Raw genomic sequence first — 59,665 nt, forward strand, 5'->3', positions numbered from 1 at the left:
ATATTTGGATGTAAAAACAAGTGACAAATAATTGAAAGTATTTATGAAAGTGCCAGATAGTTGAAAGTATTTATGAAAGTACTAGATAGTTGGAAGAATACCAAAGCGTAAAAAAAAATAAAAATAAAAAAAAAAAAAATAAAAAAAATATAAGATGAAAAAGGCTTTGTATGGACTCAAATAAGCTCTGAAAGCTTGGTATGTAAGAATAGGTGCTTATTTAGAAGAATAAAATCTTAGCAAAAATAAAGATGATTATAACTTCTATTATTATATTCATAATAAAAAAATATACATTATTATTTTGTATGTATATAATTTGTTAATACATGATAATCATAACAATATAGAAAAGATTCAAAAGAATTTAGAAAAAAAATATGAAATGACTAATTTAAGAAATGTGTAGATTTATCTAAAAATTGGTTTTGAAATTACTAACTAAAAAATCTAGATACATTAAAAAGATATTGCAAGAATTTAAAATAGAATACTCAAATCTTATATTTGTACCATTAAATATATGAACTAAGCTAAAGAAAGATATAAAATCTTTGTTATGTGGTACTACTTATTATAGATTGTTGATTGAGAGCTTAATTCATTTAAAAATAAGACAAAAAGATATTATCTTTATAGTATATTATTATTCATAATACATAGATTAAAAGCAAATAGTATATTTTATCATAGCAAAATATATTCTAAAATATATTCAAGGTACAAAATCATTATGGTATGTTTTTTTGAGCAAATCACAAAGAAAAATTATACACTTTTATTAATGTAGATTTTACTCAAAATCTAGATTCTCAAAAATTATTTATAAGTATTATACACAAATTAAAATCTTTTTCAATTCATTAGAGTAGTAATTTATATGAAACAATAGCATCATCTAAAACAAAAGAAAAATATAGAACTCTAGTTGAAGTTATAGGAGAAGTGATTTATTTCAAAATATTGCTTGAAAAATCATATTTTCAAGAAATGGAGCTAATGAAAATCTTCAATGATAACATGAGTCATATCAAACTAGGAAATAATCCAGTCAAGCATACAACATCACTATGTAAGGAAGAAAATATAAGATAGAAGTATAGAAGTAAATTTTATTCTTAATAAATATTAACAAGCCAACATCTTCATAAAATCTTTCAATAGTGTCCTATTACGTGTTTTTTCTGTAGAAATGTATCAAGCACTTGGCTATGGAAGGTGAAGTCATATGTTGCAATTATCTAAAAACCCTAATAGGTTTCAATTATGAAGAAAGAAGTAATTTAAATTTCAATACAAAAAGATTTAAAGCCAACGTAAAATGCTTAAAAATGTTGTTCTTAGTAGCCTCAAGCATACACAAATTCCAATCCCTTTATTAATTTCATAATTAGATAATTTTGATTTTTCTTTATAAATCCTAATCCTAATATTATGGACATATATATTTACTCTGATAACTATCTAGATAATAAGAATAAGTAGAGGTAAGTCAAAATAGATAAATATGATAATATCTTCTAAAAAGCTTCTTAGAAGCTTCATAGATGCTGCTTTGCCTTTATACATGTCAATAGGTGATTGGTAGGTTGAAAACTTGGCCAACAAAGAAACCATGTATTAACATGTTGACCACTTATAGTACAAGTTGGACATATGGCACATACCTAGGAAACTTGCCTTACAAATTAGACATATGTCTTACAAATTAGACGCATATTAGATGTCCTATAACATGTCACCATATAGTTCTTAGTTAAGTAGTATATATAGAGGCAAGAATGAGGCTTTCTTTATTCTTGTCAACTCCTTTCTTGCTTTTAGTCTAGTTTCAAGAATCTTATGTTTTTTAGTCTTTGGCAATAGCCATTCCATTTCTTTCTTGAATATACATACTTTCTTCTATTTTTTCACTTCCTTTTTGACATAGATTCTACAAGTTTATGTATCTTCTTCTAGTTTGTGTCCTTGACACTTTATCATTGAGCTTTAGAAAGCTGTAGCTTCTAATTTGACCATCTACTTGATGCAAAATTTCACACACAAATGCTACTATAAGTCTTTTATATGTTCAAAAAAATTCAGCCCAATCCAACTTACAAATTATGAAAAAATATCCAAAAAATTGCACTAATGTCACTCAACTGTCAACTCAAAAGTTAATATAGATGTTCTAGTAGCAATTTCTCTTTCTCCAATTATTAACTTTAATTCAAAATTGGTATGTAGCTTGATCTTCAAGTCTTCTAACATTATATCAAATTTTATTTTGTTCCAATTAGTAGATCTTTAGATATCATAGAAATCCTACCCAATTCCAAATTGCCAACTTCTGATACCTTCTTGTACCAAAAATCAAGTATCTCTTAACTATACCATTATATTAATAAAAAAAAAATATACATATCTAGCATATTCAATCAACTAAGCACTATCAAATTTTGAATGTAGATGTGGTAGTAATTAAACAAACTAGCTAAGAATATTAGCTTTAATTGTATTATATAAATCCAAAATCACCAATACAAACTTTGACTTTGAACAATAATTACAAAGTCATTCTAAATCCTATAAAAACAAATCTTATGTCTTTGGAATGAACTTAAAGCTAGCTCTCAAATCTTCATCACTAATCTCCAAATGTCTCCATATTTTGCCCTAGGTAGCCATTTTTATGGCTAGAAATTTGATTTTGATCCTATTCCACAAACACTTGATCTTTGAGTATCAATTCAACCTACCTTAGGGATTTTAGCCTGATCCTATTTTTAACTTAATCTTAGTGTCAATCATACTAATTATTTACCTCTTCTATCCTATTTTTATTAATTTATGGTCTTTTTAAGGCAATAGAAGAATTTCTACAACCTAGAAGGTAAGATTATTAATCAATTTTTAATCTATTAGCTATTAAGACAAGAAAATAAACAAAGAGGCTTTTATAAAAGCCATGTTTAAATATCTTGAATTATTATTGAACCAAGATGATTAGATATTAATTAGAATTTTATTTTTTATTATATTTTTATTATATAATTGTGTTATAATACAACAATGGATTTAGTTATCAACATAATTATGAAATGGCACGATAGCTACAAATTCAATATAAATAAAATAAAATAAAATAAAATTTATTCTTATAAAAAATAGTAAAGATACTAAAGCTAAAAAAAATCAAATATAAAGGAGTTTTAAGATAGCAATGTGCTTAAAGAAAAATTTTGTAACTTCTAAATTTAATATAAAAGAAATTTTTTACCTTAGCTTCATGTGTTGACCAAGACATGTATATTCTTAGGTATTGGTTTTATTGAATTGCATAAAATTTTGATGGTTTTGAAGTACTACACGGAATTATAGAAGGATTAGTAGCAAATTTATTCTAATACTTATTAAAGATTAATAGCAAAATTTGATAAAGAAAATTTGCAACATAATGAGAGAGTTTTAATATCAAAGTGATGCATAACCAAGCTAGAAGAAAACATAATTGTATCTATAAGATAATACAAGAAAGAATGAATCAAAAGCATTAAAGAATAAATAAAAAGAAAAAAAAAACATAAAAGCACAAAAAGAAAATAAAAGAATCACCAAAGACAATGATTGAAGGAGAATTGTAATCTCAGTAATGTTAGAAGTAGAAAGAAGCGACATGTTAGAAGTAGAAAACTACTGTTGATGAAGAGTGTTGGATATTATGAAGGCAACCTTAGTTTAGGTTACATCATCCTTCTTATACTAGCTATGAATCACGACATCAGTCTAGAATAGAAACAAATATGGCTTCCATTAGTACTGGACAGGACAAGAAGTATGTTATTGCAAGACGAGAATATATAGAAATTACTGCACGTGTAAAAGAGAGAGGTGTGTATGTATATTTTTACTCAAATGAAAGAGATAGTGATCTCTTATAAAATTTCAACATTCACTATAAAATTTAGTGGGTCCAACTTAACTACTTAATTGTTGCCACTCTTGTTGGATGTGAGTAAGTTAGCTTGAAATACTATTCACTAGAATCACCAGCCTTTACTCTCGTCGAATGTTTCGACTTTCAGCATCTCGAGTTGAAAAGTTTTGACTGAGCCAGCCAGAGTGAATGAAGTAAACACTCTTACATTTCTCGACATGGCTTGAGGTTGACATTCTCAACCTTAAACAGCAAAATGGTAACTTTCACTTTAATAGTATTCCTCAATACATAAGATCGTTGGTATTAATATCCCTCATTGTTGAAGAGGTGTCATAGTCGATGGGCAAGAGCTATGTTTCCCATTTACGTCACGTTTAGGGCATCTCTAGGCACTCCATAAATGAGTGCTTAACTATACGCTGATGCCGTCGTTGTAGATTTAGAACTGGAGGAAAGCTTATCTGTTTTAAGAGCTCATTTACATTACCTTCATTAGATGCACAAACTGGATGTAGGTTTCGCTTCACCATTGCTTCACGAATGGTAAGCTCACCAAGATACTTTGCATTTTAAGTAATTCCCTATTGAAAATCATCACCTCTGAGTACAACATCTTCCACGTTTATACGTAATCAATGGAAGAAAATTCAGACTAATGTGTTGAGATAAAAGATAAAGATGAATAGATAATATCTAAAGTAGAATAAGTTACCTCGTAAAGGATATTATCTTAGGTAAGTTACTAATGGTCAAAGACTTGACTCTTGGCATATAAAAAAAGTATCCTATGGACATAGGATGCGGTCAAGGATAAAGAATCAAAGTCAAGAGGATAAAGTGTGTCTTAGGGAATATCCAAAGAACTAGGTAAGAGTAATTAGTATATGGCATAGGATACCTTTGTGGTATGTAAGATGCCATAGGATCCTAGGATCCTTGGATACCCTCGTGGTATGAGCCAAAGGATCTAAGGAGCATATGTGTAAAAGTCAAATGGTGGAAGAAGTCCTTTTAGGGCACCAACCACCACCTATAAGTAACGAGAGTTGGAAGAGAGAACTATCTCATTCCACACTTCTCTTGTGTGCAACCTTGCTGATTTCTACTTACTTATGTTATGCTTATAGTGTTCTTTTCTCAATAGGTTATAGGCCCACACACTCTTTGTTGTGATATTGAAGTAAGTTGAAGTCATTTTCTCTTTGTTGCTTTTGTGTAGATTAGATCTTATGGTATTTGTTGATGTTAGGTTTTTTGGTATAAGGAGGCTATTGGTATTAAGCTTCTACATCTCTAACATTGCTTTGTGGGTTCTTATCTCCTTGCTTTGTGGGTTCTTATCTCCTTGCTTTGTGAGGTTAAGACTTTATAGAAAGACCTTGATAGTGTCTTTTGAGTTGGTGAAGTTTCTTCATTATTCTTGAGTGTTTTGATGAGAAAGTCATTAAGACGAGTGATTGTGAGTTCCATGAGGGTGCAATTACTTTTAGAAAGCTTCACAAGTTGAGTTGAAAGTGTTTTCAGTGAGATACCACTCTTTTGTTCATAACTGGGTATTCTGAGATTCTGCTAGTGCAAACTTCGTTTGGTGATTTTAAGCTTTTAGATACTCCTTTTCACAATATTTTTTGATACACTCCTCTTTAGACATGGCTTCTAGTGAAGGTGAAGGTTTGAGAGTGATTGAGAAGTTTAGAGGCAACAATTTCTACCATTGGAAGGTCAAAATGGAGCTTTTGTTGGTGTCTTTGGACCTTTGGGATATTGTAGATGAGAGTGAAGACCCTCCAAGTATAGTTGCAAGCCCTAAGGACCACAAGGACTTCAAAAGACGTGAAAAGAAGGCTTTTGGCATGATTGCCACCAATTTGGATGAAGCCAACTTTTCTCACATTATCCATTGCAAAGGACCAGCGGAAGCATGGAAGACACTTTGCAACATATATGAGAGCAAGAACTTGTCCAACATCCTCTTCACAAGAAGGAAATTCTTCACTTGTAAGATGGAAGAAGGTGAAGACCTCATGGCACATGTTAATAAGGTAAAGGCCCTTGCAAATCAACTAGCAATTATTGACAAGCCTTTAGAGGATGGTGACATTGTCATGACTCTACTCATGAGTCTTCCCGAGTCCTATAACTACCTCATTGTGGCATTGGAGTCTTTGAGGTTGAAGGAGCTTACAATGGACTATGTGACATCAAGACTTGCACATGAAGTAACTAAAAGGAAAGAGAAGGAGCATCAAAGTGAAGATTCAGCTCTCTTCTCAAGACATGGTAAAAGTACCTATTCCAACCAATGTGACAATGTGAGAAGCAATGCAAGAACTTGCTTCATTTGTGGAAAACCGGGTCATTTTGCACGAAATTGCTACAAGGCCAAGAAAAGAGATAGAGAAAATGCTAACAATGCATGTGATGAAGTTGGTGGAGATGATTATGCATTCATGGCAAGTGAAGGCACGTCTATGGCTGCCATGTCCAAATGGATCATTGATTCGGGTGCTACCAAGCACATGACTCCATACAAGTGTTCATTTGACACTTATGAGACTATTCCAACAACAAAAGTATGGTTAGGAGATAATGGCATGGTGCAAGCCATTGGAATTGGTTCCATTGTGGTGGAGATTGTTGTGAAGAATCAAATGAAGAAGATCATATTGAAAGAAGTGTTACATGTGCCAAAGATGAAGAAGAACCTTCTTTCGGTGAGTAAACTTGTTTCTAATGGTTGTAAGGTGCAATTTGATATGAATGGATGCTTTGTGAAGACAATGGATGGAGATAATCTTTTGAAAGGCTTTAGAGATGGCAATCTCTACTTCATCAATTGTAAGAAGGTGAATGGAGTTGAAGTGGCGGCATTTGCTGAATTTCCACAAGATCAAGACAAGTTTGGCATTTGGCATCGACACCTTGGTCATTTGAATGCCAAAAGTATGAAGGAGCTCCAATCCATGGTTAGTGGCTTAGATCTTGATCAATCATGCACAAATCTTACTTGTGAAGGTTGTATTCAAGGCAAACAACAAAGAGCTTCATTTCCAAGTAGAGTTGCAACACGTGCAACCAAATTGTTGAAGATTGTGCATTCTGATGTTTGTGGACCTATGAAGACACCAACAATGGCAGAATCAAGGTACTTTGTTACATTTATTGATGACTTTTCAAGGAAGGTGTGGATTTTCATCCTTAAATCCAAGAGTGAATGCTTTTCAAAGTTTAAAGAATTTAAGGCACTTGTGGAGAAGCAATGTGAGTGCAAGATCAAGATGTTAGATACAGACAATGGAGGTGAGTATTTGTCAAAGTATTTTGATGAATATTTGAAGATTCATGGTATTGCAAGACAAACTTCCACTTTCTATACTCCACAACAAAATGGAGTTGCTGAAAGAGCAAATCAAACTATTGTGGAGATGGCAAGGAGTATGATTCATGCTCAAAACCTTGGGCATGAATTTTGGGCGGAAGCTGTGATAAATGTAGTGTATACAAGGAATAGGTGTCCTACAAATGCACTTACATCAATGACTCCACAAGAAGCTTGGAGTAGGAGGAAACCTTGTGTTTCACATATGGAGACTTTTGGATGCATTGCTTATGCAAAGGTACCAGATTGTATGTGGTCCAAATTTGATGCAAAAGGTACAAAATGTATGTTTCTTGGATATTGTGAAGATACCAAAGCATATAGGCTAATGTATTTGGATACCAAGAAGATCATCAAAAGTCGTGATGTTGAATTTATGGAACATAAAAGTGCTTGTGAGCACTTGGAGATGTGTCCAAGTGGGAGTAATGGTGTGTTTGTGGACACATCTTCAATTTCAGCAACGAAAGAAGAAGAAGAAGAAGATGAAGACAATGAAGATAGTGGAGATTTGAATCAACATGAAGAACCAAAGAAGATGAAGAAGAAGAAGAAGAAGAAAGTGTATACAAGTGGGATGACAAAGAATGAAGAAGTTGAAGATGATGATGATGATGAGGAATACCAACCTTTGAGTGAGAAGAGACAAGATTCAAAAAAAAAAAAGGTTGGAAAGCATCAAGGTGAATCTTCTTCAAATGATAGGAGATATCCTACAAGAGAAAGAAAACAACGTGGTGAATGGTGGAAGGACCACATCTTTTCTCAAGTAAGTGAAGAACATGCCAATGTTACACTCCTTGCTGATCCATTGAATATATGTGATGCTATGAAGTCTACGAATGCGTTGAAGTGGGAGGAGGCTATGAAAGAAGAGTACAAATCTCTCATGAGCAATGGAATATGGGAATTGACTCAACTTCCACCAAATCGATCTTCAATTGGTTGTAAGTGGGTGTTTAGAACCAAGAGGGATGCAATGGGTGATATTGTGAGATACAAGGCAAGGCTAGTTGCCAAAGGATAGTCACAAGTTGCTGGTCTTGATTTCAATGAGACATTTGCTCCCGTGGCTAAGTTCACCACCATTAGAACCATTGTAGCAATTGGGGCAGTAATGGACTTGGAGATGCATCAAATGGATGTGAAGACGGCTTTCTTGAATGGAAAGTTGGAAGAAGACATCTACATGGATCAACCTCAAGGATTTGTAGAAGAAGGCAAGCAACATCTTGTTTGTAAGTTGAAGGAATCCTTGTATGGACTCAAGCAATTTCCAAGGGCATGGTATCAAAGAATTGACACATTCTTTGTTAATGAGGGATTCCAAAGAAGTGAGGCTGACCATTCTATGTATGTGATACAATCAAAAGAGTTTTTGATGATTGTTATCCTTTATGTAGATGATTTAATCATCTTAACCAATACTTTAAAGATGATGGATTGGTTGAAGGCAAAATTAGAAAAGGAATATGAGATGAGTGATTTGGGAGAGCTTCACTATTGCTTAGGATTAGAATTTGCAAGAGATCGTGCTAACAAGACCATCACAATGAGCCAAAAGAAGTACATTGAAGGAGTATTGAAACGATTCAACATGGAGGATTGCAAGCCTATTGGAACACCTTTGGAGTCCAATTTGAAGTTGATGAAGCTCACGGATGAAGAGTTTGCACAAGTTGAAGGCCAAATGCAAGGTGATCTATACAAGGCAGTAATTAGGTCACTCATGTATGCAATGGTTGGCAGAAGGGTGGATCTTGCTTATGCGGTGAGTGTCGTAAGTCAACACATTTCAAAAGCAGGACCAATTCATTGGGCAACCATCAAGAAGATCATGAGGTACTTGAAAGGCACTTTGAACTTCAAATTGTACCTTGGAGGTGAAAGTATTGCTTTGCATGGTTATTGTGATGCAGATTGGGCTGGAGATGCAAATGATAGGTGGTCAACAACTGGCTATGTATTCTTTGTTGGAGTGGGAGCAATTTCATGGAATTGCAAGAGGCAACCCACAATTGCAAGGTCCACAATGGAGGCGGAGTACATGGCAGCAAGCCAGGGTACAATGGAAGCAACATGATTAAGGCAAGTTTTGAAGGACATTGGACTTGTGCAATTGGAAGCAACTCCATTGAATTGTGACAATCAAAGATGCCTTGCTTTTATAAAGAATCCAAAGCATCATTCAAGAACCAAGCACATTGACATTCAACATCACTTTATAAGAGAGAAGATTGAAATGGGAGTGATTGAGTTGAAGTATTGTGCAACAGAAGATATGCTTGTTGATTTGTTAACAAAGGCATTAGTTAAAGATAGACATCATATGTTGACAAAAGCATTAGGTTTGAAGGGCTTTGACAATTAGCAAAGTGGGAGTGTTGAGGTAAAAGATAAAGATGAATAGATAATATTTAAAGTAGAATAAGTTACCTCGTAAAGGATATTACCTTAGGTAAGTTGCTAATGGTCAAAGGCTTGACTCTTGGCATATAGAAAAAGCATCCTATGGACATAGGATGCGATCAAGGACAAAGAATCAAAGTCAAGAGGATAAAGTGTGTCCTAGGGAATATCCAAAGAACTAGGTAAGAGTAATTAGTATATGGCATAAGATACCCTCGTGGTATGTAAGATGCCATAGGATCCTAGGATCCTTGAATACCCTCGTGGTATGAGCCAAAGGATCTAAGGAGCATATGTGTAAAAGTCAAATGGTGGAAGAAGTCCTTTTAGGGCAGCAACCACCACCTATAAGTAACGAGAGTTGGAAGAGAGTACTATCTCATTCCACACTTCTCTTATGTGCAACCTTGCTGATTTCTACTTACTTGTATTATGCTTATAGTGTTCTTTTTTCAATATAATGACCACAGAAATAATTAGTTCGAATAAAAGCAAACATTAGCAACCAGTTGGGAAGGATGTGTAGCATTTGGAAATAGCAGCTCATTACAACCTCATTGAGTGTGCGTGATAGCCATAGGGTGCAGATTCTGCGTTACTTTCACTAGTTCCATAGCAACAACAAGCACCGAGGGGAAGAATCGCTTAACTGCAGTTTCTGTATTAAGAAAACATTTAAAAAGGTCTCTGACTAGTCGAGCAGGGTGAACACTTGATTGAAAATAAAAGGACTCGAGACCCAGTCACCCAAGTAACTAACACTGTGCTCAACTTGACACAGCTCTCTGTGCAGTTGGAGAAAGGGGAATGACCCAATGTGGCATACGGAAGATTCTTCACTTCAGATACCTTGGTAGACACCTCCTTATGTGCTTCACAGCGGCACTGGAACGACATGCAATCTCTCGTCATCAACGTGCACAGCTTGGTGGTTGTATGTGCAACTGGTTTTGTTACACAAGGTGTCCAGTCTTCATTCAACCTCTGCAACCCACACAACAAAAGGAACATCATCATCTTCATGTCACATGGCATTCATTGCCCTTCATCAGTAGTGGCACTGAAATAACGGGAGAGTTCTCGGAGTAGCTGCTACTGCTGGCTTCCCCGGTACATATCCGACGATTTCTCTTCCACAATTACAACTGGCGGAGGTTACCGGAGTTTGAGGACGTAGTGCGGGCGTTGTCGCCATTCCTCTAATTTATCTGCGACGTTTTCTGCGGTGCAAATGGCGTGAACCCTCGGTCCAAAAGCTTTAACTAGTCCTGATATCGCAAGGAACCGTTTTTTTTCAAGTGCTTTTCCTCGTGACATTTTGTGTTTCTTTTCCCACGAATCTCTAGCTGTAGCTGACGAGTTTGTGTAGATTAGTTTGCTCGTGGATGGGCCCTCGTGACCCTTGTGCTGACGCGACCTTGCCCACTGATGATATGAGTGACGAGTAAGGTTGAATGAACGTCCATACACCATTGCGGTGATAGCCAAAGATTACATTCGACTTTTTGCGTAATTCCTTTTACTTTCTTATCATCAACATCAACGTCGTAGGAACATCAACTACCAGTCGTTGGCCAAGATGGAAAGAGTTATTATAAAACCAGATGGCGACATTGCACTCTTGATGCATTAGAGACCAGAACAAAAAAGATACAGGAATAACATGTTGAATTGGAGTGCAATTGTGACAGATAGAAATAAAACAAAAAATAATTGACGAATGTTGTTGGTTACAAGTTTCTCTAAATATGAGAATCTTGTAAGTACACTACTTAAATTCAATGAAGCAACAAATAAAGCAAATAGTGTCAATGTTTTTAAAAAATTATTTTAATCGGAAGACTTAAAGTACTATTATTGAAAGTAATGTACATAGTGATAAAACACACAAACACATAAAATCCGAAAACAATTAAACGCTTTCAAACAGAAGCAAACCGACAACTCTCACCAAGAGTCTTTTTCTTTTTCTTTTTCTTATTTTATTGTTTTGACACAAAAAGGGGTTTATCCATGCTTTGATCAAGTATGACACCCAGAGTCTTTAAACAATTACTTTACAGCAAAATACTAGACAGAAGTTTATTTCAACATTCACCATTGAAGGGAAGTTTTGCAGAATGGACAAACAAGACTAGTTCAAAACGCAGACCGAAATTCGACTTCCGGCGAGTAAAGCAAGAGAACGGAACAGGACTATACAGAAGCGAACAAAACTAAAAACAAGGGAAAGAAAAAGAGAGCGTACGAAAGATTACAATAAACATTTCAACGATATCAAGAAGAAAGCCGTTTCATGTGAGAAATTAAAGCATTGGTCGCATGGTGGAGCTAACTGAAACGCACGAAGGTGACGGGGATGCGTGGTAGATCTGGCAGACAGCGACTCTCTCTCCATCTCGCTCTCGCAAGCTCGCTCCCTCCCTCGCTCACTTGCTCTCTTTCCTCTCCGTCTGTTTTTCCCTTACTCTGCCTAACTGTAGCATCTGCAGCGGATTTCTTGAGTGGGTTGTGTTCCATCCACAGATAGTGGAACCTAATGCGACAACAAGGGGAGGGAGGGAGAGGGGCAAGGAGGCTCCATGCATCATCCACATCAGCGAGAGCGTAGAGTATAGTATAGTATGGTAGAATACCCATCTGGAAGGGTATTATACGAGGCGGATGCAGTTTCCACTTGGGGGCCGTTTCGTGCACGTGACCGGCATGCTGCCTGCCTTTCCTGACAAGTCCTCGAACTCGAAGCCCCACTTGCGTTTTCACTTTGCTCACCACCACCCTTCCCACCTCCCCCCACCCATCACTCGAATCCGCGTTCACACATGCTCCTATTTGTACATGTTCCCACGTCGCTCCTATCCTTTTCTGCCTCGTTCCCATAGTCTCTGCGCTAACGTTCCTTCCACCGATCGAAACCTCCCTACCGCGTTCCCAGAGGAGTTCATGTGAAAAAGGGCGGGGTAAGTGGGGTTGACTTTGTCATGAGGTTTTCATACTTGTACTTTCAAGAAATTCCCCAATACAAAGATGGGATAAAACAAAAACGGCAAGCATGGTGTGATTCCTTCCGACACCCTCTTCAGATATTTTACCATCGGAAAATAAATTTTAGTGTGGTATTTATTTTTGATGTCATTCCACAACCATGTAACAGACTAATAAAATATATCAGACTCAGAACAAGATTCATGTGGCATTTAAACGGTAGGTGGACATTCAGAGCGTGTATAAAGCATAATGATCGATGGAATTATTTATATTTATATCTATGTATAAACTTCGTGCAGTCTGTTTATTTCTGATTTTATGAAAACACTCTTAGTTTCACATCCGATGAAGCCAAACATTAGAAAGACTATGAACAAGATGCACTTTATGAGTCATCGTGTGTTTTAAGCTCGTCAAGGTTACATAGATAGTCTTCCCGTAACCACCACCCACCACCACCATTGATGTGCATGCACGCACGCACTGGGAGCGCACTTCGCCAGAGACGCCCATGCAGATGCTGCCCCCCGAAAACGTGTCATCAGGAACTCCCACATAAGACGTGACCTGGCGTTGGAACAGAAGAGAAGCGCGCGGTTTGGAGGCATCGGTGAGGGACTGGAGAGTAAGGAGTCTGACAAATGGCGCGCTAGAGTTGGTCTCCTCGCAGCACGGAGCCGTAATAAGGGGAGACGTTGCACACGCAGCAGCGATGAAGAAGGGAATCTTCGCCCACGTGGAACTCGTCCTTTCCCGCGTTGACAAGCTCACTTCGGCTTACCTGGCATACCCCCCTATAAAATCCATCTTGGGACTTTCAGCAAGTCTCACCAGAGTACTACTAGTACACCTGTGGTTAGTTAGATTGACTGTATATTTTTAGGACGTGATTATTTCCTGGGAACTTATTATAAAACACATTAGAAGGGCGGGGGGGGGGTATAATTCAATGGGATAAACCAGAGAGATACATTGGCTTTTTTCTTTTTCTTTTTCTTTTTTTCTCTTTCTTTTCAACACAAATAAATATTTCCTTTTATTGCAGAGAGTTACTGTACAAAATCCTAGCCAGCCAAGTTAATGACTGTTACTAGACGTAAAAACTGTTACTAGGTCCTACAAGCTTCCATTCAAGTTTGCTTTGCTGCCAAGATGCCACAATATTGTTCTTGCACCACTATTGACAAAAGTTATGTGAATACTCCCCAGCTTGAATCAGTTTGTGTTTCATTTGTTGTTGCAATTTGAACCATGAATTTTTGCTGTAATTCACAATGTGTAGCCATATTATTAAATTGGCCTTTTGATTGGTTGGATTTCTCAATCATCATTGTTTTTATCAAAATTTAACTTAACTTGTCAATTCACAAGGCCTTAATAGAACCAAGAGACATCTCAAGAATCTTGCAAAAGATAGACCTAGATGGATGCTAAATTTGAAGGTAGTTGCTTCTAAATGTTTTAGATGCAAGACACAAAGAGAAGTAGGCACAATATGCAATAGTGCCATTAAAGTTATGTGCAATGGATTTTAAAGTTGTTTATCAATGATGCTTTAGATATTGTGTTAATGCATCGCATTATGTGTCTATTTTTATTTTTTTTAGCTCAAATTATGGTTCATGGTTATGGTGCTAAAGATAATCACTTTTATAAAGTGGAAGCACACCAAATCTTTTTCTATGTTATAAGAGAATATAAAAGAAGGCCTTCTAGTGAAAGTTTGAGTTTGTAGAGAGGTTGTCGATAAATTGTACATCCATATAGCCATACCTACTAGTGTTCATCTATAGTAGAGCCATGAGTGGATTAAGTATGTGTTTCAAGCCATTGTACATTGTACACTCTTGTAGCCATATATACTAGTATTCATCCATAGTAGAGTCATGAGTGGATTAAATATGTGATTTAAGCCATTGTACAAACAACCAAACTAGATTTCATATTTTCTACACTATAGTTACATCATGTACATCATTAATCAACCAAAACAAGGTTACTTTGCTTAGTAACCCAATGAGTTGTTCTTGCAATGGTGATTGCAAAATGTACATATTTACAAATGATTTGAGAATAGATCTTTGGAACCTCAAAGTGAGCAATTAAAGTTTTAATATTGGAAGATCTCACAAGTATTGCTTCATGTTGAAGATCAAGGACTTTTTTCCTTACAATTCTTTGAGGTAGAACAATCATACATTTTTTTTTATTTTTTCTCAATAATAAGAGAATGAGGCCATTAGGCACATCTAACTCAAGGTTTGGATGTTGTGTACGTTGAGTTTATGACATCAGTAGAGTTTAATTCCACATATTGCAAATTACTTACATATTACAGTAGTAAGAGATCTATTTGACTTATTGATATGTGCCAATTGGGTCTCTCTGATAGATATACCAAGTTGTACATCTTTTTGCCTAAGACAAAGTCAACATACACATTTTTTGGATAATTGGGTATCTACTTTTATAATGTTCAAAAAACTTATCTTTATAGAATTATAAGCCATTGTTTGTGTATTATCTAACAATTTTTCTTTTGTTTGTGGTTTTTTATTGTTCTTTCAGATTTGTAGACATCAAATCCATTAAAAATAGGTATTTTTTCATGGAGATTATAGCTTCCATCTCTGATATTAAGTTTTTGAGAAATATTTTTTGTGACAACAACACAAGTTTAGTTAGTTATTATGATTATTATTATTTATGGTCTTGTACAAGTATTTATTTATTTATTTATTCATTTCATATAAAGAAGTTTATTCAAATATAACTTTGAATTGTAATTATTTGATCCATGCTATGATTCATGATGGATCATAATTATTTGAGCATATTACTACTATTATAAAACCCAACAAAATATATGTACATAAAATATAAAATTACTAAATAGCCAGTATATAAAGTGATGTTTGAGAATTAGCAGCTACAATGGTGTGAAGATGCTATGAATTGTTTCATTTCTATTTTATTTTAATTTTTAAAGATTGGAGAAATAAATGTTAGCACGCAATCCAGATAAGATTACATGTAGGAAGAGAAGAAATTTACGTTCTTTTTTGAAAATTTTGAAAAAGGAAGAAGGGTAGTTGAAATGAGGTGGGCCTCCTCTCAATTTGTATATAATGGATTCGGTACTCTTCCCGTGTTATCCATAGTTGCAATCTTGTAGGACATCAAAATACCCTGAATTCACAGTAATTGAGCTAATCCACACCAATTGTATCATGATATATTCTCCATGCATCCCCATCCCCACTTTGCTACCCCAAATGAGCTCAATCTACAACAAAAATATCACATGGCACGCCCATTAGCATATTCGAAGATTACGGATGGCTGAGAACCATTCCATCAGTTCTATTGGCATAATCGAGAACATAAATTTGGATGCAAAAAAGCCAAAAAGCAAGAGCAAGATTTAAAGCACAATCCTTGGTCCAATGCAAACAAGAGCACGAAACATGCATGCAAAATTCATGTTACGCTACGAGATCGTCCCGCGCTCGGAGTAGTAATGAATCGCGGAGGACCATTTTGCCGGGAGCCTCGATTCTAAACCTCTATCCTGTTTTGTGGGTGCTTTCGAATGACGTCGCAGCAAATCAGAGCTCGAAGAAATGCTTGTGCAAGTATGCCAAAAAATATGGAAAGGATGGACAAAGGGGCTTTGCTTTGAGGGGAATCGCCACTGTGGAGAACTGGTTGTTAAGCCATCGCAGGCGTTGTTCTCTGTAACGCCTATTTTGCTGCCCCACGGTGTCCACAGTGCTCCTGATGAATTCCATGGATCGTGAGCGAGAATTGCATCCAAGGGAAGAGGGAGAGGTATGGAGGCGTCCGCATTAAAAAATTGCAAAAAACCTGCAGGCTTGCGAGTGGAGATGATGAGCATGGACACCCACCATTTTCACGTGAGTGGTTGGATCAAAGCATACTGGGTGTTTTTCTCCTTCCTGTAATGAGAGCCGCATGCCTGCGTTGGCAATCACCAGAGCACCCAGTTTACGCAGAATCCACTCACGTGCGTCAGCAGCCCCGAAAAAGAGGATTTGCACAGCGTGTGGGGTTGAACTCCTTTGCCTAAAATAGCACGTTATTCGTCACGATTCCTCGATTCGACGCAGCGGCAGGAGAAGACCACGCACAACGGGAAGAATTGCCATGGTTCCATACCTGGAAAGCACAGTGCAGTATTTTTCGGTCCTTGTCTGTCAAACAAATGAACATTTCCTTTTCTTTTTTTTTGTGCCAGCCACTACACGTAGTTTGAGTGTCGTTATATAAGGAAAATAATTAAGAAAGGGATTTGCCTATTTGGTATTTTGATTAGCGCGAGGGAGCTCTCTTCACGAATTTGATAAAAAATGATGGCCACCTACAACTTTAATAGATATGGACTCGGGTAGAGTTGGTGATGGTACCGAGATGATTGGACCGGTCTGGAGGTACTCAAGATGAACTTCAATCGGAGTGAATCCTCCACGGGAGTAAAACTGGGGTCCAAATGTTGAAGTTTCAATGAGTGGACGCATTTTGTATAAATTTGGTGTTTTAATTTTATTTCGGTTATTCTTTATGGTAGACACCCTCTTCCTTTGATCCAGAGAAATTAAAAGGTTAAGTTCTATCTTTAAGAGAGTCCTGCCAGTGGTGTGACAACCAACCTACGCACATTATGGTACTGAACTTCGAGGAATCCATGAGGAACAAATACGACGACATATGTCAGCCCGGCATGATTTCCTCATAAAGGTCTTAATTCCATCAAATATAAGACTAAATTAGCGATGGGCCCAAGAAAGCTGATTCAACGCTGCTTTAGGCACCCATGTATTGCATGTTCTGGTTGCGCTGCTGGTTCCAGTCCTTAGCGAGGTGGCTGAGCGGTGGCGCTGAAGCTTGTCTAAATACGGATTATGGGCGCATGACCACTATTCAGTCTCTCGCTTGCACCTGAAGGCGGAACTCACTAAACGGACCGTGTTGTCACGCGCATCCAAACTGCGAGATTCTTCGTTGTTTGAATGAAGAGAGCGCCTTTCGGGTCACCTTTCGGTTCCCAATCTGTTTTCTCTCCATCCCTGCGCAGGCACAAGGAGACCTTCAACCCTCCTCTAGGTGCTCACTCGTGTTTCTCACCATTCCCGCTCAGACCCAAGACGACCAGAGCTGGTGACTTGCAACTGTAAACATATAGGATAAGAGAGGACCCTTCTTTATTCGCGGCGGTATTCTGTAGAGTCGTGTTCAGAGAGTGATATTGGGAGGGCGAGAACGATCGGGCATGTATTCGTTGTAGTAGAATGCCAACCTATGTTCTGTGTGAGGGTGCGTGATGGTGGGATTTAGTCATTCGAAGGGAAAAAATTGAAGAGCTTGGGCACGGAGATCGTGCACTACCAGGTAGTTAGGTGGTAAGCTTGGCTGGAATCTAGCCCGTAGCTGTAGTGGCTGTACAAAATGTCTAAAGATACGGCGGAGAGAGTGGATGTGGAGCAGCCCCTACTCAAGGAGAACGAGAAGGAAAAATCTCTTTCATTGATTCACCCGAATTGTCCTGGCTGTAAACATAGTTACTTGCAAGAACCTGATGCTAAGCTCCCGTTGAGGATCTTGGCCAATTTAGCGGCGCTAACGCTCGTCAATGGTACGTTGGTTTCTATCCTTCGCAGTGCATTTTACAACCGAGGCTTGTCTGGGACGATCCTACAGGCAGATGATTATTCGCAAGGCTAGTTTATAATAATGTTGTCTGTTTACCCATTCCACAGCGTCGAGTATTGTTTTTACCAGATTTTCCAGCGATTGGTTGTTTAGACTGTGTTGGGCTTATAAAAGTTGCTACGAGTTTTCCACGAGGTGACGAGCACCTCGGTTTTGAACATGCTTTTTATCTCTCCATTGTGTTTCCGAGGTACGAAAACATGATTTCAGTATTTCACAGTCACTAACCATGCTCTACGATTATTTTGCAGCTTTACCAATTTCGTCACTCTACCCATTTCTGTATTTTATGGTGAGTTGCACCTTCTCGTTATTAAATTATTCTGTCGCCTTGAGCTGCTTCAGTTTACACTTGCTACCTTCATTTCGAGATTTTTTTGAAGAAGCCGTTATCATGAGCTTGCACGACTTTCATGCAGCTACCGATTAATCTAATTTTAGCGATGTGTTGTACTGTTTTTGTTCTTTAGGTTAAAGATTTCCATGCGGCGAAATCCGAAAAAGATATAGGATTCTATGCTGGATTCTTAGGTGAGTTTCGAAAACAAACGAAAGGTTGATGGAGGCTGGATTCCTTGTGCTCCTATCAAGCAGAAACTCTGCCTCTCACCCGTGAGAAAGAACTCTTCCTCATTAGGTTTGGCTAAGATTTCATGATGATAGGTAGATAGAGGAAGACTGCCTCCCTACTTTCCCACTCTGAAAACTGACTCACTCAAGGTGGATGCGGACGGTGGATTGGAGATCCTTGCCACACATCTGGAAGAATATTCCTTGATTTACGTCTTTCAAATATTGATAGTAGGCCTCTTTTCTGTTTTGCTTGTGTGTAGAAGTCACTTCGTCTCTTTGCATTGGGAACCTAGCTTCAGACTGTCCACTGTTATTCAATCTTAGAATTCCTCATAAACACGATCCTACATTGTTGTCGATTTGTTCAGGATCGGCATTCATGGTGGGGAGGTTTCTAACCTCTGTTCAATGGGGAATGGCGTCCGACAGATATGGGCGGAAACCTGTCATGATTACTGGCGTCATCTCCGTGTTCGTCACATACCCTAATTTGTGTTACGTTTTGATACGTTTTTCTCCCTTCATAAATACTGGTAGTGCTCTCGCAGTAGTCGTCTTCTCCACTAATTTCACACACGGATACCAACACCTTTACTCTTAATGTGGCAAGGAAATGTTGAAGCGCTCTGTTACCCATTGTGTGAATCTGTATTTTGGCAGCATCGTATTTCATACGTTGTTTGGAGCAAGTACGACCTTCTGGATGGGATTGATTTCGAGGTTTCTACTCGGTTCCTTCAATGGCATGCTTGGCACTGTTAAGGTAGGCACGTTTAATGGTTATGACAGACGCAACAAAAATGTCTCTCGGAGAATTGTATTTCCTGACACTATCTACCCAGGTACTTGCCAGCCCAATGTTTCTTGAGCAAGTCACCTATTCGAGATTCCTTGCTGGAACTTATCTTTCTCTGTTGTTTGGCAGGCATATGCATCAGAGGTTTGCAGTGAAAGGCACCAGGCTATAAGTGTATCCATTGTACGGTCTCTTCTCACGGTCGTACCAATATGAATGAATTTGTATTTAATGCTAACTGGAGCTATATTCCTCCAGGAAAAATGTTTTCAAAATATTGCATCACTCAGTCTACTCGTAAAAAGATCGTTAAATGATGTCTCAAATGTTGGCTGTTATTTCTACTAGGTGGGTACCGTTTGGGGACTTGGATTGATTATTGGTCCAGCTATGGGCGGCTACTTATCTCAGGTAAGCTGCAATATATCACACGAGAAATATATTGAATTTATTTCATCTTTCGCTTCCACGAAACAACCAGGATATGCGTTGGAAATACACGATTTGCCTGGTGTTTTGGTCTTCACTCAATTGCAAGATGGATCGTATACTTAATTCTTTCCTTGCGTCTGTTTGCAGCCTGCAATGAAGTATCCAGAGTGGTTTGGACCTGGTTCATTATTTGATCGGTGCGCTGCATTATTTTTCTTCCACTTTGATTCTCTTATGTGATCCTGGACTTCGGGCTAATGTCTGCGTTAGTTTCTATTTTCCGTTTGATGATTATTTTATGAGGCTATTTGGCAATCCAGCAAAACTCCCTCACATGTGCCTGCGTTCTTTTGTGCCCGAAATAGATATCCGTACCTGTTGCCGTCACTTGCCGTCACAGCTATTTCAATTCCAACTCTCTGGATCACTTTCTACCTTCCTGTAAGCCGACACCCTAGCAAACTAATCATTATGGGTTTGAACCAGCTGATCAATTTGATTAGTTCGTGGATGTAAGAATCATGTTTCTTCTATTTTTTTTTGAACGAAAAATTATGAAAGCTTTTGTCCCAGTTTTGATGACCTGTTAATCTGGTAAATCGTGTGTCCACTGTTGGTGAACTATTCTTTGAAAGGAACGGACTCGTCTATTTCTTGATGATTATAAATTTCCGGTTTCAGGAAACGTTGCACAAAAACCATCATGAAGAAGTCGAGGAGGATGAAGAGGCGAAGTACGATAAGCCAGCGCCACTCGCGATTCCAATCAATTTGTCGCGGGCAGGGAGCAGAAAATATACAGTTTGTGAGGGAATCGGGAGCCCGGCCATGATTTCTCCATTCGGGAGCTTTGCTGAATCGAAGTTTGAGGACGCATGGCATCAGAATGCAGAGAAAAGGAGGTCGCAGAATTATGATCGGTTCCGTAATAGGAGTAGCTCATTGCGAAGCCGAGTCGATGGGGAAGATACTCATGACAGTGATGGGTACAAAGCTTTACCAGGGACGGATACATCGAATGACGCACCAGGTGAGGCAAATGATTTGTCACATTAGGGTTCTCACGATTTGAAGCAACATTCTTGAGCATCATTAATCTCATGCCACAATTTCAGCATCTGATGCAAACTTGTTGTTGCCCAGTCAATCAAGTGGACTCGAAAAATGTTGAAGAGAAGGAGAAACTTAAGTCCACTCCAGAGGAAAAGAAAAGCGATCCAAAGAAGAACAAGTCGTTGTGGAGTAGCAAGCCCCTCATGGGTTCCATTGCTGTTTACTGTATCTGGTCCTTACACGACATGGCGTATTCTGAGGTTTGCACTTCTATGCTTGTAAACTAGTTCAATTAGCGAGACGGCGAATCTTTGTTTTTTCTTTCTAGCCGAGTCCAAGGATTCTACATACTTCTTTCAACTGGTTGCTGTTCATTGTGGGGCTCTTATTGTAACCGTTTGATGCTGGAGAGTAATGTTGCACTATCGGATCTGCACAGATATTTTCTTTGTGGTGTGTGAGCCCAAGGTCACAAGGAGGTTTGGGGTTAACCACAACTGATGTCGGTCAAGTGCTTGCAATATCAGGTGTGGTTGTGTGTTCGATGAAAATTCTTGTTTAACGTGTTTAGAGCTCTTTCGGGGTGGGATATACTCCTATTTAACTCACAAGAAGTCTATTTTCAGCTTGTATGAATCTGGAATGGACGATATGCTTCTTGACTGTGGTTGAATTGGGTGGACTTTCAGGGTTTACGATGTTGGTCTTTCAAATTTTGGTCTTTTCTCCTTTGGTTCATTGGATGGGAGCTGTACTTGTATCTCGACATGGCGCGGTATGGTGTTGAGCTCTTTGAAACTCGTTACAAAATTGTGCTGTGGAGATAACAATACTTGTTGCCAAGTTTACAGTAGATATCAGGGAGCTGTTGCCTGTAACTTGTGCATTCAGTTGTGTTGTATACTATGTTTAGGATTGTATGAATCTTGGAGTTAAGTATTTACGGCTTAATTAATTTTTGGCATTCTTGCATGCAGGGACTTACAACTATCCTCATGGTTTGTTACCCATTGATGTCTTTGTTTGATGGAATGACGCTGATGGTGCTTCTTAGTCTCTTATCCATTGTCAAGAACACTCTAGGGGTGAGATTCTTAGTCTCTTGGATAATCCTTTCAGCTGAGAAACTTGGATTTTCATGTATTATGTGAATTTGTGTGGAGTCAGGATTTTGAAATACTGAACCAATCTCATGAGGGTCCTGTGCAGTGCTTGAGTATGGTCTCAGCTTGCCGTAGAACTGAAGCTGAATTTCAATTTTCCTGTCTTTTTCATTCATCCAACTACTCCGAAACTCAAACATCCCCTATTGTATGCAGATGTTGACATTCACAGGCTCTTTCATATTGGTGAATAATTCTGTGGTAAGTTTTAAAATAGATTGATGCTGTTAACGGGTATATATGTTCCCAACACTAATAGGAAATCTGTGTTTTCAATCAAGCGGAATGTTAATTCTAACTAGAATGAACTCCTTCACATGTTGGGAAAGCTCTTAACTTTACCATTACTCACAACTGGACTGTCTTTTCAGTCACAAAACCAGAGAGGAGCTGCAAATGGGCTTGCTATGAGCTTGGTGTCCTTATTTAAAGCTATAGGGCCAGCTGGAGGTGGTAGCATGTAAGTATCACCTTAAATTCCTTTGGTGGCAGTTTTGTTAAGAATTCCCAATTGATCATCTCAGAAAGACACGTTACCTCATAAAGTCATTGATCTCGTCTCAGAAGGAAGGATATATATATATATATATTTGATGAACTTCTGCTATTTTCTTTGACTTTCATGTGATGTGTAATTGTTATGAAATATAGCAAAGTGGGATTTTTTGATTAGCATTTTGCATCTCATTATTGCTGCTTCCAGAAGCTATATTGTGTTCTCTCTATGAATAATTTTGTTTAAATTTTGCATCTTGGCAGTTTTGCATGGTGCCAGAGCCGGCAAAACGCCCGTATTCTTCCAGGTACACTTCCATACTACTTTCTAGAAGATTGTCATTGTAGATATCCATTGTACGAACAGGGGAAGTGTCTTTCGGTAGTAGCGAAGTAGAGTGGTTCACAGTTCCAGCTTGAAGTATTCTTGTTAGTCCAAATAAGGACGGTCTAATGATGTTCCTCTATTCTGTGCTACCATGCAGGGAATCAGTTTGTCTTCTTTGCCCTGGCTGTGGTCTCTTTGATGAGCTGGATATCCACTTTTGAGCCTTTCTTGCCTAGAACTCTTGACAGACCTTTGCTGGAAGAATCAGATAGTGAAACAGAGTAAATAGGGCAGACAATATTCGTCCTCGAATTTCTTCACGTACAGTAGATGATTTTATTCTATGATAATTCAGTAAATCAATGATTTATAGAATGTTTTGTGCAGGCAGGTATAGTTGCCCAGTTGATGTAGTTGCCTAATTCGTTTTCCCCATACATGCCAAATATGCTTTTTTCAAAGCGTGTGCATTGTACAGTGGATCTGACAATTGGAATATACCTTACCATCCCATATTTCCTCATTTTGTTGTCAAGGCCCTCGCGACAATTCTAGTTAACACCCCTGCAAGCCCACACAAAAGCTTCTACTTCGGTTGGGAAAACAATAATATCATATGCACTCGTTTCGGTAGGACCATACACTGGCATGCCTAGTAAATCTGAGCTGTAACACGAATTTTGAATCGGTCCATGTCGAATCTGGCTAGGATTCAGAAGTCCTGTCTTGGCCAACATTGTGTATTGATTCTCTTGCAATGAAATTCTTTCCATTTGTGCCAGAAGAAGAAAAAGAAAAACAAACATTCTACATTTAATATGTTCTGATATCAATATGGATAAAAAAATTTAAGAAGTCCAATACTAATATAAAGAAATTCTAACTTTTGGTTTTAAAACTTTAAAGAGTAGATAGTGTGTCTATTGTTGTTGGTACTAGTATTATACATATACACATACGTGTCAGTTTTCGGAGGCTTTCTAATCATCATTATTTTAAGTAAGAACTTCCTTAACGAATAGATGAATGCTACATGGTTTTATTCAATTATGTTGTTTACATGCATTGGAAAGCACAATTCTTTTCTTTGTGAATTGGGTTGGAAAAATGTATAAGCAAATTTTCAAACCAACACAATTCGTTCTGCGTTGTAAATTATATGTTCTGTCATGTTCAGAATAATCTGACATGACATGGCATGTAACATCTCCATTCCTTGTGGGAAACAACATTTAATAATTTCAAGAGTATGTGAACCGTGTCCACGAATGTTATCTTCGTATTCACTACGAAACATTCTGAAACAGTCTTCATTTGGAGTTCATTCTGCCAATTTGGATGTATGGAGGCTGACGGGGCACCCGAGATTTGTAATCCATCCTCGGGCCTCCTTGGGCGTGAACTAGAAGAGGGGGTATCACCCTGCCATCCAGAGAGTACGGGGTTGAAGCTTAAGGTCTTAATTGGACCATAGAAGAAACGAGTAAGGTTCTTCGTTATACCTCTTGTCACTATTGTTTCCCAGACCTGTACTACAATGCATCGGAGACATTCTTTGCCCTCCATGTTCGATGGTCGAGTGTATCGATACTGTTGCGCCACGGCGATCATGGAGACGACGTCGGGGATTGAGAAGAGAGTCAAGGTTGTGGGGTTGACGGCAAACGTTTGATTGCGAAATTCCTTGACGGGAATTCACGTGTCTTGGTCAATTGGTGGGCAAAACCGAGGGGTGGCTTGCGTTATGAAGGATACACTTTGTACTTCACAATGAATGAGAAATTTTTTGGTTGCGACTCCGTTCGGACCGGGAGCCTTGTTTGATGCCATTGTCTTCACCGCGGCATGCGATTCCGGCTCAATGATCCGCCAGGTCAACTACTAGGCCATGTACTTTGAGATGGAGTGAGTTACTGCTGCAACACAATTTGCCTCCGCCTCATCTTTGTGAGCCTCTCTGTCCCTAGTGTCGAATATGTTGCGGTAGAAATCCAGACTTTCTTCTTTGATTTCTTGATGGCCTATAATGGTTCTTTCCGAATGCGTGCTGAATTTGGCAATGAGATTCCTTGTTTGGCTTGTCATTTACCGCCTGAAAAAATTTACGCACATACTATCCTCGCACGCTCTCCGTCTAATCCGGGCCAAAACTTGTTTGCCTTCTAATTTTTGGGATTTGATGTGTGTTAGTTCTTCTCGGCATCTTTCGACATGATCTTGTCGCTCAGTATCCTCATGGTAGACATGTAGAGCTTGTTGAGCTGCATTGAATGCAGCCTCGGTAGTATGTTCCGTGCAGCATCTCTTGTCAACGAGGCATTTACAATAGGATTTATAAAATATGATGAATTTACGTAATCTGGATAGGAAGGTTGACTTTGCGGCCCTTGGCTCTGACAAGATCTACCAGACTGCTTCTTTGACTTCCCTGTCAGCTAGAAATTTCAAATTTATTTTGTAGTTTGAGATTTGGGGGCCTTGGTCCTAGAGTGTGAGTACGAGCAACACTAGTAGGTGATTTGAGATGGTTGAGTCATTGTGGATTCTGTATCATTGCTTGGTACTGTGCAGGTTGCCATCGGATGTGCCAGAGACGTAGAACGGGTCTAGTCTTCCCAGCACCTTTGCCTCGTCGCTCCTCCTATTATCCCATGAGAAGGGAATCGGATTGGCACATGAGAACTTATCCTTGAGTAAGAAACTGCTTTTGAATTGCTCCCATAATATTTTCTTTTCTTCCATTACAAGGCAGCCGCAGTTTGATGATTTATCACGTGGCCGCTCTACCATATTGAAGTCGCCGCTTACCACCCATCTACAATCCGTTTGGAGTGAGAGTGAAAGATCTTGCTACGATTCACCATGATTATAGGCGTTGTTTGGAGTATAGATGTTCAACAGGCCGAGATCTCCGCCAGCGATGTTGCTTAGTCAAATTTAGTGGGCGCGATTTGGAATCACACCCTGGCGTGTGACAAGAGGAGTGAGTACCTCTTTGAGGAGGATGCTCAATCCTCCTTTTTCGGTTTCTCCGTGCCATCTATGTTATAACCTACTTCTATGTTGATTTCGGCGACTGGAGTGTTGCCTTGGCTGATGTGGGTGCGTGGCCCCTTTGTGAACTCTTGCTCCTACTTCGGCTCCAAAGAGCTGGATGATGTAGGAGATTCCATTTTGAGTCGTTGTCGGATTTGCCACTCCGTGAAGCTATCTCCATTAAACGTCGGCAATTCTCTCTACTCCTCTCGTGTTGTTAAGTTGACATTCAAGTCAATGGGCGGGCAGGGCTCTTGATTCAGGGATGTTAGGCTCCAGGTGGAGAAGGTGCCCCATGTCATGTCCGCCACAGTTTGGTTCTGCTGTTCATCTTGGTCAACCTCAATATTATGTGGAGGGAGATCTGGTAGGCTAGCTTCTTGATCAAGGTTTGTTTTGGAGTCCGTCCGAAATGTTGTAGATGTCACCCTTGGGGATGGAGGTGAAGTGCTAGGCAGATGGCTCGGTATTCCAGAGTATGGTCCCAAGTGTGAGTGATGACTCTTGGTCTCGCAAGAGTTGATCGGCAAGGATTGGCGACGTTGTATTTACTTCTTGCGGTGTGGTGCTGTGTCTTAGTCTGGAGGCATCTGTTGATAAAAGATTGCTCAGATTAGTAGAGTTCTGAACTTGATTAGGTGTGAGATGTTTACCTAGTGATTTTGTAGCAGTAGCACTCTGTGTTGGTAGTTGTGAGCCTGCTGAGGAGGTTGTGTTCTATTCAGCAATGGTGATGTGTGCCACTGTTGTATCATGCGCCCTTGCGATATATTTGGCGATGTGTGTGTGATCTGAATTCAAAGCAAGCAATGGTAGGCCTTTTAGATTCTGCCGTCCTCAGTCTACTGTAATGAACCCATCAGCATCAATGGGTGTTGGAGTTGCTTTGTGAATTTTCTCCGTGTCGTTCAACTTTGTTCTTCAATTATCTTTGTCTCGCTTGCCGTTGCTGGAGTGGTCTCTTGTGTGCAAACCGTTGCTCTTTGCGTTATTATGCAGCGGAATGTTGTTGCTTGAGCTTCTCTGGCACATTACTCTTTTAGGTGGGCAGTCTTTGACTTGATGGTCTACCTCCAGGCAGAGGCAACAACGGATTGGTAGGTTAGCCTAGTCCATTGCCACTGCTGTGATTTTGCTGGACTATCTGCTATTTCCATCTCTGTCTTCCAGCCATGGCTGCTGTCAAAGGCAATACACAAGCGGGGTTCAAAGAACATGGTATTTTTCATGTCCGCCCCAATTACTTTTTCAAGAAGATCTGCAATCTCTAGTGGTACATCATTAAATTTCTAGGGAAAATTCTTGAATGGGATCCAAATAGGAATCAGCATACCTTTGCTATTCTTGGAATCAAATTGTGGAGTCAATGGTTGAAAAATGCAGAGAAAGCCGATATCTCGATACAGCGTGATAAATAGAATTTATTGTACTACTTCCTGGTTTGGTGTACATAGGCAAAAAAAACCCTTCACCAATTTTATTGCTGAAGGTGATTCTGCCGCCATGTAGTTTGGAGTTGAGTCTGTCCAACCACGTTGCAAACTCAAAACTACATAGCGGCAGAATTTGGTTTTGAGTTTGGAGTTGAGTCTGTCGCTATGTAGTTTGGAGTTGAGTTTGTAGTTTGGTTAGGTCGGTTTCCAATGAAGCATGCCATGAGGACATGTTCCTTCATTTAATGTTCCTCCACTACAACTACCTCCTTCAACACATGGATCCTTTTGCGCTTTGTCTTGATTAAAAAACATGCATAATTCCTGGCAAATCCAAGTGGAAGGGACTCGCCTTCGCTGCGCTTGGTTGGGTTGAGCGCCCAATGAGTGGCATTACCAAAACCAAATTTTGCGCTTCAATCATGTGTTCATCATTGTGGCCGTTGAAGTGCTCCCCTCTCTCGCTGTTATGAGTTGTACTTGTGCCCAACTGCATTGCGTTGGCGTAGCTAGTAGAGGCCAATGCATTACGCGGCCCTTTACCCTAACCTTAACCTTGTCTTCGGATGTTCACAACCGTTTGGTGTGTACTAGAGTGGAGTCCTAACTACACTAGCACCCACTGCGGAATTGTGAATTGGTGAGAGATCTATCAATAACCTACACTAAGCTTGTTCATTGATTGTTTTGCAACGCGCATGAGGATGCTTGGACGCCATCGCTTCTCAACGCCTCTCTCTCTCTCACTAGAATTCTTGGAGCCCCATCGCCCACCCCCCCCCCCCTCCCCCAATAAGTAGAATTTCTTTTATACTACAATTGTATTTAGATAATTAAGACTTTTGAAGCAGTATGATTTTTAATTTAATCTTATTCCTAAAATTATGGTTTTTTAAATTTAATCTTATTCCTAAAAGTTTGAAAAATATTTAGAGATATTTAAACTTTAAACATTCACCATTAGAAGTATATATATTACACTAACCAAAACAATTAATTTCAGTGACTTCAGCTTCTAACAATATGAGAAGTTGAACTAACTATTTAATATTTGTGTATAAAGTTTTTGTTGCTACAAAAAATATTGAATTAAAGTATCTCAGGAACATTATTCATCTATTTAAAAATATTGATAATAACCATAGAAAATAAAATTGTATTATTTCGTATTAGAAGTCCTAAATTATTCAGCTTCTGCTGTACTATCGTAGAATGCCAAAAACTACACAAGCATGAATAATAGGTGATACAAAAATTGAACTATTGATGAATTATTACTTCAATGTGTGAAAATTTAGGGAAAAAGAATGCTATGTTTTAAATACAGAAATAGTGTACAATATTTCCTCTAATTTAAAAGCAAGAGTTGATTCATCAGAACCTTAATTCATCACCAAGATTTTAATCCGTGTTCACAATATGTGACTGTAAGAATGGTTACTTTTAGATTACATTTTACGAGTTATGCCACTAGATCGGCATTATTATTATCTACAATGGATCAAAAAAGTTTACTTTGATAATAACAGTCGTATCAAAAATTGTGATGGATGGGGACCACAGTACACATACTTCACCGAAATTATTAAGTTACAAGCTTTAGTTAGAACACTTTACCAATGTCGAGTACAGTAGAAGTAACTCTCATTAATGCCTGTAATTCAATTTTTAATAAAATTTCTCATACTCGACATTTGTAGCTCCAAAAAAAGTTTTATTGTTTAAACAAAAACTCAATTGAATATTCAATCATTAATATGCAAACCAAGCCAAGATTCGGAAAAAGGAGTAAGGTAGGAGCATCAGGATCCCCCAAAGCCTACACGATTAATGGCTGTCACTGAGCTAGTCAAAGTCACAGAATTTTCAAAATGCATCCTCAGCAATCCCATAAATCTACAGAAATCTACATGTCTGATATATTTCTACATAAGTTGTTCCTAAAGTACAGCATGCGAGAAGCTCGGCAAAGTTGAACAGCTTTCCAATATTGCCAATGTTCAATGTCTAAGCCATTTGCGTCTGGTCTTCTTTTTCTCATCCATGGCCTGTAAAAACACACAACATAAATTGTCGTTGTTTGTCTGTCAGAGTACATCCATTTGTTATACCTGTATGAAAGATCCTATGCTGTGAACCAGAGCCCAAGTTCATTACAATGATGAACATATGTAGTCGAAGTTACAAGGCAGAAACGCTAGACCTACTGTACCGATGAATGAACAAACACTAGGTATGTAATCATGATAAGACTGGATTCCACGAAAAGGGTTAGTTTTAAACCAACAGAAATGTTCTACTTTTGAAGTATACTAAATATAGACATTACATGGGCATATGTAATGAGTTACTTACAGCCTTATGAAAAGCTCGAAAAGTTAGCACTGCCATATCCCGTGTCCTGTAAATCCAGCCAAACACAATCCTTATTTAGTGAGTCTAAAAGAGAAGATTCCATTTCAAAGAAAAATATATAAATGTAATGAAAATGTTTTAGAATATTTTTAAAAATCACACCCACCGAGGATCGCGCAACTCCAGGTAGTTTTCCCTGCCGCTAACCTCTCTGCTGATGACACACTGAAGTAGCTCTCCACATGGTATTCTAATCTGCAATTCCGAAAAACGGACCTTAATGCTCCGGTTATTCGCAGAAACAATACCTTGTAACTTCGACTACATAATGGACGTCATTTTTTTGGATTCGACAAGTCAGTCCACATGAGAAAAAACAAAGCTGAATGGGCTAAGAGATTCAGTATCAATAGACGTACAAGAACATCAGGAGAATATTTTTCATTGATGGTCAGTTTACGGCTGCTATTCCGCCTCAATTCAAAATTAGAGCGTCTCAAAACTAGTGTTGCTGGCTCTGATGCATCTTCAGTTGTTCCTTCTTGAATCTGTGAAGAGACAAGAAACTTAGTAAGTCCATCACTAGGACGAAGATTGGTCCGCAATTAGAAAAGGCACTACACCGACCGAATTGAAACATATCTGAAAAGGTTTCGAACCCGAAAAGAGGAGGTCCTATCTTTAGTCACAATAAGTAAAATTGTCAAAAATGTGACAAAAATTTAATGGAGCTCTTACCAGCAAATTTACTTCAAATGAGGCATGACCGTTTGTCATGTAGGAATTAATTTGATCCTGCATCATTGGATCTACAAAGACAACAAGAACATTTACTATAATGCACACAGAATCCTTCAGCCTACAACATACGTACGCGTTGAGAGAAACAATTAGAGCAAACCAACGGAGAGTTCCACATCAAGACGCTTTATAATACTGAAACCCTAAGTTGCGCTTACCTCCACTGATCCAATTGCCGTCGTTTGCCATGACAGTTACCAAATCCCCCTATGAGGTACCCCACATGTAACAGGAACAAGTATTAAGATTCAGATACAATGATGCAGATTCTCCATGCTGTCAGAAATTGCATTAAAGATTTGAAATCTTCAATTAATTCGATAAAATCTGTAAACTATCGTTAACACGTTGAGTCATCGACTCGGTACGAGAGACTGCTTCTTACCCTGCGACCACGCTCATCCATAGGAACACATTCGATAGCTACCATATTGTCGTAATCATCAGCAGTAATAGTGTACTCTGGTTGTGCTGCACCTGTGATCACAATTTTCATTTTTTGAATCATCAGGAAATGCCAAGTGATACAGATGAAATGCTAAGTAACGTATTCGGACACCTAGAGACACCATTTTAAAGAGAGTCAAGGGAAGATAGAACTGAAGTAGGACTGAGGTTGATTATCATCGTTGACATGCCTTATTCAACACAACTGATTTAACAGAGTGTAGGACATAATTCTCATGAAAAATGAAATTTTACGTGCGGTACACAAGTCCCTCCATAATGCAGTTACGAACATACAGCTGCTAGTAAAGCATTTAACATAAACAGTACAAATCTCGTATCGACTGTACACAAAACACATACCTTCAATCATAGCAGCAGTTCCATCTTGATTATGCCGAACCCACTATATGAACGCCAGAACACCCACAACACAGGGGATTAACGATTATAGGGAGAGTTGTACATTTTACGGGACTACAGGATATAGTTTAGTTGAATCCCAAAGAACTGATACAGCAACCGCGCCTACAAACACTGCGCTGGACGAGAATACTGCGAGCAAAAAGACGGGTATTTTATAATAAAAATGTGGGCCATATTTCTGAATTACAACAACAAAAGTACTTCATTGGATGAATTGATCACTTCATTGGGTACCCGAAGAACTAATAAATTCATCGGTCCCTCCTGTATTTTACTAATTGCTTGAACCAAGTTGTGTAAAGCGATCATGTAAAAACAGCAACTTCAGTAAAAGTTGGTAACCTATAGACCAATTTTTTTTATCGATGCATAAACAGGTATGCAGAATGTGAAACAAATCGATAACTATTTAAGGTTATCAACTACTGACAAACACAAAAACATGTTCTTGTCACCTCCGAGCCCTTTGTTTTCAAAATCATTCTCATAAACAATCTCACACTGAAATATTAAAATACACTAGGTCCATCAAAAAAGATATGTCACGAGGTAAAGTAAAGTTCCCATCGGTTCAATGCATTCTTCTGAACTGATTATTATACTCTAATCCACACCTGTTATCAATAAACATTGTGCTTGATGGGTGGTTCCGGTTACTCCATATGGCAACAATGGATAGCAAATATAGATTTCAGTCACCACTCTAGTACTCAAAATAGCAGAGTTTCAGAACATCTACTTGCACCCACAAGAGTAAAGAATACCTGGAAGATGCAAAGAGACGTGCCGTTGATAGAGTGGCCACATGCAGTAAGTCGACCGCCTAGGACAGCATCTCCCACTATGCGTAGGCCAACAATACCTGGAAGTGGATCACTATCTGTGCAAAAAATCACACGTTGTAAAAGCAACCCATCATACATAGCTACACAACTGTATTCAAATGCCTTCAAAGAGAACAAAAGGGTGTTCGATTGTTAGTCACTGGCCAGAACTAGGAAATTCCCCTTCCCATACTCCCCCCAGCTGAGGATTTCGAACCTCCAACACGTCGTGAACAGAACACAAGATAGTCCCCAAAGTTTGCTAATAGCGAACAATAACTAAGTACCTTCAAAGCTTGGAGAGTTGGGCTCTTCAGGCAAAGAAGGGAGTTGCGGCGATGTCGACACAGCAAAATCAGGTCTACCAAGTGGTGGATCCCCTCGCATATCTGCTCCGTTGTACGTAAGCTCGTCCCTCTCCAAGTCATCTAAGCCTTCATTTGGTCTGGCACTGACTGACTCATGAGGCACAATAGCACCCGCTTCTGCTGGAGGTCTATTTACACCCATATAAACCACGTAGAATGAGATGAGTTACCTACATCGTTAAAACTAAAACCAGTCATTTTATTCAATATTACCAAGGGACGGACCACCACAAATGCTGGAGATGAAGAATCATCGGCAAGCTAGTAGCAATACATAAAAGTAGAATGTTAAATCAAGTTACAGAAAAGTTAGTCAGGCGAGTTACTCTTGCTCACTGGGGCCCGCAGGATGCCCATCCTGATCTCGTGACCCACCATATCGAGGAGAAGAAACAACTGAGTCCCAACTGGGCCTTCCTGGTCGCACCTGTTGGACTGGGGATGCTGGTCTTTGAGAGTACGACGGCACAATCTCCAGACCATGGCTCTGTTCAACCAGTCCACCAGTCTACTATCTTAAATTAGATACCACAGCGTTGTCTATTGTGTAACAAAGCACAAAACTGCATTTAAGTGCATAAAAAAATGCCACATAATTGAAGGGACAACTTCGACTTAATAATAAAAATTGACAGCACTTAAGTGTCTCTAAATCCTAATATAATACGGATTTTAAACTCACCTAATAGAGATAAATCATCAAACAAGAATCGCAACCAAAAATTTACGATGGATATGAGGTGTACAGTATCTAAAAATGCGCAAACCCTCATGGAAGTACCTGATGAAATGTAGGAGAATGAGGGGGAGGATTATATGACTGTTGCGTCGGGTAAGGAGGTTGATACGGTTGAGGGTAAAACTGTGGGTCTTTCACTTTACTCTACATCACACAATCCACATCCCACACAAAAAAACACAAAAAAAGAAAACCATATTAAGTCGACAAAATCAGACATCATGAATATGCACCAAATATGCATGATACGTACGAGTAAAAGGCATAGCAGCAGGACTCGCTGTGACCATCTTGAAACTGTCGGAAGTACCTCATAAAGCTGCAGCTCTGACCGTAACTTTTGCACCAGTATCTGTGAAAAAGTTACAAACAACGTCGGAAATGAAGAGAAACTGCAATGAACAAATTGCCACCAGATAATCCCAGAAAATTCACCCACACAAAAGCAAGGTTCTAGTTGCAGGCAAGTTTTAAATTGAAATTACATACTCCAGGAATACACAAAACAGAAAAGAGTACAGATATAGATGCATACGCGCGCGCGCGCACACACACATATTGGACGAACCTTGATGTGGCTAACCATTGAATGTGCATCCGAAACCGGAGGTTGCAAGTCAAATTCCGCTAAAAGGGGCATCAAGTTTTGAACATAGGTAGTCCTCTCCTGTTCCGCTACCTGGGGCATCCAAATTAAATTCCAGTTATACCTTACCGCGGATAGAAAGGTCTATTACAGAATATATGCACATGAAAAAGCCATAGGCTACCAGCCTGGCAAACAGAACTACAAGTTAGTGCAAGAAGAATGAAACCTGAAGTGCATAGGTCAACCGTATATTCTCCTCAAGCACGTTCTGCCGGTACGATAAGGCTTTTGATGCTGCATCAACGAGGCTCTGCTGCTGCTGATCGTAAGCCTGTTCATGAGTGAGAAAAGCGTATTAGCGGCTACGTGGAACCCAGTATATAAAAGTAAAATAAAATAAAATGAAGTTGGGTGTGAGTCATTAGACTACTTACAAGACGTAGCTCCGCAACTCGCCGCTCAAGTATCCTCTTTTCTTTAAGAAGTTCGATTTCCTGATTGCCAAACCAATAACTCACTGCATGAGATGAATGTAGTAATGCTAGACACCCAAACAGAGGACGCCCACGAACAACGCGACTTACTACAGAATCAGTTCCAGTCATATTTATGGCTTAAGATATAACAATTGATTTGGCCTCCACTGACAATAGTAAGGTAGGTCGTTGTTCGTTTTGAACTTTAACGATCTTTAAATAAACTACTGCAGTTTGAATCGTTGATTAATTAATAACCTGACCATTCAAGTATAGATCAACTAATGACACATCTGAAAAACAACAAGTCTGTAGAGCAGAGGCAGTCTTGGCGAGTTTAATAAGAGAAAAATAGGCAAGCTAATTTAAGTAAAGCCAATGAAATAATAGACAACACAGCGAATATATTCCACATAGAATTTTGCATGAAATCACTTATACAAACAAGGAAATTATCATAGGCACAAGAAAACCTTCATTGAAGCTTCCACAAGTCGACTTTTCAAGATGCTTGGATTTAACTCCTCCTCCGAGGGCCTCGCCATCATTTCCTAAGTATTGAAAAGAGAGCCCCAACGATACAACTGCATACTTAACAATCCGATAACAAAACTGTTGCTGACTTACTAAAGCATTGCCAGTAATAAAATATAATGCATGTCGTGTAGCAACCTTGAAAACTTACCAAATCATCACTTATTGCCCACAAATAAACACCAACTTCTTGCTAATAGTATAAAACTAAATACTATCCTCCACGAGTGAAGGAGAATCTCTCTTAGAAACTGCCAGCATATGCAACATTTCCTTTAAAATACGTCACAGGCTGAAAACAAGCACCTGTGAACGTGGATAGCCATCCTGATTTTTGGAACCTTGTAACTCAGCAGAAGAGTCTAGTCCCTGATATCCATCTCGCCGAGAGTCTAACTCAGAATCCCTCCTTCGTCTGTACAGGTTATCAAAATGCAAATGTTTAATTCAAATTGTCTTACAGAAGTAGAAGGAGAACACTATCACACATAATCTCCAAGCCATTTTGTCACTTCAAGTTGTAGAGAAAAGGTCTTACGAAAGAGGAGAAACAGGACACCCATTGTCAGCAGCAGATAATACATTGGATCGGCTATGAGTAAGGCCATTTTCCAATCCTCCACAGATACCACCATTGTCATGCCCTTTGTGCTCTGCTGTCCCATTTCGATAATCGGATGGGCGAACTAACGCTAACTCTCCATGGAAGCTTCGATACCGTCCATGAGAGGGCTGTGAGGAACTGTAGCCCTCCTGTGCACCTTGCTTCTGCTTGTTGATTTTCTGTAAGGCACGACAAAATGGTTCATATTTCTTACAAGAGAATAATTTTGACGTCAAACAATTTGTATTCCAAGCAAAACCCTGAATGACGTTCAGATTCACTTGGACAAAGTGAAGCGTTCCGTCTTCTGAAGAAAGAAAATAAGATTAAAATGAACCCGCTTCCAATATCCTAAAAAAGATGTCCCCTACTTCACAACCACCACAGGGCAACCAAAGTAAATAAGTGTATACATAATCATCGAACTTACACAGGACTGAAGCTCCGACTCAGCTGCTTGCAAGGCCCTTGTTAATCGTTCGGTTTCTTCCGCCTTCAGAATTACAGTACAATCATTGTAAAGAAAAAAAAATGTAACTACCCAAATCATCACTCTGTAAATTAGCCACTAACAACTCTTCCATTAGAGGATACCAATTGCACGACAGTGCACATTTTCTATGCTACAACTTTAGAGCAGATTCACATTATTGTTCAATGGGGTCGTAATATGTTCATACGAACTTCACGTAGAGCATATATAAAAGAGGTTACAGCATAAAAATTAAGATAGGAGTGCTAATAAACTTGTCGACTCTCGTATTCGAATATGAACCTATGCAAGAACGGATAAGATCAGACTTTCTCTTAGAAGAGTAGACTGTATTAAAATAGTTGAGCCAATCCACATTCAACACCATAAAATGATTCAAAGTTTCAATCTAAGTAAACCAAGGCGGTTGCGGCTAACACCTGAGTGAGAATTGTGACTTCTGCTGCCTCTATGAGTTCCACAAGATCCTTAACCTGAAACAAACCATCGCACACCTCATCAAATGGATGAAACACTGCAAATGCTACAACTCAGCAAGTATCGAATAAGAGTAATCGTATTGAGGCACGATAAATAAACTCCTATCATACTGCCAATTGAGGGGTTGGAGACCTGAATTTTGTAAGCACTCGCTCAAACATTACTTCACATTCATGTAATAGCATGATTATCATCCCCTTCAAACATAAGATGCACTTCAGCTTCGAGGGAAAGACGGGCTGGAAGAATGTGAACCTGGTTAGGACTATCGACATTCGAGGCGCTGTCCATTGAACCAAGCCTTTTTCGAAACTCCCCATTGCCAGAATTCGAGTGTTCATCCGGAGGCCGAAAGCCATTCTCTCCAACATAATCCCTTCCCGAACTAGCTACTGCAGTGTATGCCATTGCTTCTCTTACCGCAACCTCTACCTACATTTCAAGAAAATTAATGTACAGAACTAAAAGTTAGATATCGCGATTCATACGAGTTGCAATTGAAATAAAATGAGTTTCAAATTTTAACATTCACAAACATCGAGCAGAAGAGGTGTCATGCAGCATGCTATCTCGAGGACAGCCATGCAGGATGGGTGGCGGAAGAAGGCGTGATTTTCTGCTAGCGAAACAGCTGGTCGCGGCGTTGAGCTGATCTAAATAAATAAAAACTGCCGAAAGTTCACAAGCTCTGCGAACCAAATATCGATTAACGGGATCTAATAGAATCCCTACGTTCTAGTTTGTAGATGGACGACGGAACTCAGTGCAATACTCACACACCCCTTCTTTGAATCGCATATTATTCCACCCTCAAATTAAGTGAAGCTCCGGCTTCACGATCGAACCCGCAATCACCGCGGAAAACAACGGAGAGTACGAAACAAGGAACACAGTTCACCATCTCAATCGCATTCTACACCACTACCTTCTCCTAATCAACTCCCACAATGCACTTAATCCCACGGACGCAACAAACCCGAAGCCTACACACGCAAAAACTTCGCAGGCTCCAGTACCAATCATCCACCATCACCTACAGAGCCATCTCAGTCGCGAGCATATACCTAGGAGAAACGAAAGCATGACACTTCGTCGACCCGCAGCAGCAACAGCAGTGGCATCCAACCTCACGAGTTAATCTAGGCTCCAAGGTAACAGCAGCACGTTCGCGGGCATGAGCATCCTCCACACAGAACATGTAGGGTTTAGAAGACAACAAAGAGAGATCTTGCCGCCCGACTACCAAAGGGTGTCAATGTCGCAGCGTTGGCAATGACCACCACCACCACCACCGAGGAAGAGAGGGAGGGAGGGAGAGGCGCAGCAGCAGGAACGGAGACCAAGAGAATTGTGCGCAACGCTGAAGAGGAGGAGGAGGAGCGAGTGAGGGAGACAGAGTCCTCCCCCTCACAACCAGTCCTCTCTCGGGCGACGGAGACGGAGGCAGTGGTCTCTCTCACTCTCACTCTTGCTGCAGCTCCGGTCTGATCATTCCGCCGCTCACTTACCCCCCCTCCCCCTACCCTTTGGTAACCTCTCTTTTTAACCCCCCCCCCCCCCCCCCCCCGTGTTTCCTTTTGTTTTGTTTTACCATGCCAGCTCGCCTTTTCGAGGTTTCCGAGCTGGACCCAGTCGGACAGATAATTTTAGACTTTGTTCTGGGAATGGGTATCTGGTAAAGCTGCATGATATTTCCATAATGAGTTACTTTGATTCGGATTCGTATCATTTGGTTGAGTGTGACAGCGAGTGTTTTGTTGAGTTGGGTAAGGGACGAAGTCAGTTTTCGTTGCCTTTCATGTACAACCCACAGTGGTTTTGTGTTGTTATTATCATTTTGACCAGTTTGATCTTTTTGATTTCTTTTAAAATAGAAATAAATAACATTAATCAAGTTTTTAAAAATCCTTGTAGTCAAGATTAAAGGGTAATTGGTTTTCAATAGTTTTTTCACTTTTGATTTTTTCAAAACTATTTCCAGGGTTGAAAGAAAAATAAAAGCAAAGTAAAGTAAAGCAAGTAATACAATTTTTGTTACAAGGAAAGTTGAGCAACACAATTGGCAAGCTCTAAGTTTCAAAAATAGAAAAAAGCTGTTTTTTAACATGGAATATTGCATGGTTATTGCCACATAGAAAATAAATAATTGTTAAGGTATTTATATAATAATATAGACATTGTTTCCAGTATTAATATACAAATCATACTGATGTTTGATATATATATTTATATATATATGTATATATATAGAGAGAGAGAGAGAGAGAGAGAGAAAAAACAAAAAAAACAAACAAACATATAAATATAAGTTTAAAATATAATAATAACAACTTTTGCAAAATAAATAAAGAAGTTTAATTATTAGAAGTGTAAGAAAAACATATGCCATAATAAGATGATCAAAAGTAAGGAGACAAAAAAAACACTAATAATTCACAAGGATATCAAATTTTTAGAGCACTTAGATTGGAACAAAAAAACACACAATTATATCCAACAAAATATTTAGTAGGTGAACCACTTCTTCTACTGATTTGAGACAATATTAATTTTATTTTATTTTATTTTTTATTATATAAAACATAGAAAAATAAAAATTAATGATAATAGTCTTTGAACTTTTTTTTAAAAAAAAATAAAATTAAAACACATTATTATTAGTTGCTTTGTATGAGAGTTAAAGAAGAGGCTGAGAAATCTATGTCGATTGCCTTTTAACTTTAATTAACCTATTTAAGATAAGAAATATAAAAAATCATTGTAACAAAATATATATGAAAGATATAATATGAAAGATTTTCGTTTTGTCTTTGTATAGCTTAACTACAAGGTTGTAAAATTTTTACTAATAAGATCTTAATTTTATGGATCAATTAGATGGACTTCTCTTTTTTTACTGTGTAGATACCTCTCCCTATGTCATTTATCCCCCATATACACCCTTGCAAAAAATTTAAAAAATGAAAAAAAAAATAGTAGTTTTTTTTTTAAATGATTAGATTTTATTTTATAAGTCTCTTATTTAAATCAAATTCAAAAAATGCAACCAATAGAGAAATAATGTTTTGATGTTTAAAAACCAAGTAGACATAATCTTATAAATAGATAAATATATATATATATAATTACAACAATAATTATGGATTGAATCTAGAAGTTTTTAAAAAATTATGAATATTGAAAAATTCATTCTAAATAAACATATACTAAAACAAACAATTAAATATACATATGCCAGTAGTAAGCAAAACAATGTTTATCAATTAAAATTGCCAAATGTTTTACACTAGTCAATGATGAAAATCACAATGTGTCACGGACACAGAAATACAGACTCGAGATCTAATAAGAAGTTCAAGAAGAACTAGCAAGAACTATATTAATCAGATGAATATAAGAACAACACCAGAGAGGTGAGCTAGAACTCCAAGAGATGTGTTGTCAAGAGTGAAGAACTCTTTAGCCTCGATTCCAATATATACTCCTATTTAGGAAGCTTCTCAAGCAACTTCTACCAACTAAGAAGCTTCTAGAAGGTTTTAGAAACTTGCTTCTAGAAGGTTCTAAGGACTATGTCCTTAACATCTTCTACCAACTAAGAAGCTTCTAGAAGGTTCCAGAGACTTGCTTCTAGAAGGTTCTAGAAACTTGTCTCTAGAAGGTTCTAGAAACTTGGCTTTAGAAGGTTCTAGAAACTATGTCCCTAACATCACCCCCTCCTTTAGCTTCGAGGTCTCTGAGAAGTAATGTTGTTGTTAATCAGTACCAACGCAAGAAAATGAAGATCTGTCGCATAACGTCTACTATGAACTCCAACTGTTATTCATGAGGCAAGTGGTTCATCGGCCCTTGAAGCCAACGGTAGTGGCCCACTTCTTCAACTTCTGACCAAGCATGAACTTCTATGTCTTCATTGTGAAATTGTCCTACAAATACACCTTCTGGCTGACCATCGTAAGCAAACTCGGACTCAAATACAATCACCAAAGATTGGTTACTCGGTATCCTCCGTCGTCGTCATGGTGTAGGCGGTTCTTCATCTCGGGGTCGCCTTTGTGAGCTAGTCGGTTGAGATAATCTGACTGGCATAGTACCTATCTCTTGGCTATCCATATCAGAAGACCAAACTATGGCTCCTGAAAAAATCCTATTTTATCTTAGAGAAAATAACTACATCAACTACGAATTTTGGTGGTGCTCTCTCCCTTTCTTATATTCTTGGGTGAGCAAGCTTCAAAAGAAAGCTATCGTCGAACTAGCTTAGGTTTATGAGGATGTTGTTGATGAAACTCCTGTACCTTTTGCGGCGCATTGGCGAGATTTTCAGCTGGCTCCCACGTTCGCTCATTAATGTTGTAGCCGCACCAATGAACAAGATACTCTAACTTGTCCCACCTTTGTCGTGAATCCAGCACCTTTTCAACCTCGTATTCCTTGTGGTTCTCGATCTCAATACTAGGTGGCGGACATTGCACTCTTCCAGGAAAAGACGACTCTTGATAAGGCTCCAACAGAGAAACATGAAAGATTGGATGTACCTTCATAGAAGCCGGTAATTTCAAACGGTACACCACTGGATTGATTTGCTTCTGGATGATAAATGGTCCCAATCTTCGATAGTCCAACTTATCACATGGTCGCTTGGTCTTGATATTCCGTCGAAGAAGCCATGTTTTATCTCCAATTTTGAAAGTAGGTGCTTGATTCCGATATCTATCTATAGACGCCTTGTAGGATTCTTGAGCGGATTGTAATTGAAGCTTCAACGTATTTTGAAGCTCTGATAGTTGTTTCACAAATCCTTCAACTGTTGGATTATTACTTATTGACGGACTCAATAAATCAAGCTTCGGATGATACCTATAGTTGGAAAAGAATGGTGTGTATTGAGTCGACGCATGGAGGGTGTTGTTATATGCAAACTTCACTAGCGATAGATATGTGGTTGAATCGTCTTGCTGATAGTTGATGCTGTATCATAAGTATTGTTCCAAGACTTGGTTCACCAGTTCCATTTGGCCGTCAATTTGAGGATGAAAAGCCAAAGAAAGCTTGATATCCACCTTCAGTATCTCAAAGAGAGATTTCCAAAATTTTGATACGAACTGGGTTCCTCGATCTAATACGATATCATCTGGTAGTCCATGATATCGATACACATTATCGAGAAAGAGTCTTGCTGTGACTTCACTGAACGATGTCTTCTTGCAAGGGACAAAGTGCGCCATCTTTGTAAGCCGATCTATCATGACAAAGATGCTGTCAAATGAGTTCGATGATGGCAGGTCCGTGATGAAGTCCATGGAAATTGAAGACCATGGTCGACATGGAATCGTCAATGGCTGTAGGAGTCCATAAGGGCGATGCTGAGGATTCTTGGATCTTGAACAGATGTCGCAAGAGACGACAAAATCTTTCACATCCTTTCATATTTGAGGCCACAAAAAATCTCAAGAAATAAGCTCCAAGGTCTTGTTGAATCCAAAATGTCCCATAACTGGAAAATCATGGCGAGATTGAAGAACTCGGAGTCGTGTTGGTCATTTTGGAATATATAACCGCTCCTCAAAGTATAAAAGATCTCCTTCCACCTTGAACTTGTCGTCATTGGCACGCTCCTTAATATCAATGGCTACTGAATCTTCAATGGTCATGGCACATACCTGATTCGGGAAGTCAGCATCAATTGGCACAATAGTAGCGCAAAGCCGAAATTGCTTTGGCTTCAACAATGTCATACATTGTTGATCAAACGCTACTTCTCCAGCCTTTGGTACAAGATACGATCTCCTCGATAAGGCATCAGATAGTCCTTACTGCTTTCCAGGTTGATAAGTGATAACAAAATCGAACCTAGATAGCAACATACTCCACCGAGCTTGACGTCGATTTAGAACTTGAGCCGACATGAAATACTCCAAATTCTTGTGATCTGTGTATACGATCAGTGGGTGTGTAGCTCCTTCAAGAAAGTGATGCCATTCTTAGAAAGAATCCACTATAACAAGAAGTTCCTTATCGTGGATCTCATAATTGATTTCAGCAGTAGAGAACTTTCGAAAATAGAATGCAACCAAATGGAGCTTCTTGTCTTCTCCCATTTGTGAAAGCACAGCTCCCAAAGCAAAATCCGAAGCATCAGTTTCTAAATAAAAGGCCTTTGTAAAGTCTAGATGTACCAAGATTGGAGCCGTAGTAAATGCGGTCTTCAGGACTTGAAACGCCTTCTCCGCTAGAGGTCCCCATTCCAGCTTAACCTTGCATGTCAACCGAGTGAGAGGAGCAGCAACTTGAGAGTAATTCTTGATGAAGATCTGATAGAAGTTGGCAAAACCAACAAAGCATTGTACGTCTCTAACCGTCTTCGGAACATCCCAGGACACGATTGCTTCCACCTTCTTAGGGTCCATCTTCAAGCCTTCCGTAGTCACAATGAACCCCAGAAACTCCATCTCTATTTGGTAAAATAAACACTTCTCCAACTTGGCATATAATCCTCGCTTGCGTAGTTTCTCCAAGACCAAACAAACGTGCTTTTCATGCTCTTCCTCATTTTTGGAAAATATCAGAATATCATCTAAATAGATGACAACAAAATCATCAAGGTGCTCTCGAAAAATGTTATTCATCATATATTGAAAGATCACTGGAGCATTGATAAGACCAAAGGGCATGACATTATACTCAAAATGGCCATACCTTGTACGGAACTCTGCCTTCCACTCATCTCCTTCATTGATTCGTACGAGGTTGTAAGCTCCCCTTAGATCAATTTTTGTAAAGATCCTTGCACTTCCAAGTTGTTCTAAGAGACCAAAAATCAAGGGTAATGGATAATGATTCTTCTTTGTTACCTTGTTGAGGCCTCGATAATCCATGCACATCCGCAACGAGCCATCTTTCTTCTTCTTAAATAAGATGGGTGCTCTAGCTGACGATTTTGAATGACGGATGAAGTTCTTGGCTAGATTCTCGTCGATGTACTTTCCCAACTCCGCCAACTCTGTCTGCGATAGATTGTAGATTGGACCAAAAGGCGGTTGTACTCCTTCTTGCAAGTCTATGGTGCAATCATATGGTCGGTGTTTCGGTAGCATGTCGGCATTCTTTTTTTGAAACATGTCTTTAAAATCCTTATATTGCTCAGGTATACTTGTTGTCGAGATCTTCTCCCCAGTAGTTGGAGCTGCATAAATGACAAATGGTGTGCCTTCCTTGGACGATCTTATAAATGCTCTTGCTTAAATGAATAAGGATTTCTCTATTCGAGGTTTTTTACTAGGCTTGCTCTTGGGTGGTTTTGTGGGAAAGGTCATCTTCCGCAACCTCCAATCTATGGATGGATTATGCTTTTCCAACCAGAAAAGACTAAGAATAACAGGATTTGATGGAGTTCTAATAATATTGAAAATAATATGACTACTATGGCCCTTAAACGTCACTTCTATAGGTTTTGATTCATGGGTGACACTACCAGTCAATAAAGGTCGCCCATCTATGACCTCAACGTGAACAGGTTTGGATTTTTGTACTAAAGGGATCTTATGACGCTTTGTAAATTCTTCGTCTAAGAAAGAAGCAGATGCTCCTGAATCTAATAATGCTAAGGTTCTCAGTTTTTGAGGGCCAATAAACAAAGGGATTGTAAAGCAAAGGGCAAGTTGAGCGGAAAGAAAGGAACCTGGTTGTTGTTGTGATATTTCACTGTCTAGCCGCACGGTTCCTATTGTGGCTAGACATCCTTGTTTTCCTGAATAAACGCACCCCTAGTCCTGACAATATGTTGATTATGCTTCTTCGGGCAGTTTCCAAATTTGTAGCCTTCTTCACCATAATACAAGCATAGACCTTCCTCCATACGCCGCTTTTTTTCTTCTTGGATAAATGATTTGACATGTATCACATCAATTTACATGTCTTCTACCTCTGAATGTGTATTCACACTGCTTACCGATATAATTGGGGCGTGGCAAACTGTATGTTGTCTTGAACGTTGGTCTTGGCGGCATTAGAATAGGCGATTATCACACTTCACAGCTTGGCTAATAGCTTCGTTGAGCATTTGTGGATCAGAAAGAATTAACAGCAAATTCTTCACATCATCCCTTAAATCCCAATAGAATTGACTCATCAACGCTTCTTCGTCCCAGTTGATGTTGCATGCTAATTGCCTGAAGTCCGATGCATAGACTGATGTAGAGCGCATCCCTTGTCGTAGTGATCGGATCTTTATTGTAGCCCATCGAACCTTGTCATGTTCACCAAATGCTTTTGCAAACGCCTCCAAAAAGGTTTCAAAGTTGTTTAGTATGGACAATCGTTTCTCAAACAAAGGAGCAAACTATGATGGAGCTTGCCTTGTAAGTAAGGTTCCAACAAGCCTAATACGTGACTCCCCCGTTGGATAGTGTTCGGGCTGTAAAACTGTTATCAACTTGATTTGATTGACAAATCCTCGAAACTTGGAATGCGTACCATCGAACTTGTCCGGAAGACTAACTCGGGGCTTCTTATGTTGTAGAACTAGTGGTGCTTGTTGAACCTGAGGCAAAGCTGCTTCTCCAAGTGTAGAAGTTTGAAGTTGGTGCAACCTAGATTGTGCCATCCTAGATGCTCCATCATTATGAAACCTTGCCACGACTCCTTCAATCTCTGCAGTTCTTTGCGATAACGTAGCGAGGGCATTCATGATAGCATCCAACTTGGACTCCAAACTTTCCATCATACTAATGTCTTGGCCTCCGGCCATTCTAAGAGAAGGACAAAAATGACTCTACAAGAAGACAATATTGGTTTAGAGGAGGGTACTCCGCAACCTCTAAAATGCCTTAAGAGCTTCAAGAAAAGGGGTAATTCACTCTCTTCAAGAAGAATAAGACTCCAATATTGTAACAAAAGAAGTATCAGTTTAGAGGAGGGTAATCCGCAACCTCTAAAATGCTAGTACACTTCCAAGCAGAAGAGTAGTCCGCACTCTAACGAGGAAGAAACTAACTCTGATATCTGAGATGAGTGAAGTCTTCACAAACTGTCACGGACACAGAAATACAAACTCGAGATCTAACAAGAAGTTCAAAAAGAACTGGCAAGAACTAGATTAATCAGATGAATACAAGAACAACACCAGAGAGGTGAACTAGAGCTCCAAGAGATGTATTATCGAGACTGAAGAACTCTTTAGCCTCGATTCCAATATATACTCTTATTTAGGAAGCTTCTCAAGCAACTTCTACCAACTAGGAAGCTTCTAGAAGGTTCCAAAAACTTGTTTCTAGAAGGTTCTAGAAACTTATCTCTAGAAGGTTCTAAGGACTATGTCCTTAACATCTTCTACCAACTAAAAAGCTTCTAAAAGGTTCCAGAGACTTGCTTCTAGAAGGTTCTAGAAACTTGTCTCTAAAAGATTCTAGAAACTTGTCTCTAGAAGGTTCTAAGGACTATGTCCCTAACACAATGTAGACATACAAATAACTAAATTAAGAAGAAGAATAATTAATTGAATTTAAAAAAAATTACATCACTTAATCTTTTCTTGGATACTAATTCAATTTATTAAACAAAATAATTTAACTTCCAAAAATCCATAAAAAAATTAGACTTAATAATTTAAAAGATGATTACTTTCTAATCATAGTGATATAAGTTTAAAATAGATAAATTACAATTATGACCAATATATGACTTTATTTTTTATGCCAACTTATTGTATTATATTCATTATAATAGTCTAATAAATTTAATTTAAAAAAATCACAAAATCTTTAGGTTTAAATTTATTCTATAAAAGAAATAAAAAATAAAATAATTGTAAGATATGTTATGTATATCTAAATAGAAAGTTTTTCTAAATAAAAAAAAACAATAAGTAAAATAGTCTTAGAATTCTTTCAAAAAACTAAAAAATAATTATTACTTAATAAAATAACAATCTTAAATCAGAAAAATATAAATAGCCAAGTTTATTAAATAACAAAAAATTCACATCTACCTTAGAATCAAATTTTGATAAGATAGAAGAACGAATTAGATCAAAAAATTTAATTTAATTAATTTAATTTGTTTTAAATATAAAATGCAAAAAAAGTAATTCTTGTATACATAATTTAATACTATAAGTAGCAATAAAATATAATAAATATAAAAAACCTCATATTGTAGGCTTTGTATATTTAACATATAAAAGATTTTTAAGTTTTATAGTTTTTTATGTTATTATAACAAATAAATATTTTTAAAATTATAAAAAAATTAAATTATAATTTAATAATATATTTATAGATATATATATATATATATATATATATATATATATATAAACATCTTAATTTTTAGGAAATCATAATAATAATTTTAATTCTTATTCTTAAGTAATATTATCAAATTGATCTAATTCTTTTATAAATATCATAGCAAGTATTTGTAAAAATAGGCCATTGTTTGCCTTTTCACTAATTTAGATAGAAATTATTTTTGAAAATGGTGCAATTGTCTCATTGTATTTGAAATGAATGAATTTTGATATGTTTTTAAAGTTGTATTAACCTTATGTACTTTAGATTTAGTAATAAACTAAAGTCTTATACATGTCTAGGATACATCTAAAACTTCAATCAAGAGAGAATATTTTTAAGTACTAAAGACTAAGATGTATATAAAAAATGAAGAAAAAACTAAAAAGACAATAATCAATGGTTAATGTCAAAAATAAAAATACCTAAAGGCTACAAGAAGAAAAAATTTAAGAAATAAATTGACAAGACTAAGGAGGGCTTCAATTTTGTTTCTATTTATATTACTTATAAGACCTAAGTCTTGGAGTCCAAGTCTCTTATGTCTTACCATACAAGCTAGTAGATGATTTATAAGCCAAGTTTTAAGAAGTCTCTTAAGAAGCTTCCTAAAAATACATGCCATCTAAATTAAATCATATTGATTAATCTCTAAGCTATTTTAAAACCTTTTTGAGATGCCACCTAATATAGCTTGGTTTTTAAGCTATCTATTACATACTTCTATTGTGTTCTTAGAATATTTTAGAAAAATCAATTATAATATGGATAATTCTTTAAAGGTTCTAGAATCTTCTATGCATACTTGTGACAAAAAAAATTTTGATAGCAATAAGTTTTATAAAAATACTGATATTATTTTTCTTAACATTTGTAAAAATTCTATAATTTGTTAATAAGCTCTCATTATAAATATTATTCTTAAATCTTTATTCAATGGCTTAATAGGTTCTTTTAACCAATGTCCATGGCCAATAATTCTTCATATGAAAGAATATACCCTAAATGACTTGGTTTGAATTAAGGCCTTCAAAATTCTTTAAAAAGTAATAATTCAATCTCTTATTTCAAAATTTCTAACTTCAAATAGTAAAACTAATGTTCAAGCATCTTCTTAAAGATTTTTATACTAATTTTTCTTATGGCAAAAACATATCTAACATTTAAATGGTCTAGTTTGATTTCAAAAATATCTATTGGATGATAATTACTATGATAGTTGATATGATTGAACTTTCAATAAATGCTCAAGCTTAGGATCTTCAAGCTCTATAAAAAATCATCAATTTGACGTATTGAACTTGCAACACATCAATTATAAAATAAAGCTTGAAAATTGAAAGATTAAAAGGTAGACTATAACATAAAGATGGTGTTTTTGGTTGAATCTCCTTCTTTATATTGGATTTGATATTAGAGCTTCTTTTTGAAGTTTCTTTTGATAATGTCATACATATGACATTATAATCTTTAATATCTTATTTTAAAATTTTAAAGATAATAACCATGAAAATTTAATATCTTTATTGATGCATTGATAATATTGAATGAAGGTTCTTGTGATGGTTTGTTGATTTAATAATTCTTCTAATGTATAAGGTATTTTAATCAATAATTTTTTTTTCATAAATTTAAAATTTCTTCAACTTCATATTCATCTTTATGATCTATTTTAACTAGAGGTAGAGGTAGAAGTTTTCTTCTTGAAATTTTAAAACGTTTGTAGGTTTTTAATAAAAAAATATAAAAGATTTGATAGATTTTTTATAGTTGGTAGAAATTTAAGACAATAAATAACCGGATTAATTTATTATATGATTTCAAATGGTTTTAATCTTGAATAATCTAATTTCTTTGATGATTACTTTATTTGAATATGTTCATAAGAAATAATTGATCTCAAATTTTGAAAGCTAATTGAGTTTTTTGATAAAAATTTTCATAATTTTTGTATTATTTTTGAGCTTTTTGTAGGTGAAATATCAATTCTTTATGAATTTTCATAAAATATCGCCACTTCTTCAATTGTAGGACTTCTAATAATTTTTACTTAAAATACATTAACTTGAGGATGTCTTTCATAGTTTATAAAGAATGGTGTTTGTTTGGTTGCTAAATTCATAATATTATTATATACAAACTTTGCAAGAGGTAGTAACTTTATCAAATTGTATTATTGATAACTTATGGTACAATAAAGATATTTTTCTAAAATTTTATTTATTTGTTATGTTTGATCATAATTTTGTAGATAATATACTAAGAAAATATTGATCTTAACTTTCAATATTTAAAATAAACTCCTCCAAAAGTTAGATATAAATCATATACCTCAATTTGATACAATATCATTAAAAACTCTATGAAGTCAATAAATATTATCAAAAAAGAGTTTAGTAGTTTCTTTTCTAACTATCAATTTAATATATAGAATAAAATGTGTCATCTCAGTTAATTGATCAACCACCATAAGAATAGAATATCTTAAATTTGAATTTAAAAGATCTATAATAAAATCCATAGATATTGATAACTATAGGCTTTTATGTATAAAAAGTAGGTGAAAAATTCCATATTATTGATGTCTTGATACTTTTGCACTTATACAAGTACTACATGATTTTCTGAATTTTTTCACAAAGTTCTACATTTAGAGCCACCAATAATGTTTAGATATCAATTCCATAGTCTTGTTGAAATCAAAATATCTGACAGCTAGAAAATCGTGATATAATTATAAGATATTTAGGCATATGGATCCAAGAGGTATATATGAAATTCTATTGCAATAAAGTAAATTTCTTTTGAATTCAATTCTTTTTGAAGATTTAATAGAATCTATATTATTACATAAATATTTTTTGATACTCAAGGCAAATAGATATTTTTTAGCATCTTCTTGAATTTTTTCAAAATATTATATATCTTTGGATAAAAAAAAAGTTAACGATTTCAATTGAAAATTTTATGGTTTTATTATTATTCATGTTTGTTAATCTAAAATATCATCACTTGCTTTTGGAGCCATATATGATCCTTAAGGTTCTTATGATTTACATATATTATGATTGTATATTGAATTCTTTCTAAAAAATGTCACCATTCTTCAAATACATCAATAATGACAAGAAATATTTTATTATATATTTTATAGTTTATTTTAGCTATAGAAAACTTATGAAATCAAAAGGCAATAGGATGAAGTTTTATATCTTTTTAATATTGAGATAGTACTAAAGTCCAATGTAAAGTCAAATCCATTTGCTTCTAAATAAAATGCTTTTGATAAATCTATATGAATTAATATTGGAACTCATGTAAATTATTTTTTTAATATCTAAAAAAGTATCTTTAGCCTTTTTATTCTACATAATTTTTTCTTTACAATAAATTGTGTTAAAAGTGTAACAATCTTAGAATAATTTTTGATAATGATATAATAGAAGTTTATAAAACTAAAAATGCATTAGTAATCTTGTATTAATATTGATGTTTTCTATTCAAAAATAATTTGTATCTTCTTCTTATCTATAGAAATTCCTTCTCTTGAAGTAATGAATTCTAAAAACTCTACTAAACGCATGTGAAAGAGATGTTTTTTTAGTTTGGTATAAAATCATCTTTTTTGTAGCTTTTCTAAAACAAATCTTATATGTTGATTTTTGTTCTTTATCGTTATTTAAATATATCAAGATGTCACCTAAATAGATGACCACAAAGTCATCTAAATAAGTTTTGAAAATATCATTTTTCATATACTAAAAAATAAGCAAGGACGTTGGTGAGGCCAAATGGCATAATATTATATTTAAAATAGTCATACCTTATTCAAAAGACGATTTTTTTTTCCTTCTTTAATACAAACAAGGTTTTAAGCTCCTTAAAGATCAATCTTTATAAAGATACAAGTTTTTCCAAATTATTCCAAAAGTTATAATATTAATAGCAAGGAATATCCATTTTTCTTTGTAATCTCATTAAAACCACAATAGCTAATATATATATTCAAAGAGAACCATAATTTTTCCTTATAAATAAGATTGATACTTTAATAGAAACTTAGAATATTGAATAAAGCCTTTAGCAAAAATTTTATCAATATATTCTTGAAAAACTACCAATTTAGTTTGTGATAGGTTATAAATTGATCCATATAGAGGTTGACCTCCATCTTGTAATTCAATTGCACAATTATAAGATGAATGTTTTAATAACATATCTACTTTTTTCTTCTCAAATGCACCCTTAAAACATTGATATTGAAGAGGTATGTTTTGTAAAGATAGTGTCATTGATGTATCCATTGATATTGCATAAAAAAGAAATATCATATTATTCTTAATGATTTACATAAAAGGTTTAACTTCTACAGATAAAGATCAATATGACTTGTTTATGTAAAAGTTTGATCTTAACGGATTTTTTAAAATTTTTGAACAATGTCAAAATTATATAATTCAAAACAAAGAAGGCCAATTACTATTAGATTTATAAGATATTAGAGGATGTTGAAAATAAATCTTGATATTTGGTCTTCTAGTATCATCTTTAATAGATTGGTTCCTTCAAAAATATTTCCAAATGAAAGTGGTCAACTATCAATTGCCTCCACTAGTATTAGACAATTTTTTTATTTTTTTGGAGTTAGTTGCTTAAATAAAGTGGTATCAATTTACATAAGTTTAAGTATCAAAGAATTATTTTTCATATTTCTAGAAGTATATGCCATAGTTGGATTTCCTCCTCTTCAACTAAGTCTTTGCTCTCAATATCTTTCAAATAGTTAATTCTCATATGCAATTGCTTGAATAATAAATTGCTCCAACAATTCAGCTTTTGGCATTGTTAGTAATAAATCCTTCATCTTACACTTCAACTCATATCAAAATTGATTGATGAGGGCTTTTTCATTCTAAGCCACATCATATGTGAATTATTAAAATTCACTGATAGATATGGTAGTAGAACATAATCCTTATTGCAAAGATTAAAGTTTTTTTTTTTGCTACTCTTTTTTAGTTACTATTTCAAATGTAACAAGAAATGCCTTCAAAATATATTTAGATCATCTAATAGTCTTAAATCTTTTTTCATCGATGATACAAATAAAAAGAGTGTACTTCAAAAAATAAATATACCTATAAAACTTATTTAAATTATACCATTAGGATATTGAGATGAATGTTGGCATAAGAAACGTTTAACTTGTTATAAAAATCCTTAAAATCTTGATGTTGTGGCAACAAATTTCTTTGGCATGCTTATCTTTGGTTTCATTAATTTTTTTATAAAACAATTATAAGATCAAATTCTAATTTTTTTACATTCGTATTTGCTTCTTCTAATTGTAAAGCTTTTTATTGTAAATTTTAGACCTTATTGGTAACTTCTTCCATAGATTTTGAAACAAAACTCTTATAGTTGGAGGTACTCATAAGTGACATTTCAACTTAAAGAGTATTACAAAAATCATAAAAATTTGCAATTGTCATAAATCTATTGTCACTTTTTTCATGCATATTATTTTTTCTTCTATTAAAATAATATTCTTTATAAAAAAATCTCAAGAATTAAGATAATTTCTTCACTTCTTAATATAAAACAATACCTAAGAAGTATAGTGATTCATTCACTTTTCAATACAAAATAACATTTAAAAAATAAGAGAATCTATTTACTTCTCAACACAAAAAAATACTTAAGAAGTGGATAATCCACTCACTTTTTAATACAAAACAAGTGTGTAAATAAAAATAATAGTTTTATTAAATTTTTAAAGATATATGTAAAACTTGAATTAAAAAAAAATTAGTTTTAAGCACTAAAGATTAAGATATGTATAAAAAAGAAAAAAAATAAGAAAACCAAAAAGTCAATATCTAATGGATAATATCAAGAATAAGATCTAAAGGCCATAAGAAGAATAATTTCAAGAGATAAATTGACAAGACTAAGGCCATCCTTAGTGTCGTCTCTATTTGTACTACTTAAAAGACCTAAGATTTGGAGTCTAAGCCTCTCATGTCTTGCCATGCAAGCTAGTAGATAACTTGTAGACCAAGTTTTAAGAAGCCCCTCAAGAATCTTCTTAAAAACATATGTAGTCAAAATTAAATCATGTAATTTAACTTTTAAGCTAATTTAGAAGTTTTTTAGAATATCATCTAATATAACTTAGTTTCTAAGTTACCTACTACATACTTCTACTAAGATTTTATAATATTTTAGAAAAATAAATTATATTTTTTCAAAGGTTCTAGAATCTTCTTTATATGTCTATAATAATATATAAATTTTAGAAATATCTTTGCTATTTTTTGTTTTTTTTTCTTTAAAAGATTAAAATTTTCAAATTGGTCACATGATTCTTTTAAGAATTTTATGCATGATTAATATCAATATTATTTGGTTTTTATGTAATTATACATAGTTGATTATTTTTTTAATATAATAATATTTTTTCATTTAAAATCTTGTTAACAATAAAGCTACATATTATATTAAATATTTTATTTAATATGTCATTCATTTCAATTTTATATTGTATTATTATAAGATATATACCATGCTATTTGTTTTTAAGTTCTTAAGTATATCCTCTACAAAAATTGGAGACAAAAGACAATTTTTATTTTTGCATACACAATATGTTGCATAAATTAATGCTATAGAAAATTTCAAAAAATATATGACTTTGAAGGAATATTTTTCAATAATTCTAGTTTAAAAAAAATACTAAAAAAATATTATGACATAAGAATTATTTCTTTATCAAATATAAAGTTTTTTTTAGGTTTTTTTGAAGGCTATATGAAAGAAACATAGTAAAAAGTATTAAAATAGACAAATACATAGATTTTTTTATTTTTAATTATTTGATACAAATTATGTAGATTGATGAATGTATAGAAAAATATAACTTTTGTCAAAAAAATTAAAAGAAAATAGAGCTATAATTCTTATGAAGTTACATTATACTACTAAAAATCTCAAAACATAAATAATAAATTTTATTTTTAAAAATTATTTTTATTTATTGTATATCATAAATAAATAACATGTATTTTTTATCATTATAAAAAAATAAAATATTAAATTAATATAATATATAAGAATTTTTTGTAATAAGAAAGAAAAAAAAGAAAAAAATAATAACAACAATAACAACAATTATCAAGAACAAGGAATAATATTATATGTAGACCAAATTAATAATTGATTCTTTTTTGCTTAGCTTTTATTAAAACCCTTCAGAAATGTTTCTTTTTAAAATAAAAATTATTATATTAAAGTCTTTTTGGATTAAATTCCACCACAATAATGAATTTACTTATTTTTTATAAAATTGCACTTAAAAGTGGAATATGCTTTCTATTATACCAATATTTGATAAAAAATTATTACCTATATAGGAAAAATATTATAGAATATCTATTATATAGAATCTTCTATAAATAAAATGATATAAAAAAAGAACACAACATGGCAAATTTTGTAAATTGAAACTCTTTCTAATATGACTTTGGAGTAGAATGCAAATAGCCAAAACAGTATGCATAGAAAGATCATTTGGCATAAGTCTCTCATTACTTGAGTTCCACCATAATGTTATATTTATTGATTGTACAAGAATATCTATTTAAAAAAAGATATACTTTCTATCACACTAGAATTTAGTAAGCAATCTTGTCTAAAGAAGAATATGATATTTTTTAAAACTAAAATCCTCTATATTATGGTTTTGAAATAAATTACAAATGTTATTTAGAATGGATTATAAATATAAATTATAACTACAAAATATTATGTATATGCTTTAATTTCTATTTTAGGATAGAGTAGTGATTGCAAGATTTGTATAAAGCAATCAATACATACAATTGGTAAAATATATACATAATGGAGTAAAGTTAGTTCATGAAAGCATATTAGAACAAAATTACTTAAAAAAAATATTGGAACAAATAAACTAATTCAATTGCATAATACATATAAAGCCACAATAAAAGCAAGAACATATGAAATGAATATATTGGATAGAGCTAATTTAATTTAATTAACACACTTTAGTAGATACAACCACAACAAATATTAAAGCAAGTTCTTTTATATATATATATATATATATATATATATAACTTTAAATTAATGATGCATACTAAAAAGACTTCAAAAATCAAAATAAAAGAAGACAAACATGAAAGATTATCAAATTAGCATTATTTGAAATTTGGTTCATGTAGACGAAATTCTATTTAATTAAAAATTATATCTACCTTAGTAACTCTTTATTGTATTATTTATTTATTTATTAATACTAGATTGTATATATATATATCAAGAAAAACTTTGATGGTGCTTGTGAATGTTCAATTCATTATTTAAGTCCTTAATTAACAATCTCCAGAAATTATGCTCTATTTCCCCCCTATTTTATTATCAAGTTGTATTGTCCAATTCCATGTTAGTGCTCTATCGTTAGCTCTTACATTCTTTGCCAAATTTTCATCTAAACATTCTACTACAATGACTCACACTACTAATGTAATGTTAATTCAGGTTCTCTATTCTTGGTTTCAAGAAACAAATACCCAGTTGGGACCTCGCTCCATCCTCCTAAGAATTCATTCATCCATAGGTAGCGAATTGGGTACAATCGAAACCAGTATAAAGTGTATGAATTACAGACACAAAATATCAGCTAGAAATGCTGGCACCAGTGGTTGTGGTTTTGAGTAGTTCCAGGGCAGTCCTTGGTTCCAACACGGTCACATGCTTGGTATGGCATGTATGCAGGTTTTATTTTTTGACTCCTCTCTGTTCTTAATTGATGCTTCCCAACACTTTGCCAAAATCTGTGTACCTATCCCTTTGAGGCCCTACACTTCTGGGTGGTTTAGCTATGTAAATAATCAATGCGTTTAAAAGCTCGAAGAAATGAAGATTATACCGGTTAATCCGGCAGATCGTATTTGATGTGATGTTTTCTGACATGTCGGTGACCTTGTCAGATTCTCCGCAATCCTTGACTTTCATTGAAGTTTTGCAGAGGGAGGGAGCGTATTCGGCAACTGCTGGTACTGCGCTGGGCTCTTCAACAACCAGCCTATCTTCATAAATGTACCCCTTGCCGCTTGCTAAAGCAAACTGTGGACCCACGAGGAGTCTGATTAGAGTTAAGTGGGTGCTAGGTGAATGTTCTGAATTAATTTCCGAGGGTAGTCTTTTGATTGACAGTGCTGGGGGCAGCAAGCGATTTTGGAACGGGAGGCAGTTCTTGAATATAGGCACTTTCTTCAGGCAATGGCATTGGAACTGTATCATGAATTGCAGCAGAGGGAAACATCTCTTCATGTGTTTCAAAACTGACTGGTCCAGGATTAGTATCCGTCAGTAAGAAACACAGGGGAAAAGAAACTGTCACGAAAAGGATGTGTCAAAAATTAATATGGATTAAATGTGAACCATGTTCCTAGTGGCGCAAGTTGCCCAGTGGATCTGTCCCCTCCAGACCGTAAATTCGCATGGTTTTGTAGATTGCATCTGGATCCCTTGTATGAAATGTATGCAGGACCTAAGCGAATAGAGAAGAATACACACTTAAAGAGTTTGTCTGGTTTTTACACGGACGGGAACTGCCTCAGGACAGCGATATGATGTGGCTTTGTGTGTAAGAGTGCTGAAGAATGTGAACTGGTGTGACTAACATGTCAGACGACCTGTAATGTGGTTTGCATATCTATGCCATGAGAAAATAGCCAAGTTGGAAACAGTGAGTTTGACAGTTCCTTGATAATCTAGTGGCGATAAATTGATGCCTAAGAACAGCATTTGCAACACTCTCTTCGAGCTATTTTGGACTTGAGCACAAGAAACAAGGCGGTGTTTAGTAGTCGTGTCTGAAAGGACTTCACAGCTTGCTTATTGATACTGTAGTCATGAGGTAAACTGCACGCAAGTCTGTTGAAGTTATTACGCACAAGCACTGATTAAACGGCAGTAACACAGAATATGTTTACTCTTTACTATTGCACTGATTCACTTTACAGCATTGTCTTTGAGACACTAGTAGCACTGAACAATTGATCTCTACTCAAACGACAAGCACTCTTCTCGTTAAAAGAATATCCAATTTATTATGAACACTAATCTATACACAGGAAGTCACAATTTATATTTGAATATATAAAGTCAAATGAACGTGTTCATCCAACACTTCTACTTGTTCATTTTTGATAAAAATTATTTAGATAAAAATTTACATGCCTCAAGAGTTGTTACAAAGAATGTTCTAAATTCAAAAAATGTACCAAAAGAGAAAACATTTTATGCTAGAGTGGAAGTAGATAATATTTAGAAGAATGTTGGGTAGTAAAATGCCATAAATTAGTTGCTTGATATAAATATTTTCACATTTGTGAGCCTAAAGAATTCAATTGTCTGCTCTTATAACTAACCAATTGTGTTTAGAAATTGATGTAAATGTTTTAAGCTATTCTTTGTGATTAGTCATATACTTTGTAGCAATTAAATCCACATACTAGGCTTTACCATGAAAAGATATAGAATTGACAGTAAAGACAAGTTGGACTTTTTTTTGGCTTCAAATAATCAATTGACTGGTGGTTTTACTCACTATAATTAAAAAATTGGGTTCAACTTTTTAAGCAACAATTATACTGAACATTGTATAAATGCTATTCATAGAAAGTTATTGGCAAGATTTTTTTTTTTTTTTTTTTTTTTTTTTTTTTGCAAGTAAAAAAGTGCTAGATCTCTAAGATCATCATATATACCATGCATCTAGAGTAGACTTTTGTGGCAAAGAAGGTGCTATAAGAAAGTTATAATGGTTTATTGTTTATTTGGAATATTTGCTCAACTAGCAACAATGCTATTATAACTTGGTAGAAGATTTGACATTATCTTTGATATAAGTATTTGTTCATGCATTTTTTCTTGCAAATCCTTCAAGAATAAAGCCATGTTTTTGATATTCTGGATATGTATACCAATGTCAATACTTTGGGGCATTTATAATTATAAAATTTATCTTGAAGTTGGAAAATATTTTTCCCAATTTGTTGTAGATAGATTGTACATAGCTTTGTTCACATGATCTTAGTAGTAGAGTACCTAGACAACTTCAATAAAATCCATGAAGAAATACTAGAAGTGATGAACATGTATGTGTCAACATTCTTTTGATCCTTGGCATTAATATAGTCTTAGATCTTTAGATTATTATATATAGCAGGGCATCATTGATTGACATTCTTCTTTTGTGACAACATTAAAAAACTTTTTGGCTTGAAAAAATTTCCTATTTAATATTTCCAAATAGAAAATTGATTATTATCCAATATTTTTAAATATAAAGTTTTTTCTTTCCTTCTCCATGAGTTTTGGAAAAAGTTAAAAATTAGTAAAAATTGAGAGTTAATACAATAAGATAAGAAGATGTTAACATAGTTGTAACTTATAATTAACAAAAAAAATTACAATCTAATTTAACTAGAAGTTGGTAAAGATTATTAATAAGAAGATAACAAGAAGACATCAAGTAGTAAATAGAAACATATCAAAGCAAAGCGATGTTGTTAGCAAAGAATGTTATAGCTAAGATTAATTCAGGAGTAGAAAAATATCTCACTCAGTGTGGTAACATTGTGGAGGCCCATAACCTGTTAAATTTATTAAGCACGAGCTTTGATTTAACAACAATAACACAAAATGTATTTACTCTTTACTATACAATAGCACTGATTTACTTTATAGAATTGTCTTTAAGACATTACTAGCACTAAGCAATTGGTCTCTACTCAAACAACTACTCTTCTCTATAAAAGAATAGCTAATTTACAATGAACAGTAATCTGTAGACAGGAAGTTACAATTTACATTTCAATGTAGAAAGTCAAATGAAGTGTTTATCCAACAAAGTCCAGGTATGATGCAGGGTTAGCTGTATTCATCAAAAGCAACTCTGATTATGGTTGAAAAGAATTTACTGGCGCATTAGGAACATCAAGTTGCAAAACATATCACTTCAAGCCAGCTGTGTGTGTGAGTTTGACAGATCATATGCAATCAGCTGCTGCGCTTACCCCAGCCTGGAATCCGATTCTGTATTTACTACATATGTAGCCTCTACAGTGAGTAGTGCATTCGGGACAACTCTATACTTTTGCACATCATGCTCGATAAGGATCACATTGTGAGCAGGTCTTCGCCAGGCCGATGAACAACAAATTGCAGAATCTTAGTATAAGTCGAGCTGCCGGGTTTTGACAGGGACGCCAACTCCAAAACACCCCCAGCAGCCAAGCTGATTGTGAAGGACACTTTCACTTTGTTTAGCTACTTCAGAGGACAATGATCAAAATAAAGTTAGACTCTGTACCATTTCACCTTGCACACGGGAGGTTCAACTTCTAGAGTTTACAAAGTCTCATGGTGACAGTTAAAATGTACGGGTGGTTACGGCTCAGAAAAACATTTTG

General features: G+C 35.9%; 2 protein-coding genes and 1 long non-coding RNA gene across 8 annotated transcripts; 2 read left to right on the top strand and 1 right to left on the bottom strand.

Moving 5' to 3' along the window:
* The first annotated feature begins 17,840 nt into the window (after window positions 1-17,840).
* On the top strand, window positions 17,841-23,791 carry LOC112277428 (protein ZINC INDUCED FACILITATOR-LIKE 1). 5 transcript variants are annotated; one of them, XM_024509699.3, is made up of 18 exons: window positions 17,841-18,351; window positions 18,680-18,720; window positions 18,899-18,959; window positions 19,370-19,472; window positions 19,662-19,764; window positions 19,927-19,980; window positions 20,146-20,208; window positions 20,377-20,426; window positions 20,595-20,670; window positions 20,911-21,259; window positions 21,373-21,542; window positions 21,722-21,809; window positions 21,972-22,057; window positions 22,260-22,367; window positions 22,602-22,646; window positions 22,817-22,905; window positions 23,205-23,248; window positions 23,426-23,791. In XM_024509699.3, exons 1-18 carry the CDS (start codon window positions 18,165-18,167, stop codon window positions 23,551-23,553), a joined length of 1,845 nt encoding a protein of 614 aa, XP_024365467.1. In that variant the 5' UTR covers window positions 17,841-18,164; the 3' UTR covers window positions 23,554-23,791. The 5 variants fall into 5 exon arrangements, with proteins under 5 accessions (XP_024365467.1, XP_090103904.1, XP_090103901.1 ...); XM_090247778.1 differs by having other exon boundaries at window positions 19,662-19,721; XM_090247775.1 differs by lacking the exons at window positions 23,205-23,248; window positions 23,426-23,791 and having other exon boundaries at window positions 22,817-22,909.
* Window positions 23,792-24,711: 920 nt separating this feature from the next.
* LOC112277121 (uncharacterized) lies at window positions 24,712-27,197 on the top strand. Its single transcript, XR_002968257.3, has 2 exons — window positions 24,712-25,215; window positions 25,840-27,197. It is a non-coding gene; the product is annotated as an uncharacterized LOC112277121 (long non-coding RNA).
* A 2,233-nt stretch (window positions 27,198-29,430) lies between these two features.
* On the bottom strand, window positions 29,431-38,339 carry LOC112277513 (uncharacterized). Of its 2 annotated transcripts, none has more exons than XM_024509946.3 (23): window positions 37,938-38,339; window positions 37,129-37,305; window positions 36,813-36,866; window positions 36,331-36,393; window positions 35,835-36,079; window positions 35,603-35,711; window positions 35,236-35,313; window positions 34,721-34,780; window positions 34,513-34,617; window positions 34,266-34,376; window positions 34,008-34,049; window positions 33,740-33,841; window positions 33,285-33,445; window positions 32,878-33,086; window positions 32,531-32,646; window positions 31,704-31,746; window positions 31,279-31,370; window positions 31,052-31,100; window positions 30,831-30,901; window positions 30,512-30,640; window positions 30,259-30,347; window positions 30,093-30,138; window positions 29,431-29,785 (listed from the first exon to the last, which is right to left on the bottom strand). In XM_024509946.3, exons 2-23 carry the CDS (start codon window positions 37,279-37,281, stop codon window positions 29,738-29,740), a joined length of 2,175 nt encoding a protein of 724 aa, XP_024365714.1. In that variant the 5' UTR covers window positions 37,282-37,305; window positions 37,938-38,339; the 3' UTR covers window positions 29,431-29,737. The 2 variants fall into 2 exon arrangements, with proteins under 2 accessions (XP_024365714.1, XP_024365713.1); XM_024509945.3 differs by having other exon boundaries at window positions 33,285-33,466.
* Between the last annotated feature and the right edge of the window lie 21,326 nt (window positions 38,340-59,665).

Source organism: Physcomitrium patens, chromosome 25 (genome assembly GCF_059467195.1).
Source record: "Physcomitrium patens ecotype Gransden chromosome 25, ASM5946719v1, whole genome shotgun sequence".
Lineage (NCBI taxonomy): Eukaryota > Viridiplantae > Streptophyta > Bryopsida > Funariales > Funariaceae > Physcomitrium > Physcomitrium patens.

Coding starts and splice junctions, on each gene's coding strand:
- LOC112277428 (XM_024509699.3), top strand. CDS start 18,165: ATGTCTAAAGATACGGCGGAGAGAGTGGATGTGGAGCAGCCCCTACTC. Junction 20,671..20,910: donor GGATCACTTTCTACCTTCCT/GTAAGCCGACAC, acceptor TTCCGGTTTCAG/GAAACGTTGCACAAAAACCA. Junction 23,249..23,425: donor AAACGCCCGTATTCTTCCAG/GTACACTTCCAT, acceptor GCTACCATGCAG/GGAATCAGTTTGTCTTCTTT.
- LOC112277513 (XM_024509945.3), bottom strand. CDS start 37,281: ATGGCATACACTGCAGTAGCTAGTTCGGGAAGGGATTATGTTGGAGAG. Junction 36,394..36,812: donor AAGTCACAATTCTCACTCAG/GTGTTAGCCGCA, acceptor GTAATTCTGAAG/GCGGAAGAAACCGAACGATT. Junction 31,101..31,278: donor TGGATGAGCGTGGTCGCAGG/GTAAGAAGCAGT, acceptor GGTACCTCATAG/GGGGATTTGGTAACTGTCAT.